Below are 72,089 nucleotides of genomic sequence, written 5' to 3' on the forward strand. Positions count from 1 at the left end.
GTAATATTAACTCAAAATTGGGTAAAAATAATTTGTAACAGTAAACATTTGGCGACATAATAAACGTATGACATTGCAAAATGGTTTTGACAACGAAAATAGCAAAAAGCAATCAAAATCTACTAATTGTGTCAATTGAAGCTCACTACAAAACATAAAATCGTCTCCCAGACATTGGAATCTATTCATCTTCCTGGCTGCGCAGTCTGGCAGTTTTGTTTGTCACAACTACATCAAGCTGAGCAGCTCTCTCAACAATGTCCTTCCTCTTCCTTGTGGACACATTGTGAGCAATCTCAGCACAGTACGTCCTGAATTGATGTTAACATAAGAAACAGAAAACTCAGCAAACGTGTACGTTGTGCACCTTAAAAAAAACATGCATGCAATGAAATTAGTAAAATTAAATTACTCACCTATTATGCATCATGAGAAGTTCAAGGTCCTTCACATTGTGCACAACAAATTTCTTAAAACCATTTGGAAGATAATGGCGAGTTCTCTTGTCTGAAGCATAACCAATGTTGGGCATCAAAGTGCATCCTTTGAACTTTCTCCTGACACGAGAGTCAATACCCTTGGGTCTGCGCCAGCTTGGCTGTCAAAACACAAATTGTAAAACATGACTACTCGCATTAGAACATAACCAACTAGTTTCAAACCTTTTTGACATCTTTATTTTAAAAATTTACCTAAACCGACATTTCCACAAAAAATGCTAGCACCAAAAAGATTAAAAAAAAGGAAAAGTATAATCCTACATTAACATGTCAGGAAATTTTCACTCAGTCCTAGCTAGCATGATTTAAAAAATTACAAGAAAATAAAAGTGAAGTATCATGTTAAGTAACGGCTAGCCATGCCCATGAATGAAATTTATACAAATTCATGCAGTAGAATACCATTCTGCAATCTCAGCCGAAAGATGGTGATTTGGTAAAATAATCACTGATTAATCAGAGTACTTCTAAAAATCATCACAGATTGCAGAGCAATATTAGACTCTAGCTTAAAACGACAACAGTATTTAGGGAAAACAAGTTATCAGGATTAGGCCACCGTGGCCTGAAAATACATAAAAGCATCCTTAATGAATAATGTGAAAAATAATATTAGCTATAAAGTAAAAAAAAAAACTGCAGAGAGATCAGATGCCAGTGCATGATTAAGAATCATCATTCATGTTGCAGAATTGATGTATAAATAACATCATATATCACTGCATTTAAAAATAAACTTATTAAACTTAAATAATAAACAATGGCATAGAGAAAGTGCTTCAGAAAAAACAAAAACATATCACTTTATCAACATGCACAAAGTAAGGCCAGTCTGCAAAACACACTCAAATCCCCATCAGATGTAAACGAAGAGATTCGCAAACATGGAAGAAAGGAAGAATCTAAACCTAAAACTAATATACTAAAATTGAAAAACAGGGATCAGATAATAATGTCATTCACCATCTTACACCGTCTGGTGCAAATTAAGACTGGGGCGACAATAACCATCATCATTTCAACCTAAACAAAGCTAAAAAAATCACAACCGTAATGAACTTCACTCACACAGTTGACTGACCTTGACGGAGATCTTGCGATCGCTTTGGGGGCGCTTGAACTTCTTCACTCGCTTCTTCACGATCTTCTTCGAGATCAAGGGTACCGCCATTTTTACTAACTTAGGGTTTCCTTTGCTTCTCAACATTTATAAAACATGAAAATTAATATGGGCTAGGTTTTTGAAGAACCGAGTCCAAACCCGACCCGCTTCTTTGCTTTTTGTTTAGTGCCATGAACTTTGAAAGTTTATCTCCGCACCGTCCCAATTTCTTTCTGCACCTCCCCATTTTATTTTCTTACAAAAATACCCTTTGTTAAATTTTACCTTTAACTTTTAACTTTCTTTTAAAATCCTAAACCCTTTCTTTCTCCTTTAATTTCAGTCGCCTAGCACCCCACCCTCACCCCCACATCCACACATCTTTCTCTTTTTTTTCTTTTTTTTTCTCTCTTTCTTTAGAGAGACGTTGCTCCCTTCACCATCACCTCTTGCTCCCTCTACCTTTTCATTCTTGTTTTACATCTCCCTCCACCTTCTTATTCTTGTTTTACTCTTCAGTATAATTTTATTTTTAGGATTAATATTTTTTAACTTCTATCCACTCTAATTTCATGAATGCAACGGTCTCGTTTATGCTTAATTAACAAGCATTTGTTATTGACAATTATGTTGTTTCTTTCTCTCTTCGATCTCATCACCCAAACAACATAACCATTTTAATGGTGGACTCATGCTTCTATGTTTCATTTTCTTGTAACTCTCTCTCTGTTTTTTTATGCTTCTTAATATTGTGGAGATAGTTAATTTTATAAAAAGGTTGAAACATTTCATATAATCATTTAAATAAAAAAATTAAAATATTGAAATTTTAAAACTTTGAGGAATTTGATCATTTAAATTTAGAAAATTTTAAATTATAATTAAATAGTAAGAATTTTGAACTTTTGAAATTTTTTAATTAATTCATGTATACATTTTTCACTTTTTTTATTCCGTTATCGTTTTAAAATTGAGATACGGATATTTTAACACATTTTACTAACAATAATGAATATTTCTCTCATGTTAACAATGGATTGTGGTTAATTTCTAGATTTATTTTGCAATCATTTTTTTTCCAACATTAATGATATATGTTTCCATTGATGTCATTTAGAATTTTTTATCAATGTCAATAAAATTATTTTTTTATGATGTTAGTCATAAAATATTCATTTTTTATGATGTTAGTTATAAAATATTCATTTTTTTATGATGTTAGTCATAAAATATTCATTATTGTTAGTCATAAAATATTCATTATTGTTTGGAACCGTTGTACCGCCGAATGACCACCGCAAACACTCTGCATCGTCGCGCCACGAAAAGTCATACCACCGCACCACGAAACCAAACGGATATGGAGATAGGGACATGGAGAAGAACCAAACGAATATGGAGAAGAGAAGTAGGAGTTGGGAGATGAGAAGAAACGGATCTTGTGAGAGTTGGAGAGAGTGGGAATCTGGAAAGAAAGAAAGAAAGTGAGACTTGGGAGAGTGGGGGTGGGGCTAAGCTAGTGAAAATGGGTGAGTAAAAATGGGGGAGTAAAAATGGGTAGAAATTTAGGGTTTCAGCATAAAATAAATAAATAGAGTTAAAAGTAAAAAAAATTACTTTTGTAATTAAAAAAATTTGTAGAGGGTTGGGGAGGTGGAGGGAGAAGGGGTGGTGGTGGAGGGAGCAACATCTTCTTTAGAGTTATCAAAATGAGTTAGAACACACGGACTAATTCAGCCTACCACAGGTTCTAGTTGAATTAGATTTAAAAGAATGTATTTTTTTTATACGAATCAATTTTCAATTCAGCTGATTTAAATCCGGCTCATTCAAATTAAATCTGTTATGAGCCGGATTAACTAATCAACTCATTTCTTTTTATTTTATTAATCTATTATCTTATAAAACCCTAAAAAGTATTCTCTTCAATGACTCTATACCAAAAAAAGAAACATCTTGTGGATTATTTGCTCACACAGGTTTATTATTTCTTTTGATTGCTACACTGCATGATTTGTGATAAAAAAAAAATGTGCATAGTTGCACTAAGTAATTGTGGTAGCAGTTTTATAATTTAAAAAGGAGAGTAAATGTGAGTACATCTTCCAGTAATATATATTGGTAGATAATTTATTTTTTTTAAGTTTTGTCTCAATTTGATTTCTCCAACTTTCCTTGGGTACAAGCTTTTTCACTTTCTTTTGTCAGACGCGCCTCTATTTTACTGACATAAGTAACAGCGAGACAATGTTGTACAATGTTCTTTTGAAAGAACTTTTGAATGTGTTTTTTATACCACCTTTTGCACATACTAAAGCTACATGGTCACGTGAAAATATCTTGATCTGTTATTTATATATTTGTATGCTAATTACTAAAACAATTAGGTATAGATCAGTTGATAGATGATATTGAACTTTATATCATAGTGGTGTTTATTATCTTGATGATTCACTTTTGCAACTGAAAGTAAGAATGGCAATACAATTTCTTATTATTATTTATTTAAATTTAAATTATAAAAAGTTTATAATTTTTTTATTTAAAAAAATTATAATTAAGTGAGCTAGTGAATCAATCCGATTAACCCACTAACTCGTGATGGATCGGATCGGGTTCGGATTTTTTTGGTTCGCTAATAAATGAGAAGGGTTGGGTTGGCTCACTAAGTGACCAACCTGTGGTGGGTCGGGTCGAGTCGAGCCAGACGATCTGTTTTGACAACACTACTTTCATTTTTCCTTTATTCCTCTTTGTTTCGAGTCTTCTTGTGTTCTTTCTGTTTTACTCTTTTTGTTGCTTCCATTCACTAGTTTACATGTTTGGTTCATCATCTCTGCTTAGTTTGTTTGCTCTTCAAATCCAAGTTGGTTAATCTTTACATTTGATGTTTTTAATGTTTATTTGATGTTTGTTTGCATGTGATGCTCGTTTGCATCTATATTTAGTTGTTGTGTGAACCTTTGAACATGATATATCGTTATTGTATTCTAAGTTACAGTGATAAATTTGTAAAACAAAACGTTGAAGGCCTTCAACGAAAATAGAAAATTTGTCATAGTCTTCTACGGATTTTGAAATCAGTCAACAAATTTCGACATTCGTGGAAGGTCGCGATGGATTTCTCATTTATGTTGAAGACCTTCAATTTTTTTTAGTTAATTAATTACTTGTTTACTTTTTTAATTTATTTATAGTTAATTAATTAATATTAATTTATTTATACTTAATTAAAATTATTTTTAATTTATTTATTGTTAATTAACTGCTCTGATATGATAAAAGATAAAAAAGAATATGTTGAAGACCTTCGATAGAAATAAGGAATTCGTCATAGTCCTCAACGGATATCGAAATCTGAAGGCCTTCAACATTTTCTTAATATTTCTTTTGTAATTTTTAGTCAATTAATTAATTGTTTTGTAAATTAATGTATTTATAGTTTTTAAATCATAAAATTGTTTTATTTATAGTTAATTAATAGTTTAATTTTTTTAATTTAGTTATAGTTAATAATTGTTTAATTTTTTTAATTTATTTATAGTTAATTAATTAATTGTTTTATTTTTTTAATTTTTAGTTAATTAATTTATCTTTTTATATCTTTTTAAATGATGGTATTAAATTATTTGAAATTAATTTTTTATAGTTCTTAGAGATAGGTTAATTATTTATGGAATTAGAGAGATACAACACCTCGTTTTTTCTGACCTTGTACAGTCTACCCCCAACTTCTACTACTCCTTAGGACTCTATAAACACTAAGAAACCCCTAGAAACACCACTACAACTCCAATTTAGCATTACATACCCAAGTTCATCTATCAAGGTATGCAAAACTAATTATACTACTTCTGCATCAATTCTTTAGAGTTCAGGGGTCCAAACCAATTTGAATACACATAACAATTTACTCCAAACCCTCTAATTTCTCCTAGTTATACTCCCTTAGAAGGTCATTACCAAAAACCCCTTATTTGGACCAAAACTCATGCAATTACACCCTCATAATCCCTCTACTGCATAATATGTAAGACTCGAGAAAATATAAGGCTTATGAATAATAGTGTAATAAGACTTGAGTAACTTTTAATGAAAGTTGCAAGTTATCATAAAGTGTTGTGTAGTTTAGTTGATGAGAGTTCTTTGATGTGTTAAGTAGTTATGTGTTTTAACACTAGTACAAGAAAGGGAAATGATATCGGTTAATTTTGCTTATAGGCATCGGTTTTGAAACCGAGGCATATACGAACGAGGTAAAAAGAGGTAGGCTTTATGCCTCGGTTCTGAACCGGGTTAAAACGAGATAGGATTATGTCTCGGTTCTTGGATAACCGAGGCAATAGCGTTTTTTTTTTTCAATATGCATTTGGATGGTCCAGCGTGATTCAATCTCTTTCATAGTCCAGCCTTGTCATCCATCAACAACATCAGCACTAATCAAAATCAGACTTTTACTGTTGCGGACATGGGGATGCACAACATGAATGTTCCATGTCTTGCAGGCCAAAACCAGCATTTGCAAATTGTTCAGACTCAGGTGTACAATGATAGTTTCTTTGATGGAAGGATTTGTTTGGACAAGGATGTCTTTGGCAACAACATGTATGTGTTCTCTAGAAAGCAAAAACCAGCAGCAAGTGCAAAATGTTGGTGGTACCAATGGCCACAGTTTGAATGCTGAAGTGTCCAATGTTGTCCATGGCAATTTGTCAACATCGATAACAGTGGATTCCCCCTTTGCATGGGATTCAAACAATTCCCAAGCTGAATTTTTGGACTCTCCTCTGTTGACAACAGCAGACCAGGATCTCCTTTGGCCATAGAGTTAAGGAAAAAAAAGTTAAAAAATAGTAAATTACTTGTCTTAACTTTCACGGTAAATATCCATTTGTGGAGTTAAATAACAGAGCTTTTGTAAGAATCGCTCCCAAAATAACACAGAAAAAAATAACAGAGCTTTTGTAAGAATCACCATGCGCCTCTGCCAATCCAGGATCTTCTTCTTCAACGCTTCACAACCACCATGCGCCTCAGCCAATCCAGCCCACACAGCCTACTCCACTGGCGCAACCATCAACAACCCTCACCGGATCCCCAAAAAGAAATTCCCCACACTAAAAACCCTAACTTTCTCAATCGCCGTGTCCCGCCGCTCCTCCGGCACACTTTCGCTATGCTCTCGTCGCCTCCGCCACTGAGACGCCTACTCCGTCGATTTCGCATCCTCTTCCCTGCAACCAGAATAGAACCAGAAAGAGAAGAGGGAAGGAGAAGAATGACCAATCGCACCGCCACGAGCCACCACGAGCGCCGCTGTGAGCCACCACGAACGCCGCCTGTCGCGCCATCTCCACACCGTCGCTGCAGATCATCCTTGCTCCAACGTGGTCGTCTGCGGTGAAGAGAAATGGAAGAAGGAGAGGAATTCTCCCTGGCTTGTGCGGGATGAGGATAAAGAGAGAAAAGTATTTTTAGGGTTGGATGTGCGAGAAGGAGAGAAATTATCCCTGGTGGACGCGACCCATGGGCTGGTCCGTGAAGAAATGAGAAGTCCAGTGTTATGGAATCCAAAACGCTTTTTTAGGGTGTTAGGCCTCGGTTAGAATATTAACCGAAGTCATATGATGTGTATATGTCTCGGGTCCCAATAAACCGAGGCAGTAGATCAAAATTAAAAAAGTTGTCAGAGCAAAAGTTAAATCAGCAGGAATTTTGCAGGATATTATGCATCGATTGAATATTTAACCGAGATCATATGATGTATATGCCTCGGTTCTCCTTGAACCGAAACAGAAAAGTTCGACTAAATTACAAAATTATCACCGCGTTCTGATAAACTTCGGTTACTCCTAAACTGAAACATATTGTGCGATTTTAAATCTTCTTTTTTTTACTAGTGTAATCTTGATTAGAATATAATGTTAATGTTATTTAATAGTTTTGTTAATATAAATGTAACATATGTTATATTTGTTTCTGACATTTGTGATCTCTGATATTCTCAATGTTATTGAATGAATTTGAGTTAAAATATTAAGGAAAGAGGTTTATTATAAACCGTAGGTTGAAATACTTTTAAGAAATAATATGTTAAATAAATATCAAAATATTTTTTTTTATTATATAAAAAGAACTTACTTTCCACGTAAGTTTATCCAACATCTTACCTTTTCTTATATCATAACTTTAATACCAATAATAATAGTACCATTCTTTCTAAAGTATATTTCTAAAGTATATAATTATAATATAAAAGAAATAAAATCCCTTAATAAAAAAGTAATATGTACAACAAACTAGTATTTGTACGGGTTAATTAAATTTTAGTTTTAAGTAACATGTACAACAAATTTATCTTACCAACGTTTCATTCTAAGAATCTTAATAACATTTTAATATAATAAATTTTGAAACTCATCTTTATTTTGAAAAAGATTTAATTACTTGGATATATGTCTACTTTATTTCCGTTTTAATAAAGAAATATCAATTTCGTATTTATTAGGGATTTTTAATGTAGAAATTTATAAAATCATCATCTAATTTATGGAAATTTATATTTAATTTAAATTACTGTATTAAAAATATTATCGTATAATAATTTTAATTTTGTTTCTTATCATTATTTTTATAATTTTTATTATTTGTTACTTTAATTAATAAAATTGTTATTCTAATTTTAAATAAAATATATAAAATTAATCAATTCTATAAAAATTATTTTTATTATTAAATATTAAATACTAGTATCATTTACCTTTTTATAAGATTACCTTTTTAACTGTTTTATAATTGAAGTAAAAGATATAGATATTCATATATTTCTCGTAAAACTACTTTTGGTTTTTGTATTTTAAAATTAATGAATTTAGTTTTTAAATTTTGAAAATATTAAGTCATTTATCTTTATTTATTATTATAGAGTATCTTTTACTAAATAACATAAATATATATTATTTTATTTTATTATCTTATCATATTAATTTATTCTATCCCAAAAAGCTTTAAAGATATAGGTAAACGTATATATATATAGAAGACGTTCAGCCTCAGAAAACACAGTGGAGAGATTTTGTTGCACTGGTGTCATCCCAGAGAGAAGATAAAAGTTCATCAAAAACTTCATCAGATTGCAGGATTCAAAAGCTTTCTGAATCACGTTTTGGAAGAAGAAAAAGAAGGTTTTGAGAATGAAGAGAAAGAGAACGACTGAAAGCGGTGAAAGAAGGGAAAAAGATAGACTCAGTGATTTACCAGACGAAGTTCTTCAACATATAATGGAGTTTTTGCCCACAAGACAAGCTATTCAGACTTGCGTGTTATCAAAAAGATGGAAGAATGTATGGAAAGGCATGACCACTTTGCATTTCAGATGGTCGAATGGAATTCGAAAATACAACAAACATGTGATTCATGTTCTCTCTAATCGAGATGATTCTATTTCCATTCGCAAGATGAATTTGACAGTGTTTAATTCCACTGCACCAAAAGTGATGAACAAAGCCATTGAATACGCTTCATTGCACCATCTCCAGGAGTTGACACTCATCATGGATATCAAGTCCAAACAAATACCCACTTCTTTCCTTCCCCTTGTTTTCAATTGCAAATCTTTAACCTTTCTTAACCTTTACGCCAATTTCTCTTCCTCACCCTTGATACTTCCACCATCTCTTCCGCTACCATCTTTGAAAATCTTGCATCTCTCCAATGTCACATTCACACCGAAAGATGACAATAACGTCGAACCCTTCTCAGGATGTACTTCGTTGACCACTTTGGTCCTTCAACATTCCATGCGTAGCCCTTCATCACAGACTCTTTGCATATCAAACCCTACTGTTTCCATTTTGAGAATGGAAAACATAGTCTATTGGCATACTTTTCAACCCAAAATTGTTCTTTCTCTTCCTAAACTCACTTCGATCACACTCGAGAATATTCACTTTTCCATCTGTTATAAACTCACATGCACTTGTGATTTTCCTCTCCTTAAAGAAGTCAAAATCGATAATCGTATTCATGTACATTCTTCCATCGTTGTGCATTGGTTGCAAATGTTCTCTAACGTAAGAACGTTGATAATTGCATCTCGTACCTTAATGGTAACATACTTTTCTTCCTTTCATGGTTATCTTTCTCAATGTTAATCTTACATTTTAAAGATTTCGACTAAAAAAATTCTAATTTTCTGTGTAATCATGCAGGATTTATATGTTGATCTACTGGAATTTCAACCTCCCTACTTTTCCAGATTGGAATTATTCAAAATCGAAATGGATTCTAGAACTGTGATATTTAAAGATGAAGTAAACAAAGTAGTGGATTACATCCTACGAAATTGTCAAAGAAGAAATGTTAATGTGATAGAGTGCTCACAGATATGGCCATGTTTGTAGTTTTGTGTTGTAATTGTCTTGTCTATGTGGTGTTTTGTTGCTTGCCTTCTTTGACAGATGATAGATTTGAACAAATCATTAGTGCGAAGAATGTATTTGAAACTGATTCATTTTTAAATTTTTGGTGCAATTTTTTTATCATTTAATCAAGTTTCATCTTCTTCCTAAATTTAGGTATGTTAGGTCTTTCTTAAATTATTTTTTTATATTAGTATATAATTTTTTTCTAATTTCTTAATTAAATCATGACCTTGACACAATGAAAATAATAACATTCATTCATTAAATACATTATTATTTTTATATTAATTACAAGATAATATTATATCTCTTAAATATATATATATATATATAAACAAATAAATAATGGAAAATATAAACAAGAAATATTTAATTGAAAATTTTAAAAATTGACAACTGTACCAAAAAAGTTTAGTAAAAAACTCAATTACAACTATTCAAGTTAAACCTGTTGTCAGTTATCTGTTTCTTGGAGCCTTTATTGTATAGCGGTGTGAAAATTTTAAATACATGAAATATGTTATATTCTTGAAAGATGCAGAAACAGAAAGTGAATCTAATATTTCTAACAACTAAAAAATATAGAAACAGATTTATAGGTAACTTAGGAAATAATATAATTAGAGATACGACTGTGTATTTGAAATCTGAATTTCTGAAATAAATCCGTTTTCTAGTGGTAATTTTTTAATCATTTGTCAATTAACCAACTATATAATATTCGGAATCTAAATTTCTAAAATTAATTAAAAATTATTGTACGGTCCATTTTCAATTAAGGCAGTTGCTACATTGTATATTTCATAATTTTCCATATTTCTAAGTAGAGTTTGATTTTTGGTTACTATATGAAATTTAATTAATTTGAATATAGTATTTTTTAATAATGACATTACATTTTGTGGTCCTTCTAATTTCGGATAATTCTGATTTTTGTTTTTCAAAATTTAGAATATTTTTACTCTTATTATTACTCTATGAAATTTAATATTTTTACTCTTATTTTACTCTATGAAATTTAATATTTTTAACATTACATATAATTTAGAATATTTTTAAATTTTTAATATATATATTATCTCCAAAATATTTATACATTTATACATAAAATTTGACAGGTTATATATATATATATATATATATATATATTGTGTTTTTTAAACATAAAAGCAAACTGCAATAACTATAAAAAATAATATTATACCTGCTCCTTATGCTAAGATTCATAAACCTAAGCCACGACAAAATATGAAAATTTCGAGAACAAACAATTTAAAACTTATTATCTATTATAATATAAATAATATTAAGAATTTTTTTTAATTACTCATATTTATTTTCTTAGCAAATATTTTAAAAATTAATTTTTTATTATTTTATATTAATAATTTATTTTTATTTTATTATCATATAATATAAAAAAATATCAGAACTTTTACTTTATTATTTATATTTATTTTGTTGAGAAATATAAAAAAAAAAAATTTCTAAACATTTTCTTTATTTATATTTATTTTGATGTCGTAGGCATAGAAATTATGTTTTTCTTTTACTTATCTTTTAAACTGATTTGACCTTTTATTTTCAAAATAAAGTATATTTCTATATTATAATTTCATTCTTAATTTTATCTTTTTATAGTTTTTAATTGATTAAAATATAAAAAAAATACTAAAAATTTGTTTTATTATTTATATTTATTTCATTTACAAATGTTTCAAAAATTACTTATTAAAATATTTATTTTATAGAAGTCCTTTCGTCAAGGCTTTTGAGCTTTCAACACTATGTTCTTTTCTTATTTTTGGTTTCATCTTGTTGAAGTTTTTGCTTATGAACTTTCAAGATTCCAACAAGCACCTTTAAGCTCATCCCATCAAGATTCTTTGAGGTTCTTAGAACGGTGACTTGTGATCTTCATTTTCTGAGAAGACTGCAAAGAATTTTTCAATATTAACAAAATTGTCATAGGTTTCACCTGGCGATCTTAACTCGTTTAAGATCGTTTAAAACTAGTTGAACATGTTGAATGTTCTCGTTGTCTAGCATGGTGAATAACTCATACTCTCGAGTTAATAAGCTCAACTTTTTTCTTTTGACTTCATTTGAGCCTTCATATGTGACAACTAAGGTATTCTACATTTCCTTTGCTCCCCTGAATGCATGTACTTTCCTACATTCTTCCTTAGACAAAGCACACATTAGCGAATTTTGAGCCTTAAAGTTAAGAAGGTACCTATAATTTTGCTCATCGGACCACGAGGTTTTCTGTAAGGGCTCTCCCTTATTATCAAGGTATACCGTTACCATTCTTAACCACATCTCACATATCGATGTGACAGGATTCAAAGAATGTAATCATTCTTTGTTTCCAATAGTCAAACTTTTCCCCCTTAAACAGATGAGGCATGTTGACAACATATCCTTCGTGTTCCATTGTTCGCTAGGATCTTTTCCTCAAGTTTTGTTAGGAACTCACCCTTGAGGTAAGCTTTGATGCCAACTGAAAACACTAAAAGGATGAATAATGTTTCCGAAATCTTTTCGCAAAGCAATATTTAATAAGTTGTTAAAGAGATGTATGATTTGTAAAATGTTTTTATAAGATGAGTAAATGGAAAATGTTTTAGGTAGCAAAACAATAAACCATAGATTTTGTACTGGTTCACTCAACCTGAATTACGTCAAGTTCTCCCTTAAGCACTCTTAAAAGGTTTCACTAATCTTTTACAAAGATTACAACGAGTTTAACCTTTTCAAATTTACAATAAGTGTTCTTACCACTTCTGGTTCACCTAGTCAACATAACTAGTTTAAGTTTAACCACTCCTGGTTTACAAGTATTTTAACCACTTCCAGTCTTAAGTATTTTAACCAATTCTAATCTCAAATCTAGACAACATGTCTAGACAAGTGTTTTAATTCTCTTCAGAATTTACAAGACAAACAATGTTTAAGAGCAAAGGTATAGATGATAACTCTCAAAGAGATTATATAAACAATACAAAGAGTTATGTGATTTGCTATGGTTTTTCTCTCAAAAGAAATATATCTTTACATGATATATGAGAGCAATAAGCTTGAGTTCACTATTTTATTCTTCTTTTCTCATCCTTCTTGTGTTATCATTATTATCTTCTCTTTAAACTTTTGTCTATATACTTTTTCTTGAAAGATGACCGTCAAACAAGGAAGTTTACTTCAGGAGAACAGGTAGCCTTTAAGTAGAAAGTCAGACTTTAGTCTTTTTTGTAAGGGTCAGAGCTTTATCATAGCCTTAAGCAAACTGAGCTTATACGATGTGAGAGAACAAAAGGCTTCATGGGAAACATTTCTAGAATGTTCTTCTTCTCACATTACGTCTTTTTCTTAGGTGTAATTATTTTGATCATATCTTTCTACTTTAGTAATTTACACAAATATGAAGAACAAAGTATACAAGCATCGAAACACTTTATCATACATGCATTACATGTTTTGAACGTTGATAATCGTTAGACCCTATTACGTGTTCAAGACATCTTATCATTTGTTATTTCATTCATAAATGCATTATTTGATAAAACATACAATATGCATAATCATCATATAATATAAAAATTAGATATTTCTTTAAAGGATATAGCATTTAAGGATCATTCATTAGACTACGTTTTCTTTAAAACACTTTGTTTGATATAACACTTATATTAAATAAAAATTTCATTTTAGTCATAATATTAGATAAACTTTCTTTATCATAAGACATTTTGCTATTCATATAGTTTATTAGATTATTTCAAAAGAAATACATTTTCTTTTCTTAGACGGGTTTTATGATTTTTAATTCATTAAACAATTTAGAAAACATTATTCATAAGTTTAATTCTATCTAAAACAAACATTATAAAATATTTTTTCTATAAACGCTATTTTTTTTAAACATCATTTCATACACAACAATATTTTATTTACTATTTACTATTAAAACCTGAGTTGTTTAATATAGAAAAATGATTGGAGAATAAGATGAGAATGGGTGCAAGTGTGACTGGTGCAGCAGTAAAATGGGGAATAAAGATTTTTGTCAGGGTGGAGGAAGAAAATATTTCTTGTGGAATTTTCTCTTGTTGAGAGACTTAAAGATTATTTTTCTTAGAGTTGGTAATATTGTTTTACATTTATTTGCTTTTCTCTTCTAAAATACTCAGTTTCATCCTACACCTCTAACATCTCATCTGCACCTCCAAAAATTTCATTTTTAACTTTTCGACATCTGCACCTCCAACTTTTCTAAAAATTTTATTTTTTAATAAATATATTTTTATTTTCTTCTCTCTCTTATTAAAAGCACTTTTAATAAATATATTTTTATTTTTTTCTTTTTCTTATTAAAGTCTCTCTGCACCATCTTAATAATAATATAATTTAATTTAAAATTTAAATATTATTTAATATAATTTTATATTTTAATAATTATTAAAATATGATTTATATCAAAATAATAGTTATATTAAATATATAAAAATCAAATAACTAAAATAAAAATAATAATGATAAAAATAAAAAAAAAATAATAATGACAATAATATAAAATTTGCTTTAATATATTCAAATATATTAAATTATATTAAAATATTACAAAAATTAAATAGTTATTAAATTTTAAATAAAAACAAAATTTTTAAAAACTTATTTATTGGATACCGTAAAATATATTAATAGTTTTTTATTTAAAATTTAATAAATATTTAATTTAATTGAAAATTATAATATATTTATTATATTTATTATATTTTAATAATTATTAAAATATAATATATATTTTTATAATAGTTTTATTAAAATTACTAAAAATAATAATAATAAAAATAATAATAATAATAAAAATAAAAATAATATTTAAAATCACATTTAATATATTTAAATATGTTAAATTTTATTAAATTATTAAATTAAATTAAATAATTATTAAAATTAAAAAAAAAAACAAAATTTTAAAAAATTCTTAATCGGATATCGGATTTCTATATCCGATTAGCAAATTTTAAATTTATTTTTATTTAAACTTTAATAATTATTTAATTAAATTAATATTTTAATATAATATAATTTATTTAAATATCTTTTATGTGATTTTCAATACTATTTTTATTTTCATTATTATTTTATTTTATTTTAATTTTTTAATAAAATTATTATAAAATATAAATAATATTTGAATAATTATTAAATTAGAAAAATATAATAAATAATAATATTATTTTTAATTAAATTAAATATTTATTAAATTTTAAATAAAAAACTATTAACATATTTTACAGTATCCAATAAAAAAGTTTTTAAAATTTTGTTTTTATTTAAAATTTAATAACTGTTTAATTTATTGTAATATTTTAATATAATTTAATATATTTGAATATATTAAATCAAATTTTATATTATTGTTATTATTATTAAGATAGTGCAGAGGGATTTTAATAAGAAAGAGAAAAAAATAAAAATGTATTTATTAGAGTGCCTTTAATAAGAGAGAAGAAAATAAAAATATATTTATTAAAAAATAAAATTTTTGGAGATACATGTTGGAGGTGTAGGATGAAACACTCAAATACTGATTGTTCTGACTTCTACTATTCTCCTTTTCAGCCCATATTTTTCCACAACATGAAAGGCCTTAAGCAAATTATTTTCTGCACCTCAACTTTTCATCCTAAAACACAATTTTTGAAAATATTTCCCTTTATAGATTATCCTGCCCAAGGAACATTTCCTCATTACTCTAACTTATATCATCCAACAGAAACAACAAAGCCGTAATTGGAAATCTTCTTTTATGGGTTCCATGCTATAAAGGAAGAGTAAATCATAAATTTGAATTTCATAATGATTTTGTTTTATAGAGAAACCAGATCAAAATTTGTTAACAAAGAAGCCGAACTAAATAAAAATTATATAATCTCACATCTGAGGAGACAATTTTATCCACCAAAGAGTAAAACATGGCAGCTAGGCCAACCTTGGTAACAAAATATGGCAGATAAGTAATAACTACAGCAAAAATGTGGTAAAAGGAGCTAGCCAACCTGTAAACCTTTTTTTCCACTTTCATAATCCAATTAATGAGAAGCAATTCAATGATGCCTGTCTGTGTCCTCGTGGAAAACTGAAAACCATGCTCCCTTGCAGCTATGACAAAAGCTGTTTCATGTAGTGACTCAGATGCATATGATGGCAGATGAACCTCAGTACCCATTTCAGGCAAACATATCTCAATCATAGATCTAAAACATAACCCATCATCTTAGATATAATGTATGAAGAGATTATGAATTTGAACAAAAGAACAAGCTTATATGGAATCACAAAAATCTGTGGAAGTTACAGGACACCACATCAGAAACAAATACCAATAAACTATTAACTAATTATGAAAATCAATAAAATAGGGATTAGACCTAGTTACTCAAGGCTTGTCCTTCTAACAAACCAAACTTCATGAAGAACTTCTTCTTGTTGCAATCCAACATTTCACTCAAGCTACAATTTAAATTCTTCTCCTTTAGAAGTTTGTACCGCGGCTCTATTCTTCTCTTGAGGCCATGGTGAAAGAAACAAGGATAATCAACAACTTCATCAACTTGTCTTCCCATCACATCCACTAAAAATTTGAACCTTGGTTCTAATGAATTCTGAATGCTCTTGATCAATATAGGAGGAAAACCAACCACCAAAGCAACTACCTGTCTTTCTTGAAATCCTCGTCTATTTAGATACGCATAATTGGGTACCAAAAGCTTGTTCACATCTCTACTCAAGATTGCTGGGAACTTCACAGCCACTGCTTGAAGATCCTGCTCACTCAGACCTATTGATTTGAGGAACTGTGAAGTAGGGCGGAGTCTTTTCTCAACACTATAACCCATAATATAGGGGTCCTTGACTATAACTTTTCCAATCATTCCATCTTTATTGAGACCAAGGCTAGCAAGAAAGTTCACAATTTCAGTCAATTTTGTTTCAATGCTGTAACTTATAAGCCTAGGATTGAGCAGTATCATTTTGCCAATATGCTTTTCAGGAATACCCAAAGCCTGAAAGAAGGCCAAAAGGGGACAAAGCTTCTCTTCCACACTGTTTGAGAGTATGTGAGGGAACTTGGCTATGGCAGTAGCAACCTCACGTGGTTTTGTTCCCAGGGTCCTGAGACATTCAACCGTGGGCATAATCTTGTCATAAAGATCCAGCGCAAGAATTTTGGGGCATTTTGAAACAATTGAGGGCAACTTTCTTTCTTCAATGCCAATGCTTCTCAAATACTCCCAATTCTCACTGGCTCTTTCCTGATGCACATCCTCAAGGCGCCTACACCGTCGGAAAATTCCTTGCACACTGTTGTCATCAAACCCTTTATCTTTGAAAAACCACATCATACTGCTCGTGATCTCCATTTTACTCTAAAAAAAATTTATTTTGAGAATGAAGAAATAAATATTAGCTTACATACGCAAACACCAATAGAACTAGAAGAGTAACTGAAGCTCAAAACTTAGCACAATTCAAATTCAAAGGTTACATAACACTTTGTTCAGCACAAACAGGCATGTAAACCCGATTATTCGCACTCACAATTTTGCAAGGGAAACAACAAAGGGTTTGGAAATTTTCTTCATTGAAAGATTAAAAATTGTTTGGAAAACGAAAAAGAGAATTGAAATGTTATAACTGAGAAATGGATATGGTGTTAGGAAGAGTGAGTTACCGAAGGGTTCTGCCGAATGCATGCGTGGGAGGAGAGGAGGGTTCAACACTGACAGTGAGGACGAGCTTCGCAGAAAAATTAAAATGGCCGATTGAAAGATAAGGTGTGTAGTGTTCCCCCATTTGATTTTTTTTTTTTTTTACTTTATTATCATATAATATAAATAAATATTAGAACATTTACTTTATTATTTATATTTATTTTGTTTTTGTTGACAAATATAAAAGAAAATTGTTTTTCTAAACATTTTCTTTATTTATATATATTTTTGTGTCGTAGGAATAGAAATTATGTTTTCCTTTTACTTATTTTTTATTTTTAAACTGATTTTCCCTTTTATTTTAAAAATAAAAATATATTTCTATATTGTAATTTCATTCTTAATTTTATCTTTTTATAATTTTTAGTTGATTATAATATAAGAAAAAAATACTAAAATTTTTATTTTATTATTTATATTTATTTCGTTCACAAGTGTTTCAAAAATTATTTTTTAAAATATTTATTTTGTTTTATTATATTTATTATGTTGAAAATTATTTCAAAAGTTACTATTTTAGTAATTTTTTATTTATATTTATTTTGTTATTACGTATCGGAATTATTTTCATTATTTTATACTCTTCTTAAAAAAAATTATCTTCATCTCCACACTAACGTAACGATATGAAATTTTTGTCTCAAGTATACGTGAAAAAAATTCTTATAAAAGAAAACATATTTTATATTTTGAAAGACTTAAATTTTGTAATAGGACTATAATATACTTATTATATGATTGTATATATTTCTTTTGTCCACACGTTTGCTTAATACCTAACATGTAGGAAAAACTATTTTATTTTTTTGGTTGTTACAACTTTGTTATTTATTAAATAAAAATAAAAAAATATAATTTTTTTTCCTTAAATTAATTAGATAAGCATTTCATATATTGATTAAATAAACTTAATAATATATATTGGATAAGTTTGTTCATATACATGAATGTATTAATATACATTAAATAACTCAATTCATTATCTAGTTAAACAGGTCTTGTAATATTCATTAGACAAGTTTGTTCATATAATAATTAGACGAGTCTATCAATACATATTATACATTAGACTAATATATTCATATACTGATTAAACAAGTTTAACAAATATTAGACGAGTTTAGTTTGCCAATACATTGATTAAACGAGTCTAGCAATAGAAATTAGACTCGTTTATTCATGTATATTTTTAGCGAATCTACTTTACACATTTATATGTATTATTTATATTTTTAGAGAACCTATTAGAATTTTTTCTCATGTTTTATCCGTTATATTTTTGCAAAATCTATTATATTTTTAAATTTTATTTCTATATTTTTTCTAAATAAAACTTTTTTCTAAACAAAATTTTTATATTTCTATAATTTTAAATATTGTTTATATATTTTTTCCAAATAGAAATTTATATTTTTTTCAGAAAAATAGTATTTAAACTGCATCTACAGTCAAATTGTTTAGTTGAGAAAATAAAATACATGTAAATATAGTGGTGGTAATAAAAATGTGAAAGGATGTATTACAGGAAAATATATATTCAATTTTAAGAGAATAATTCATTTATATGAAAATTTTGAAATGCTTTATAAGAAAATATGATGTTCAATTTCAAAAGAAATTAAAATTTTAGAATTTTATTAGAATAATTTAATTACTTAAAATAAAGAATTTTAAATTTCACTTAAAAACTTGAAATTATTCATATTTTTAAACTCGTATTTTTTTCTTTATATTCTCTACTGAGTTGGGAGTTGTCGACATGTTTAATACTAAAATATTGTTATTGATGTGGATTAAGGATTTTTTTTTTATTGATATTGATAGCAATTAAATTGTTAAGATTAATTTTTTTATTTTTATTTTGTAAATCACTATTATTTCTTGTTTAATAATGTCAAGATATTATCTTTCTGATAAATGTAAATTAGATTTCTTCAGTTAATATTTGTCATGATTTGTTTTTGTCAATATTTATAGTGATTATCTCTTAAATATCTCTCGGTAGTGTGTTTAGATTTTCTTTAACATATTTACAGAGAAAATTTTCAGTCAAATCATTTTCTCCATTTAGTTATATTTGAAAGGAAGGCCTCACACCAGAATATCTATTCCGATTTCTTACAATATTAGAAATATCAGTACAAAAAACAAAGTATAGATTTTGTTTCTTAAATTATTAGATTTGATGCATCATATTTGTGCTATAATTTGAAATTGTATATTTATAAGATAAGATAATTGCTAATATATAATCATATTTATGTCATAATTATACGTGATTAGAATCATACAACACATATAATTATGTCTATAATAATTATTTGAGATTTAATGATGATTTAACACTGCTTTATAAGATGAATAAAAGTTTCCTACATATTGAATCCTTACCTTTGCTCTCTTTTTTTCATTCGTGAATTCTCATAGTTGGAAGTTTCCAAAAGGAACTTTTTTCTCTTTTTATCATCGAAAGCAGTTTGCTTTTTCTTCAAGAAAATTCTTGGTGAGATTTTCTATACTGTCCATCATGATTTTCTTTATCATTTATAATAATAATTTTCACTAACTTTTCTTTATAATTTGTGGTAAAATCCAATTCATGAATTAGTTGTTGTTTGATCTCTGTTCTTTGATCTTAACCTTTGTTGATGAATTTGTATATGTGCGTGTTTCAGAATATGGGTCGTCCAAAATTGATTTTGAAACCCATCACAAATGGGAGAGATCGTGATTTGGCTTTGATGAAGAGAAAGAAGGCATTATTGAAGACAATATCTGAATTTTGTAGTGTGTGTGGAGTGAAAGCTTGTTTGATTATGTATGATGGCAAAGGTGATTCTCCACCATTGACTTGGCCCCAAGACCCCATTGAGATGCACTCCATCATTCAAAGGTATGAGCGTATGGTGTATGAGAAAATTCCTAAGAACTTTGATCTCAATAACTTTTTTGAGACGAGGAAGAACATGGTTGACAGTGAGATTGCCAAAGTTCAGAAAGAGATCCTTGAGACCAAATATCCCACTTGGCATCCATGCTTCAACAACCTTGGTGCTGAAGAATTGAAGAATTTCATAGCTAGATTGGACAGTAAGCTTGAAGCATGTAATAAACGAACAGTAACGGTCAAATGCAAGAAACAAGATGAAGCCCAATTCAATTTCAAGCAATGCCTGATTCAACCAGAATGTGTTGCTCCAAATCCAACCCAACTGGTTTTCATGAAGGATATTCTCCAAAACCAACTTCCTTTTGCTCCAATGAACCCACTTAATGGTAACCTTGCACCACCTTTCCAACACAATTCTGAAAAAGGCTCTAGTTCTCAATCCCCAAAGCTTAACTTTGATCCAAATCTCATGCAATTGAAGGAAGAGAACAAAGGAGTGGTGGATACATCCAATGCATGCCAAACTGATGTGCTTAAAAATCCTTCAAATAAATTTGATGTGCCTTATGATTTTCTTGATGAGTCCCTTAATCTTTTTGACCAACTTGGTGAAATACAAAGCTTGAATCAACATTGGGGGAATAATCAACAGGATGCACTTGCGGTTGGAGGAAGTATCACAACAATGAATGGTGGTGTTACTGATGATACAAATTTTCATGGAAATCAATACAATACAGAGACCTCTCTTTGCAATTACAATGGAGTTATGCAATCCTATAACTATGACGCATCATGGCAGGATATTGGTTTTCAGCAACAGAATCTGCAGCAAATGGTAACTTTACCTTCATTTCAACCATCAGTAGATAAATTCAAGCACATCACCACAACAGAGAGCTTAAAATTCTGTTATCCTAACATATGACTTAAATAATATTTGTGGTTCTTTTTTACTCTATCTTTATATTATGTTAAATAGTCATGGTTGGTAACTTGTGTAATTCATACTTATTTTATAGAGTTTAGTTGTATAAAATAGTACTTGTTCAATATCCATTATTTTTTGTTGAATAATAGTATGTTATTCATTTGACATATATTGAAAAGTTATAATAATTACTAAAAAATAAATTTTTATATTTATAAAAGAAAAGAAAAAAATAATAAAGAATAATGTTAAATAAATATAAAAATTTTGTATGTGTCAAAATATTATTGTTATTTTTGTTTACTGATATTTTTTAAAAAAATTATTTATATTAAAATTATAATAAGTGATTACTAAAAAAATCTGAAAATAATTTAAATAAGCATATCCAAGATAGGTGATCAAATTGTATGATATAAAGTCAATGATGCAATCCTTTTTTTTGCTTGACAAATTAATGTAAGATATTTTGGTAATCATGAATTAATGTAAGATATTTTGGTAATCATGAATTAATATAAGATTTTTGACAAATTCAACTTAAGAGTTTTATTCGGATGAGGAGAATAAATTATTTGCAAGTTGATATGCAAATATTTTAGGACGTATTTGTTTCTGCAAATGGAAACTCACCAAGAGAAAAGCGATGATTGTGCAAATATCAATGCATAAAAACACAGATAACGATAAAAAATTATGCTTCAGATTTTCTTCGCTCGAATGCAAAGAAAGTAGATGGAAGTATATTTTTATAAATTTTACATTAACTTTTTCTTATAAATTAAACTAAGAATCTATTAAAAAATTAATTGAAAAGAAATAAAAATAATATTTAATTTCACTAATTTAAATTATAATATTTTATTGTTTTGATATATTTTTATTTTGAAATATAATTTCCATTTTTTAATTTAAAATTTTTATTTTAACTTTAGTTTATATTTTTTATTTTATAATTTCATATATTAAAACATTTTTTAATCTATCAAATTCATTAACATTATTTATAAATTTTTCATAAACTTTCATCTGAAGCCCTTTCATTTTCAAATCACACAAAATTCTATAACATAAAAAATTGAAATGTAAATGATTACATGATGAAATAGTTTCACTTAAAAAGATTTAAGAATTTGTCCTCACCACAATACCTATTCCCACTTCTTACAATAGAAATATCGGTGAAAATTAACTATTGATTTTGTTTCTTAAAGTATGTATTTATGTTATAATAGTTAATATATAACTATATTTGTGTTATAATAACCTGATTAGAATTACATATGTAATCATTAACTCTAAAAGATTGTTTGAGATTTAATGATGATTTAATTGAAGAACACTAAAATATATTCAACCTTTACTTTATATGATTTAGTGATTTATTATTTTTTTTGTTATTTTTATTGTAAAATCAAGGATAACGATTTGAATAGTTTTGTTATTCATGAAGAATATTCTGGAGAGTCCTAAGCATTGGATTATCAGTGTTACTTTTACTATGAATTACTACTATAAATAGGTAGTTGAAATAAATTTATTATTGAAAGATTTTGTTTGGACAAATTAATGTAAGATCTCATGGTAATAATGAATAATATGGATCTTTTATTTTGGCCAAAATCACGGAAATACATTTTCTGCAATGACTTATATAGATATTCAAGATAGTATATCTTTATTTTAAAATTGAGTAATAATTTAATTTAGTCTTAATTATGTTTTAAATTTGGTTATTAAATTTTAATTACTTTTTTTCTGATCGGTTAAATATTTAAAAGTTTTTCATTTTCTAATTTAACTTTTAGAACTTCATTTTTCTGTTTTGAATAACATGACTATTATCTTGTTTCCTTACCATCATATTTAATTATCTTTACATATTATTTTATTAAAAAAAACTACTGATTAATATTTTTTTCTAACATTTAATGTATTAAGAGTTATTTAGAATTATAAAAATATAACATTACAAATTAAAACATTATAATTTAATAAAAACTGATACAAAAACAATGACTGAAATGAATGAGTACTTACTCATTTCCTCTCCATACTAAACCTAAACCTTTAAATTATATCCAAACATATCCATGCAAAATCAATCCAATACTCTCAAAAATAAAATAATGCTACAACACAAAAACCAAACCAATCATAACAATAAAATTCAAAAAATTCTTACCACCTCATATGTAAATGCAACATTGATACCTTTCACCTATGATATTTAGTACTTCAAATACCAATCTTTTGAACCATTTTTCAGTGGAATTCAATGTTTGGTCTAAGACTTATTTTGTGTTATAGCTACACCCTATATCCTGAGTACTTTATTTAATTTTTTTATCTCTTGTGATTGCTACATCATCCAAATTTGATATATAAAAAAAGTGTTGATAATTCTTGAATAACATAATCATCATATAGTTTTTCTAAGATGATAATTAAATGACTAAAAAATTGACTGAAACCTTTTCTCATTGAAAAGTAATTTTATATAAACACGCACTGTCAGAAATATGACAAACTGCAGTTTGGTAAAAGTAACCTCACAACACAATTACATGGCATGAGCTTAAATACCTGATTTCAATGTATTTTGTTTAAATTGTTAGGATGTTCCTTTATAGAGTTCAAAAATTTCAACAAAGGCCCAAATATGTTTTACTAAATAAAAAGGAAGTTGTGGCTGAATTTTTTGGAATAGAGAAAGTTGGTCCCAAAGTTCGAATTCTGTAAATGTTTAAAACATAATAAACCATATCAGGTACCCATGAAATAAATAAACCAAACATTTTAACTTAGTATGCTAAATATCACATTAAATGACCATATTCTAAGTCAACTAAAGATCAAAAGAGCTACAACAAAACTTTAACAACCTTCTTCCTAGTATTTACATAGGTTTACAGCCAATTGTAAAGACAAGAATGAAAAATGGCCAGGGAAAGAAAAAGAAAATAACAATGTCTTAAAATTTCCCAGTTAGATTTTACAACTTTACACAGCGCCTTGCTTCAGGTAAGGAAGGTGAAACATGGTTAAAATATTATGGCAATATAATTAACATATCTTCTGGATTCCTGTGTAATCAAAATTTACATACCTATCAAACAGCCATTAGAGGGATAATCTAATAAAATTTTCTTCACAGACCTGCAGGCAATGGATGCAAAATCATGAAAGCATATGAAGATAGGAAGGAATAGCAGACAATCATTAAAGCAGTGATAGTCAGCTATTTAATACAGGCCAAGTCTATGAACTTATAATCCAAACCTAAAGGACTGTCGGGCAGATTAAAAAAGGTCCAAAAACCACCTCTCTTCTAGAATAAACCACATAAACATACATATCATATCATATGCACAAACACAGATACTTAACTTCCAATATTTCCATTCGATCACATATAGTTAAATTGTTCACTGTAGCATACTGATGATATAACGACAATAATATATTAGTCCTTTTAAAATATATCACCTCCTGTTGTAGTTGTTATATTAGATTACCTCAAACAAGTCCACTGCACTAAGGTTGACTTATAAGTCGATACTCTGGAGAGGGTTACACTGATACGGCTGCGTAAAACATTTAAGTTTAATAAACTATATCGGAAGATACAACACTGCAGGCAACACTCAACATCCTCCGGCTGTCAGCCATAGCATTAGGGATATCCTATCCATTTGTAAACCATTGAAGTAAAATCATTGTCACACAGGTAATTCAATCTTAACTTATGTTTTCTAATATACACCAATGGCAATCCTAATAAATGACACTTCTTATATCACCCGCGTACCATTATAGAGGATGATAATAGTAAATTTATTTCTAGTAAAGTATATAGCAGTACAGCCAAGTATGTGATACTCAAGAATATTTACAAAATTATATTATTCTCCTTCCACCTGTGCCAACTGTTTTCCACAATGACAATAAAAGTCTAGATACATATGAAGGAAATGGTCAAGTTATCAAGATAAGCATTACAACTGATCACTTGGAAGCTTAGAAAACAATTTAGTTGATATATAAAATGATTGCTTGAACCAGAACTCAGTACAGGATAATCTTGAATGGAAATTTATATCAAGTTAGTTTGAAGTTTAAAGAAATAATGGAAAACGCGGGAAAGCTAGTTTGTTACCTCTCAAATCTTGACAACTCAATTGAAATTATCAAGGATGATGGCTTCCAATTCAGACCTGATAGTGGCCAAAATACTTTATGTTTACAATGATGATGCACATTTAAAATTAAAGACAGTATAAGCATCCCTCATTCACAATTTTGATATACCATTCTTGACAATTAATCTTTCAATAAGTTTCAGAAACCAAAGGAATAATTTTTATTAACCACTTAATAGTTTATTGCAAGTGTGTTAAGATTATCAGGTTAAGAGCAATTCTCTATCTTTCTTCCATCTGATTACCAAAATATTTCAAGCATTGAACTCCAAAAAAGTATATTCAGCCATTTCTTGCACAGTCAACCTTTTTATTTAGTGAATGATCTTGGTCTTGAGTCCTGGTATCTTTTATGGAAAGAGTAAGGAAGAACTCCCCACTCCCCAATTAATAGAATAAAAGACAAACTATTGAACTTGCGTCAGCACCTCCCAGTGACAAAGGCCCTAATTTCCTCTCATATATGACAAACGCCTTATTCAGACCATTTAACTAACTCAATCTTAAAATTAACGAATGGGTAACTAACCTATTGTAACTAACTGCAAATTGGGGTCACCTAACAATACTCCCGTCCAAAAATAAAAAGCATTCACATTGTCTTCAAGATGAAATCGCTTACAGCTGCAAGTTCAACCAGAGTTCCAATTATTTGAAGTATGACAACCAAGCCAAATCCCACCCCTACAGCAGCTCCAAAGATATGATCAAGCCATTCTTGGTCAAATGCAACTAGTTGAATACCTCTATTCTTTTCCAATGACATATTTTTGTAATATTATTGGCTGTGAAACTAAGTATCAATGGCCCAGCACAGGACTGAGATTCTGACTCCCTTCCGAATTGCACCAAGGTAAGTGGCACAAGATGATAACTATAGCAACGCTTCATTTTCTTTTGTTGGATCTGACCCAATAAATTAGAAAAGAAGCTCAGCCTACAAGCTCCATTTGCACACAACAAAAAAGAAACTAATGCCACTGTACTGGGCTTAGAACAACAGAACAAATATATCATATATGGGCTTGACTAATTAGGTTAATGAATTGGGGTTGGCTCCTTCTCCCTTCCTGTCTGTTCTACTGGTATGAGGTGGGACAGCAACCACCCCACCTTTTGACACCACTATTATCATTGCATCGGTACCACACACATATCTTGATCTGTTAGTTATGGTAGTACAACTTGGTCAATGAGCTAGACATTGCCTAAGACTTTAACTCTTGTTAGCTCGTGAATGGAATTAATGTTTGGGCCAGCAGAACCACTTCCTTCTCGACCCTCTTCATTTTCAAGGTAACATAGACCATATCCCCACATATCAATGCTTTGGATAAGTAAGACAAATCCAATCTTTCTGTCTCTGTTTCAGTCGCCATACGTGTCCTTTACTATCTCTCACATCTTCGTCCATGCACATACTAAGGTTTCTCTTATTCTCAATCAACTGATTTGCTAAATGATCACTCTTGTTCTTTGTTTCTTTTGCTTCCTCCCCATTGATGTTCTATCCACAACCTTGATTACGGTTTTGGAACTCTAATTTTGCTGCTGGTTCCAATTAACAACAGTTTGTTTTATCTCGAATGTGAAGGTTCTTGCTTTTCACCCTTGTATCTACATTCTTGAGTCTGTTTCTCGGCTCCCATGGGTTCTCCTCATCCCAAACTCAATCCTCTTAATCAAAAGTACTCTCTGGATGAAGTCTTTTGACTGCTTCCTTCACATAGGTAAACCAAATTTCCCTTTTAATTACTCTGTTTCTACTGATTGAGAACAACAATGCCATTACAGCCTAAGATAACTCCTTTTCTAACACCATGGCCTCAAAATATTCTCTACACGTTTATTGGCCACCAATAGGCCTCTTTTCCATCAAAAGTTCGAATTATTTTCAAAATCTTCATCATACCCACAGCTACAATACAATATTCTGATACCAGTCAATAGAAATCAGATATCTTTACTGGAAAGAACAGGAAAGAACTACATCAAATTTCCCAACGCCAATAGGCCCCCAATTTCCTCCCCCATACAGCAAGATGATCTATTTCTCTCCCTCCCTTCTTATTTATGGGCAACATGACTTATTCAAACTATTGAACCTAACTAACAAATTAGTAGCTAACCTATCATACTGCTAATGTGGTAACCTAACAAAGAACCATTTGATAAAAAGTTTTAGAGAATATACTTAATAGTCCCAACTTGTATCCTTAAGTGAAAGCCCAGACACAGGATTTTCTCTTTCCTCATCCTTATCTATTTTATTATTATTTTCACAACCCAGCCAGATGGCATTATGAAATTGAACAGAAACAATAAAGGGATGGGCCTGACACATTTAACAAATACATATCTATGCATAACATAATACGGATATTTAACCCAGGACATAACTGAAAAATCCAGAAACATGAGCCATCACTTGATTTTGAATATATTCAGCACAGTAACTCAGGTCATATGAATATCTAGATGACATAAATAGACCAGAGGAAAGGACTAAAGAATATGTAGATTTCTGATTTATTAAACAGCACAAGATACATGATATATATAGATACAAGGAGAATTCAAAATAAGAAAAAATTGAAGCTGGATCTACAGAAATGGTCCGGATTACATTATGTACAGGAAATCTCTTAAAAGAAAGCTATTTATTTACATAAAATCAAATTAAATATGTTATAAATTGAAACAAAGTCAACTAAGACTATGTTTGGACCAACATTCTTCTTTATATTATATCTTAAGAACTACTTTAAAGTTAAAGCTCAAAATAAGAGCTCTAAAAATAAATTAGTTGTTTGGTAATTTTCAATTTTTTTAAAGTTTAAAAGAGGACTCGAGAGTGATGGCAGAAGAGCAGAGGAAGAGAGAGAGAGAAAGAGGGGAGTACAAAAGACAGAAAGTGGGTACAGAGAAATTGAGAGGACAGGGAGAGAGATAGAGAAAGAGAGTAAATGACAACTTGTTTTGAAAACACCACCTAGCATTTTAAAAATAAAATAACTATTGAGAGCTCTTTAAAGAAAATGTTCCAAACTTATTTTAAGGAGAAGAGAAAATAAAAGAGTTGGCTAAATACTACCTCAATCAAATATGTATATATCATCCTGGGCTGGCATTGCAATCTACTTAATATTTCAACAGCGAGGAAAAGCGGAAGCAGGAACAATTTTTCATTGAATCATAAACAGCAGGATGATGAACTAAACACTTATTTATCTGGATGTTTAGATAATGAAAGGGATTAATTTGGCATCCGTATGCTGCAATTAGTTTCAAAATGCAACCGAAACCTTCAATGAAACAAGGTTATCATCATACATAGCTATCCTCAAAACTAAAGTATCCAAGTAACTGGAACCTTAAATGAAACAAGATTATCATCATACATAATTATCCTCAAAACTATACTATTCAATTATTTTCACGAACTTGATGTTTCATGTCTATGATCATATATTTGTATGTTTCAAATTTGAAAGATTAATAAATAAATAGTATTCAATCTCATCCATAGACCTGTTAACTTGATTGTCACAAATTCAGCTCTAAAAAATTTACCCCTTTTCAATTTGTACTTTCTCAGTTTTTCCTACTATTTTTTACTGTTCCTGGACAAATAGTTCAGTATTTCTTAATATATCAAACTAAAATTGCCTCTTTAGACGACAAATTACACACTTCATCAATCAATGTCCATAAGAAAATACTTGAATCATAACATTTAAGGAGTATATGTCAATAAAAAGATTAATAAAAGGTTCCATTTCTATCAGCACGCATGAAAATTGATTGGCCTTTAATACGAAACACAAATGAAATATGTAACTTTCAGAACTATATTCCTTAATATGATAAATTTCATGTACACCCCCACGGAATATTCAAACTTTTACTGTACAAGGACTAACACGAGGAAGTGAAGACAAAGAGATGGTGGCTACAACTACCTTTTGAGAGAAACACAGAACTCCACATTTGTCAACTGAGAAGAAAGGGGAACCAATTCTGGACTCAACAATAAGATAACCAATAGTTTATTTTATAGGTTAATTCATCTCAAACTCAAATAGAAAGGAGGCTTTAGCATCTAATTAGAGGCCAATTTTTTTCTTAATCCTAGAAGAGAGAAGATCAGCTAAATTTGGTCTAATGAGAAACCTTATTCTTTGTTACCATATCTCTTTGCTATGATAGGGCGGACATCATCAGCATCAGCCAAGGTCTCAAGAAAAGGAAGTAGTGACATCAGTGCGCAATCTAATGGATCATCAAACCAACTCTTTATAGGAATACCATTATTCACTTGCAACCGGAAAACCTGAAATGCATTATATAAGAATAGAAGGATTAAATACCCAAGAATATTCATTAAAGAAAATAATATCTCCCCACCCCTATCCAGGGTGATGGGAGCCTCTATGTGTTTATAAGTAGGGAAAGGGATGAAGAGTTGAGAGAAGGGGATGGAAGAGAGTTATCTCCTCTTGTATGGATGTTTAAGGATGTGAAGGAGAGAATGAGGACTATTTTCCTCTTTAAAATAAAGCCTTCAACCCCAGCCCAATTTTGCGGGGAAAAGAAGAAAACTTCCTCCACCCTTCCCTTATTTAAAAACTTTCAGACAAGGTCCGACTAAATTTCCCTTCCTTTACCTTACATCCAAACACCAAAGACAAGCTTATTAAGTTATTATTAACTCATTGTAAGCAATCTCAAATTTCTTCTATTGTATTATTGTCTTGGCAAATGTTAAAGCCCAATGCTCATCTAATGCTTGCTGAAGGAGTCCAATTGATAACTTGCGAAGCTTTTAACATAATAAGTTTATATGTGCCTTAAACCTTCTAATATTTACAACAATTAGAAAAGCGAAATATTTTTAATTACCCTCAGACACAAAATAGCACTATGGTCAGAGTAGAATACTAAACAGATATTATAAACTACTTAAAACTTGGGAACTGAAGACAATAGTTGAACCAACAAAAGTGAGCAACGGGTTACATACCTGAGGTGAATTATCAATTATAGCAACTTTTGCAAGATCAACACCTAATATAGTAAGATCTTTTGTGTAATTTCCATCTGAGAAAAGGCATGATTCTCTATACATGCGACGAGAGATAAATCTTCCATCAGGATCCAATATATCAAGTAGTTGCTTCGCATATATGCTCTGGCTGGCAGTAAAAATAACTACTTCAAACATCTCTGATACTCTCTCCAAGAATGCATGGAGATAAGGCCTTTGTTTCACATATACCGTGTATTCTTTCATATTGAAGAAAACACTAAAAGTGAAATCCGCATCATCACAGTGTTCCAGTGTAGAATGAACAAGCGTTTCTGGATACAAGAAAACATGACAGGTGGCTAGGTAAAAAGTCTTTTCAAACAGTAAATATTTCAAGAAATTCAGAAAAATGATAAATCTGCTTTGTATGAATGAAATAGAGAAATATCATCCAGTAGAGATGCGTAAACAAATCAGTCAAACTATGCCCCTGTTTGGTAGAGAGGAAAGGGAAGGACATGGGAGGGTAAAAATGATATGGTGTGTTTGGTGGAAGAGAAGAGAAGAAATACTTGAAGAGACATTATACTATTTGCCACCTAATTTTATTCATCTCGCTATCTCTCTCCTCAGCTCATCTCTATTCTTCTTTAATCAAACACCTTTTAATTTCTACATTATTTCTACTCTACCACCTTATTTCTACTCTACAGTTTCAAAAAGTATGTTTAATAGTCAGTTAATTGAGAAATTAAAGAAAAAAATTCCAACTTATTCCTAATTCTTATTCAATTAGAATTAAACGTATTATTATATAATTGTATTAGAGTAGGCTTGGGCTATAGTACTTATCCTAAATATGTTTTGAGCTGCTAGTATTTTGTATTTTACAACAAACCATAGCACACAATATCAATTTGAGATTATATTTTTCTATTTTTTTATTCTCTTTTACTTATTACCTATATCCTGTGACTGTGATTTCAACAATACGAATGTTTGTTCCTTGCCAATAAATGTATAGCATATATCCATGTTTAAATATGCATCTGATATTTACAAATTGTTTCTCTGGGCAAAATTAATATTATTTTTGACAATTTAGGTGAAAATAATAAGCTTTGCCATATCATGGACAAAAAATATATTCACATGGATACCTTTTTTGAGCTAAAGCATTAAAAAGTCCGAAGATAAATAATCCAAATTTTATTCTTAAGCAAAAGTAAAGTCACATATTTTCATGGTAGATACCAATCTGTATAAATAACAATTATAAAGTGAAAAAAGGGTGTCATGCATCAAAAGCAACTTATAATCATAATAAATAAGGAATGGTGAATTGATATTATAAAGATAATTTAAGTTAATGGTGTCAATTTATCTCAATGCTATATTAATAACTATTGATTATTAATATTCTGTGGGAGAAATGCTAAATTATTTTCTTACCATCTAAATCAAGCACTAGAGTTATTGATTTTCTTCTTGGAGATTGCTTAGGAATTAGGGTTGGCTGCCCATTCCCTTCTATTTCTGATAGATCTGGTAGATTCTTGATAAATGATTGTGGATCAAAGCACTCTGATTTATCCAAGTCACTTTTAACATCTAACTCCTGGTTGCAGGATCTTATCTGACACATTGCCGAATACAAACTGGCACTTTCTCGAACCATCACAGTTTCTTCAAATGATATGAGATCAGAAGTACAGCCAACTTTAATATCATCTTCGAGAGCAGGCAGGATCATGTACTGTTCAGATGCAGTAAACATGGAAGGCTCAGCAGATGCATAATCAGATAGACAGTTGGTTTCACTGATATCATCATCAAAGGAATTTCCACCAAAGGGTAAGCTTGTAATGATCATGTCAGAAATGTAAAAGTCAGACACATCACATGTCTCATAACCACATATGGTTCTTCCCTCATCAGCTCCCAGTCCTTCCAAGTTTGCATCACCAATGCTCCCTAAAATAGAATCCAAGTATAAATGATGACAATCAAATAATCAGGAGGTAAGAGGCATACATTGTGATGCAGGCAGTTCAATATAAAAAAGAAACTTAAGAATCAAACACCTCTAACTAATCTGGTCCACTGGGAAATAGTGTTCGACTGTAAATCTCACAAATTTACAGTGTAGAAATTTTAAGCCAAAATATTACATGTTCAATCATAGGGGTATTTCACCACTTTCTTTTTAGGGCCTTAAATTCTTGTTTTAGTCAGGTGCACAGACTTTGGTTTTGTGGGCATTCTTTAACGGGTACCAGTCATGTCTTTGCAAGACCTTCTGTTTGTTTTCTGATGTATCTTATTTTAAGTTTTGTAACTGGCGTACAGGTCCCTAACCAGTACGCTATGACTATCATGCATGTCTTCTTTTGATACTTGACTACTTCAAGATTTAAAACTATGTCCAACAAACACCGGTAATTCCTATATTCAATAATCCCGATCTTGAAATGTTGAATTCAAAACCTTCCAACGTCCTGTCATAGTTGCATGGTATGTAAGCAAATTATAGGGTTAGTATATGGATGCAACAGAAATTGTTGGCATAGCAGAGGGAAAATTTCATATGGAATGATTTAATAATTTCAATTAAATGGTATTTTGTGAATGGAGTCCCAGGTAACAGACTTTTGAATTATGGCAAACTGTTTGTTGATTTTGTCTGAAATTTTAAAACGTCATTCCTATTTATTATTGTCTATACATGTCCCTGAAACTAAATAACAAAATGACTGGTAGACAGTAAATAAATAAGATTTCATAGAGCCAATAAGATAGATAATGGTATGTTATTCAATGCAGAAAATAGCTACAGATTTGGTGGCCAAATGAAAAAATGATAATTTAATAGTAATCAATCCTAACTATTTATGAGTTTACTGGACCAAAGAGAAATTGTAAAAACTGGATTTTGTATAACCAGTCAATCTTAAATAATAAAACCTGTAAGAATATGAAGGCCTTCTCTCACAGTTACATATATTCTTAAGCAGCATCAAATACAGAATTGGATCATATATAGGATATTAACTCAACAAAACGCAAGAGTAAGATCATATGAAAAGCAACAGGAAACAAAAAACCAAGGAGTAATATAAGAAGGGTTAGTCAGGAAACAGTACACATATATATATATAAACACGGTAGAACAATATTACTAAAATTTTCAAGGTAGAATTGGTACTTACGAAAAAATATACACAATTTCCATAATATAATGGAGTTTAGATTCAATGATACCATTTCTTTGGGGGGTATGAAGGCAAGAAGACAGATGTATCACTTCATTATTAAACATAAAAGAATTAAAAGGAGTGCTTTTTACCATTATCACTTTATGCACACAAACAGAACCACCAAACTTTGAAGTTTCCTTAATAAAAATAATCAACCCAAATAATCTTGATAATTCTATATTTAAACATGCGTTTAGAAAATTCATCAATGAAGGTAACAAAATACTTATGCCCTAAAACAAAAGTGACATGACTTGGAACCCATATATTAGGAAGAAAAACATCCAAAGGAGTATGAGCTTGTGACTTTGACACCGTAACAAAGCATACATGTTTCGAAGCTAACAAGCTCAACACTCCAAGTACTATACTATACATGAGGACCGATAAGGAACCATTTTCTTTGACTTCTTTTATACCCAAATGACCCAGCTAATAGTGAGGAAGGTGGCAGATTCTATAATGGTAAAATCAATTGAGGATGAAGATTAAGGGTTCCTACCCCATAAACATATATATAAATAAACACTCCGAGATAAAACAAAAGCAGTTCTTATTACAAGAATGTAAAAACCATAAAATATGGGCAAATGAAGTGTACAACATGCAAGGTTGGTCGAGACTAAAAATTCATTAGTGGTCACATGACCACTTAAAGTATTGTGGATTTATTTTGAATCTTGAGTATTTAATATGAGCCAATGATCTTTATTTAATTTATCAATGTTTTTTTAAGAAAAAAAACAGTGGAAATTGTTCCAATTGAAACAGCCTAGAATGGGCTGAAAAAAAAAATTGAAGCATCCCAAAACCAGAAAATAACCGGTCAAACTGGTCCAAAAACAGCTTAAACCAGTTTTTAATTTTTTTTTTCAATTTTTTAAATTTTAATCTGTAACATTTTTAAGATAAATAAAAAGATATATTTTAAGATTTCACATGAGTATAAATTATTTTCAATTATTTTAAAATGTAACGTAGTCATTCATATAAAGATCCTGATTTCTTATAACTTTTATGTTATTTTATTACACAAAATATCACAGATAAAAATTTTATTATTACCAGTTCAAACATTGAATCTTGAATCAATGTTTTAACCGGGTCAATAACCAGTCCACTTTAAGAACACTGATATATATTTTTCTGGTTTATCATTCTTGAGTAACTCGCATTCATATATAAATATGTGTGTATACTGAAGATTGTTTCAAGGTTTAAATATGTTTTTATTCTCTTAAAATAATGCAATGGTTTCTTTAGTCCCTACAAAAGTTTCATTCATTTTGAACAACTGTATTTACCAAAAATATGGGATTTTCATGTTATTACTATCCTGTGAGGGACTAAGACTAAATATGTCAAGTGTAGGAACTAAAAATTAATTTAAAATGGACTAAAAGTATGTGATATTTTCAAGAATAAAAAAAAACATTGAACACATCTTTGTTTTATTTTTAACCATTTCTTTTACATATATAGTTGAGATTCACTCCCTCTACGCTTTCATCCCTTTTCTCCTATTAAAATATGTATAAGAGCATAAACAACAAGTACATTTGTCATTTTGAAAATGTGAGAACTATAAATTTAGATCATATAATGATACACGGATGGTCAAGATCAAAAATTAGTCAGCGACCACATAAGAAAGTCATATATATGATAAAGGATATTTCATTATTCTCATGTCTCATACCTGCATCTTTTTCAGTATAATGTTGTGAATGATCTTCAATGGGCTCAAAAGCAGGAGAAAATATTGTTTCTAAGCTTGCTGTACAGGGGTTGGTTAGTTCCTAGAAAAAAGAGAACGAATTGTCAGTTGTGCATGATAAAAAAGTTCAAATCTCACGGATACAGGTATAGAGTAATGATTGACAAGATATGAACATTAGCATAAAAATCTACTATTATTTTTAAAATGCCAAGGAAAAAATATTTAGCTTCCATATTGAATTGAAGCATCACATCCCGGACCAATCATCCTTTATTCTTCTCTCAATGTGTTCAGATATCATATGGCATAACATAACTTTTAAACAGGGAAGCTATGTTACGCTCAAAACTTCTATAAGTAGTTCCTCAATGCTCTCACTATAACCAAAACTAAAGCTTCTAGAAATATGCTTTAATTAGGAAAAGGCATAATTTATTTATCTGGGAGAGAATGATATATATAATATAGCACGGATATATCAGTATAGTTACAGTACATACCCAAATTAAGTTGACTACGGGGTGCTTGCCAACCATCAAAAGTCAGATAACATTTCTCAAATCCTAGACGTGTTTGGTATTCCACAATAATTCAATAAACTTATTCTTGTTTAACTAATTTTTTTAAGTCTAAACTAGTTCGAACAAATCCAGGATGTGGTTATTTTATTTGTAAAAAATTATCTATAAATACTTTTAGGAGAGTAAAATAATAATAAAATATTAATGAAACAAGGTTTACCACAAGTAAAAATTACTTTACACACAAATTAAAAATATGAATTTATAGAAGCTATATGAGAGAGTTTCTACAAATTACTTATGCATATGCTAATTTTAGCTTATAGAAAAACACATTTCATTTTTCCTTCTTATTTTTTTCCTAAAAGTGTTTATGGAGAAGTTTGTCTAAATAGATCAAAAAGTAAGTTGTTTTTAAAATAACCAGTGTATGGTTTTAATTTATTCCTCTCCCTGTTTCTCATTTGTCTACTAAACTAGTATATAAAAGAAAGATACACAAAGCATTGACAAAAAAGAAAGTATTAAACAAGAAGTGAACTTCCAAAAAACAATTGTCTAAAGCCAATAAATCAAACTCTACCATTTTTCCCAGGACAGAAGAACAAACAGAAAATTGGTGCTCTGATTCAGACTTCTCTTTATCCAGAAATTCTTTGCTGTCAACAGATTGATCGCATGCTATGTCTTTCGGCTGTGTCCTTGAGGAAACTACAGAGAAAAGAGCAAGAACTATCAAATGTGACGAATTGAAATGAAATAATTTAAGCACAATCCCATGAATCAGGAGATTGTTAGTCAGAGAGTAAAATGCCCATTATTTGAGCAGAGTAACAGATTGTGTAGAAAACATCAGCAAGAAATGAATACAAAGTTCTATAGTTGGCCCACTCTACTCAGTCAAAAGATCAAGAACTAGTTCTGTTATACCAAATGAATCTTACCATAACAATTTTATCTGTTCCATAATCTAACACTAAAACTTTTAGAAAACCCCAAATAATGGTTTAATAGCTGTACATTAATGATGCAGTACAGCTGCACTTTGGAAAACTATGATCAAAGATTCCAACACATTACAAATAGAACAAATTTATGACAATGAAGAGTCCTGAAGATTACACTTCAGAAATTCATAAAGGGCTTACCAGAAACGAAAATTTTAAGATTAATCTCAGATTAAAAATCTAGATTGGTATCACAGACAACAATCTTTCGTACATCCTCATTTGTGTGGTTCAGAAGCATCAACTTAGATGACCATGGAAAAGACTAGTAATCCACATTATCTAGGTAAAGACTACCCTTACGGAAGTAAAGTAGCTTCATTTTTGGATCTCTTTGCTTTTGTCATGTCTTTCTTTTTCTCATTTTTTATTTATAGCAAGGATTTAGATCTTCTCACCTGAATTTTCCACATGACTATGCCATGTGATGGTTAACATTACATAGGACAATTTATTAGTCCCTATGTAGGGGTGTAGCTTCCATTGCAGGAGTTCCTTAATTTCTTCACTTTCTCACATGACATGGTCAATTGAAAAACTAACATGAGAGAATCTACATCCCAAGGAAATTTTGAGATGTTCTTAAATTTGTCTTTCCTAGTATAATGCCAAAAGTAATGTATTTCACACATCACTTGTTTTCTTAATTAACAAACAAGTGAAGATAATAATTGATCAGGTGGATCAGCATGAATTGTTTTGTAACTTGCAAATTTTCATAAATTATGAACAATGAAAAGTCACTACTTATTCATAATAAAGAAAATCTCAATATCATGAATTAATGTGATCTCTAATTTGTCCACACATGAAAGATTAAATCAGTAGCATATTATATAATATATGTTAAAAATAGCAAAAAGGTAAGATGAAGAAGAACAACAAAGTTAAATGCAAAAATCATTGATAAAGACACTGATTAGCAAAATAAAAAGGAAATCAAATAGATACTAAGAAAAAAGTCTCAAACAGATTGGAAACTGGCTCCTACCATCTAGGTAAGTAGTGTCTATTTCAGCCTTCTGTGTAGAGATCATGATTTTAGAACATGGGCTTTTGGCGATAACTTTTGATTTCGAACACACATGAAGGTCCTTTGTTTCTGTTAAACAGCTCACGCTTACTTTGCTCTTCATTTTTAGGGATGGCATTTGATTTGTGCTTACAGTAGGTGCAACAATCTTGCACTGGGCACATCTGTTGGGAACCAAAGTCCCTCTAGACAGTCAAAGCAGCAGAGGCTGTTGCATAAAAAGAGAATAAAAATCTAAATTTCCAATTATATAATAGACAGTAGGAAAAATACATAAAGAATTTTTAATAAAAAGAAGTCACACAAAAAGCAAGCAGCTTTTTATATCAGAATTTAGAAGCATGCATTTGCCAATCAGAAACTAAAAGCCCAAGTATATAAGACTTTCAAAATAGAGTCCACAAAAAATAAAATACCTCACTAAACAATTATTCCCCAAAATACAAGCAAGCCTAAAGGAGATCACAGTAGTGGTTTACAATTGCATACACAATGTGAAAATCAACTTACAAAATATTAGATTCAAGTTTGAATTAATTAATCTAACCTATATTCAAAATTTTCCAGGCTCCACCCTTGAGGCGATCATATTAAGGAAGTTCAAATTTAAGTTCAAATTTCTTCCATATCCACCTTTTCGTTCTTAGGATAATAATTACTCACCACAATAGTCTAATTTATAAGAACTAAAATTACTTAAATCAAAAAAATCAAAAACATAATCTCTTCTTGAGTTCTAAAACCTGACTAGTAAATCCCTATTTTACATTTTAAAGAAAAATCTCTATGACCATTTTCTATGGTTGCATGTTTCCAGTTATAGTTATTTTCTAATCGCCAAAAGAATTTAACCTGAACTCCATGACCTCCAAAACCAAAAGCCTTTAAAAAGTCAAAACCCAAAACCCCAAGTCTCAAAATACACACGAAACTCATGAATTGACGCCTCAAATCGGAAGTCAACCCGAAAATATTCCCAGCAAAAACCAAGCAAATCACAATTGCCACACACGCAGACCCAAAAACCGAACCACAGAAAGATTCTCACCACAAATTGAAAACATAACAACCAAGTCTCAGCTTCCACTTACACACCAGCATAACTAACAAACAACTGCATGACCAAGAAACAGTTTCTGAAAAAAAAAATTATGAACAGAAAAGGACAAAAATAATTTACCTGAAAAAAAAAATGTGAAAGGGTGATTGAGAGTGAAATTGGAAAGGCGATTATTACCTGTGTGGTGGTGGCAACCGAACCAACCCTTAGTTTCTCTCTCTAAAATTCCATTTGGGTTAGGGTGAGAAAAGAGAGAGAAAGAGAATGGACAGTGTGAACCTTCAAGTAGTATATGTGTTGTTGGATGATGGTTCTGACGGCTGGGATGGGATCTGTGCATTCAACCGCTAGGAGAATGACGCGTGGCATAGTGGAACCAGCTCAAATTGACGCGTTGACACGTGCTATTTCGCGGAAAGAGAGGACCTTCATGGCGGGAGGGTAAAAAATTCCCCACTCACTCTATAAAAAGTGTCATCCACGCGCCTCCTATTTGTTTGGTCCTTTTTCGTCACTTGTGCATAGTTGTTCAAGTTTGAAGTCAACTTTATCAATTACAAATGAGTTATATATATAGATTGAAAGTATGTATATAAACTTGTAGGTGAAAATTGGTCGTGGATATCAATTATTTGAATTTGAATAGTATTGCACTTTTTGTTATAATTAATAATATTTGTTTATTACACTTTAAGAAAATATGATATAAACTTTAATTATATAACCTTACAAAAGTGCTATTTAAAAGAAAACATTATTGGAAACAACTCTTATAATATGACTCTTCATATCATTTTGAAGTGTTGGTGATTGACTCATAAGAACTGTTTTAGATGAAGGAATAACATTTGGTATACAATGATTTGATTATGAGTTCTATTGTATTAAATTAAAGAAGGGTGAAATTCAATAACATATTAAGGCACACTTCTGGAGTAGGTTAGTCAAACAGCACTTTTGAAGTAGGTTTAGTCAAACAAAATCTATATTTTCTTTCTTGAATAATATAGTTTTAACTAAATATATAAATGTGTATTTTCATTTAAGGGGTTATTTTCTTAAATTTATGGAAAAAATAAGATGTTTAAAATTATAATTAGTATCCAAATGTGTATTTTTAAAGAATTTGAATAATAATTTTTTTTAATTTGATATTTTAATTAATGGACTATGTTATATAAATTAATATATTACTTTATATCATACTTATCATATATACAATTGTATAAAATAAAATATTGAAGTTATTTTATCACACACATGTGGTAATTATGGTTTTGTAATATTCTCATATAATATTAAATAAATAAAATTTATATTTGATTGCGTACAACTTTCAATGAAATAGGAGATGAAATAGGAGAATAGTTCCACTTAACTAGAATTATCCATTTTATTTATAATCTGTCTATTGTGTAGCAATGACACAAATAGAGTTACAGTTCTGAATTATTTTATGGAAGCATACATAAATGAATATTCAAAAAGTTCCTTGTCATTTTAGAATATGTATTAGTCAGAAGAAGATTCTTTTTCTCTTTTTTTTCTAACAATTTTTATAAATTACAATCTAAATCTTTATAAAAAGACGAAAATTTATGTCTCTTTTCAACCCTTCAAAGAGACAAGGTTTGTTTAACCCTTTTTCCTACAACAGATATATATGTTTTATTCTCTTGAGTTCCACAACCCAAAGAAGGATAAGTTAATATTTACTTAATAGAAGATGTTGAATAAAAAAAATAAGTAGGTTTGAAATTTAAATTAAGAAAAACTATAATCAATTGTTTTATGCATTTCATGAATTACATAAAGAAGAAAAAGTATTTCTTATTCAGACAATAGACTTAAAAGAGAGAATATATTAACTCAATTACAAGAGGAAAATGACAATTTGAAAATTGATATTGATGTTTTATAAATGATTTATGAAAATTTATTAGGCAACAATAAATCAAAGTCTCAATAAAAAACTTATAATGGTGAGGATTATAAAAAACATGTAGCAAATGTATCCTATAGACTGAAAAGCTAAAATTCACATTAGGGAGATCAAATTATATGTACTCCTAACTTTACAAAAGTATGTTATGGACAATGCTAGAATTGGTTTTTCATTTCAAAAGAAAAAAAATAGATTTTTTTTAACTTCGTAAAATCATTTATACCACTACCAGTGACTTGTTTTTATTATTAGAAAAAAGGATAATCCATAATTTTTTTTATAATAACTTTTTTTATATTAGAAATTATTGTATATTTAATGAGAAGTATGTTTTGATCCCCAAAGAAAATATCAAGAACCCGATATAATTTGGGTAACTAAAAATTTTGTTCAATTTGTTTTGTAAACATGTCTTGTAACCAACAAGTTAATGTTGTATCTTAATAGTGATTACTCAATAAGTATAACACACATGACTTACTTGATAGTGATTACTTTAACAAATTCAATAAAATTTTCCTAGAGAGAAATGGTTATGTTGACAATAATAAAGGAAAAATACTCAGTGTTGAATATGTTGGAAATTTCTCATTTATTATCACTGAAAATGCATTATTAGTAAAAGGCTTCATACAATTTACTTAGTATTAGTCAACTCTATGATAAAGTTCTAGAGATACATTAGACTCTAAACATAAAGATTAAATATTCAAATCTTATAGATCAACTCTTAATATTGTTTTTAAATTTTAGGATACAAAGGCACAAAACAAAAGACCTTTGTCGAATGTTATGTGAATAAAAAGTGCCAAGAATCATGAATCTTTGCCAACATATAATATTGATTGTTTTCCTCTTTAGTTTGGAAAAATATTTCCAACATTGTAACTTGTCTTGATATTGTTTTTCTTCATTGAATTTGACAAGAAACTTTACTATTTCCTTGTTCAGTAGTCTTTTTAATTTCTTTGGTGTTTTTCCTTTTGTCTTACTTATTTATTTTGTTACATTGTGTTACTCTTTTACTATATTTATTCCTATTTTAGTCTTTTTAGTTTATGTTCCTTAAACCATAATTGTTTTGTTTGAAGTTGTCATAATATTCTTGAACTTCAATTTAGATTTGGAAAATCATTTCATCTTTCACTTAAATTTTGGTTACAAAGATTGATAATTCTTTAAAATGCTAACAAAATTTAAGAATTTGAGTGAAAATTTAATTGACCTTTTATTTCTTTTGCATTGTTGAGTAGTTGAAAGAATTCTTTTTGACATTTTTGAGATCTTAAACACCATTGTCAAGAATTATAAGAATTGTTTAATTGAAGTTTTGCTTTGATCTAACCATTCTTTTTGTTTAGTTGTTGTTTCTGTTAACCTTTTTGTGAAGAAAAAAGGTTTAGCCAAGATAATTATCTTGGTTTGTATCTAACATACGTTCAAATTTTCAAAGGCTTAATATAATAGTTTATTTTGTCTCCAGTTTTGCTGAATTTTGTCAATTAAGTCCCTCATTTTAAAAGTGTGTCAAATTGATCATCACGATATCTTTCTCTTTCTTTTGTTAGTGTTATCCTTTCATACTTTTGCAATACCAAAAAAAGTTGCAGAAACATTCCTTCACATTTTTATCACTTTTCAACCTACCTTCGTACCAGAAGAACGTGTAGTGTAGTATCAACAACAAACAATAATAACTAACAACAAACAAGTTCAATCAAACAACAACAAACAAGTTCAACCAAACAACAACAAACAAGTTCAACACATAAGTTCTTCAAAACGAAAACGAAAACTAACCTTCAAAAGGTGGGTTCATCAGAATAGAGTTTTGTCACCAACGACAAAAGGTGGGTTCATCAGAATAAAGTTTTGTCACCAGTGAGAGATAAAGCAAAATGCGCATATGAAGGACAAGAGCACGAAACTAACCGGTTAAAACAAACAAAAATCACACATAAAGTAGTTAATTAACATGCATTTGTATCAAATGAAAGAAATATTACATAAGATGTTTGTCAAACTTCGTTCGAGAAAAGTTTGAGAAGAGAATAGGGTATAGCACACGCTAATATAAAATGAATGAATGAATTTCGAATCTCCTAACCTTTTATATTGAATTTAAAGGGCATTGGACGTTTTATATCCTTTTACGTCTTATTACAATTCTAAACGACTTTTAAAAACGTTAGTTATTTAGTGGTGACGTTGAACATGTGATGTTATACACTATTTTTGTACTAAATTAAATGCAATATTAAAATTGTTCAACTAAAATTAAAAACTTTTAAATATTATACCTGAGTTTGCTATTTCATTATTCCACTTAGTTATTAAATAACAATATTTATTATTATTATAAATTTTAAAAAATATGAAAAAGTATAGCTAAAAATAACATGATTTATCTTAACGAAATAATACTATACTGGTTGTAAGACCCTCGAAAATAACGTACGTTGGAGCACACGTGGCAGCTGGAGAACAAGGCACCTCAACAGCGTACGTGGCAGCAGCAGGAAGGAGCATTCCAACAACGGACGCCAGGTGTCACGCTGCATGGAGTCTGGAGTGGGGAAACGCAGTGCAGTTTGCGTGTCACACGGAGAGCGCGACAGTTCACTAGCGAACGCCAGGTGTCACGGCGAGAGGAGTCTGGAAAGCGTTAGTGGAATGCACGTGGCTGACGAGGAGCGGACGTTCGTTCGGCACTGGAAACAAGGCATGCATTCTCAGAAAAACTCATCTCTCGCTCTACACGCACACTCCTTTCATAATTCTGGAAAATTCTTTCTCTCCTCTTTTTCTCTACGACTTCCCCACATTCTCTCTAAGATCACCACCGTCTCATCTCCTCCGATCACGATTCCGACACCATAGAAGGACTCCTGGTGACAAGGGCTTCAAGAAGAACCGTTCGGTTTCAGAAGCTGAAGCTGATTTGATTTGGAAGAGATAAGGAACCATTGAGGGTAGAAAAACGTTAGTTGGACGAAGCCACAAATCTTAAGATTAGGAGAAGTTGCAGTACGGATCCGGGTAAGGGAAGCTTATATGTTTAATTTATAGTGGCATGTGTGTGATCTGATTTTCATGTATGATCAGTATGCTGTTTGAGCTGTTATGAATGATCTCTGATATTGTGTATGATTTCTGATTTGGTTGAACTGCATGCTGGTTTGATACGTATGAAAAATGGGTGATTTCTTGTACTGTATGAGTTGTTAATGTGATGAATTTTATAAAGTCTGTAAAGGTATATTGGTTATGAAGTTATGAAGTTTATAAATTTAAAATCATATGAATCATAAAGTATAAATTGAGATGTTGAAATCTGGAAATCTGTATGGTTGGAAAATCTGAAACGTAAATCATCCCCTGTGATAAATTACGCTCGTCACCGTACGGTCTTATACCGTTCGGTTTCCCTGGAAATAACTTAGAATGAAATTCTTTCATTTGGAAAGAATTCTGTTCGAGAACGAGCGTCCCCATTCTAAATGTCTGAGCGTTCGGTTCAGCTCAGCTGTATATAAATAACTTAACTTTAAAATACGTAACGTTCGGTCTTATACCAAACGTTCGTCCTAAATAGCGTTCGGTCTTATACCAAACGTTCGTCCTAAATAGTGTTCGGTTTTATACCAAGCGTTCGTCCTAAATAGCGTTCGGTCTTATACCAAACGTTCGTCCTAAATAGCGTTCGGTCTTATACCAAGCGTTCGTCCTAAATAGCGTTCGGTCTTATACCAAACGTTCGTCCTAAATAGCGTTCGGTCTTATACCAAGCGTTAGTCCTAAATAGCGTCCGGTCTTATACCAAGCGTTCGTCCTAAATAGCGTTCGGTCTTATACCAAGCGTTCGTCCTAAATAGCGTTCGGTTTTATACCAAGCGTTTGTCCTAAATAGCGTTCGGTTTTTACACCAAGCGTTCGTCCTAAATAGCGTTCGGTTTTTACATCAAGCGTTCGTCCTAAATAGCGTTCGATTTTAGGACTATAATATTCATTTTCTCTCACGTTCGTTCAATTATTGGCATCGGTCTTCTGTATACGAATTACTACAAAGATAATTCTAAATATTCTTGACTTTTCTTTTTACATTGGATCTGGTCTAAGGTCTTCATAACGAAATTTTCTTCAAGTACCACGGTACGTCCAAACGAGTCAGTTCAATTAACTGGTCGAATTCGATAGTAACGTTCGTTGTATACTTCCCTGATTATTCCGTACCTTCATCTAGACGTTCGTCCTAATTCTTCCAGAGGACTAAATGTTCGTCATTTTATGCTCTTAAATCTAAAGATGTAAATGATTATGAATTATGGTAACTTAAGGTGTGAACACTATATGGAGTGATACTATGATATTGGATTTTGGACGAGCGTTCCAGGGAGGAACGTCTCATATATGTTGAATATTGAATTGGTAAAGTATGACTGTGGGCATGCTAATGCTGGCTTGGTCCATCCTGATATTCCGTGATACTCATCTTCATGTAGAGGAGAGTAATTCATGTGTGGGAATGGCAGGAGGTCCTTAGTCCATAAGTTAACATGGGCGACGTAAGAACGGACTAACCTCGAGTGGCAGCTGATTAGGTATATCCCGGCTACTACACCACTCGGGTGCAAGGACGCCTGTAGCTACACGGTTCATACAGTCCGGACGGTCGGTCTTATATATATATATATATTCCTATGTTACATTGTGTTAACTTGTATGTTGTATGTGTAAGTTGGAACGTTGAACGTATATGTTGAATGTATGAATTAAATATTATAAGCTTACCCTTTTCGTTTTTCCTTGTGTTGTCCATTGTATCTGTACGTTCATCCTGTCTTGCAATGATCATCCGTGTGGATGTGAGCAGAAGGAGAAGCCACTCCAGAGGACGTGATCGAGGGAGAAGAAACTTAGTTGAAGTGGAAGTGAGAGCGGAGCAGTAGGACGTTCGTCTTTCATTTTTGTTTAGAGCGCTCGTAGACGTTTAGTTTGTAAATAGTAACTTATGAGGACGTTCGGTTTTCTTTTCTTTTGTAAAAACCGTTCGTCTGATTTAATTCCTGTAACTATGATGCGCTCGTTATTTTTGTACTGGAGCCGTTCGGCTCTTAAATTTCTTTTAGGAATATAAAGACTGTTCAATTCACTGTTAATTGTAATTAATTCTGATTAATAGTAATTACTATATTTTGGGATGTTACATTAGTGGTATCAGAGCAGTTTTGTTCCTTAAAGGAACACTGTAGGTTATGAGCATACTATGTTTTTGCTGTGTGCTCAACGTCCGTTTGATGAATGATTCAAACTCCTTAAAAATCTACTAATCCTTGTTTTCTCTGCTTCTCAGAGAACTAATGGCACCAACACCTCCTTCTCAACCAACCGAACGTGATGCATCTGATCACAATAGGCTATTGAAATCAGTAATAGGAGTACTTCAACAACAGAACGCTGCATTAGAGCAGCAGATTACGATCGTTTTACAAAGTTTGGAAGCCGCACGTGCCAATTCTGAAGCGACCCAAAGACAGCTGGTGGAGATCTTAGAAATCACTGAGAATATTTCAGGAACATCCACTTCCTCTGGGAATAAAAGGACCGAGTGGAGTTTGGAGAGTTTCCTTCGACATCATCCATCTAAGTTCAATGAGAAGTGTCTTCCTGGTGAACTAGAGAAAGTCAATGCATTAGAGAAGAACGTGACAGTAGTGGAGCAACACATGAAGCAGCAGCAACAGCAGGTAGTAAGAGAAACCACATCTTCAAGGAATAATACTAATTCAAGAAGGACAAGGAGGACGCCCTACGCTCGTACTGAATTACCATCTATTTCTAGTGGTTCTCAAGCACAACCTTGGGTTGCTGCCAATCGGTCCGAACAGAAAAAGACCATAAAATGTTTTAAGTGTGGAGGACCACATTTCCGATCATCGTGTCCTCAACTAGTGGAAGCAAAATATTGCCTTCAATGTGGGGGAAGCGGACATGTCAAGAACGAGTGCAACATGGGAGAACGAGCAGGGTTGGGGCCACCAAATGCTGGAAGAGGTCAACCAGGAAGAGGTGGCCTAGCACAAGTGGGATGAGTCTATGTCTTAACGAACGCTGAAGCAACGAGCTCAGGTACTCTCATCACCTGCACTTTCTGGCGGTATGAACTACCCTACTGTGCACTGTGTAATTATTTTGATAAGTAGGCTATTCGATCTGATAATGTATACACCAACAATTGGATTAGTTTTAATATCCGACAGTGAGATAGATGCTTATTATTATATTAGTGAGAGAGTAATTTTCTAGGATTGACTAACTTAGGAGAATACTTCACGAGAGCGGTGTGTCGACGTTCGGTTTCTTTTAAATTAGACAGTTCGGTAGCAAGAAGGAAACCGAACAGTAATAGTAGATGCTTGGACTGATGAGTCTTCCTAAAGCGGCACCACAGCTATCTACTCAGAATAAGAATTCAATCTCTTTCACACTTATGCTAGGTGTTAGATTAACATCAGTAACTTTTTACAAAATAGCCTTTACATAGTGGATGGAACCCAAGAACCAGTTGAATGAGTTGAACGTTTCATTATGTAGTACGCACGTTTTACTAGCGTACAAGAATGATAAATCAGAATGAAACAATTGAGAGCACTGCTAGGAATGTTAAGGATAAGAAGAATTGTGTGTGGAATTGTTCAAAGCATGAATTACTGGATGAGCAAAGTATAAATACTAGGGCGTGTGTAAACAGTGATAAACCGAGAGTTGGGTTGATTGAGAAGTTTTAGGCACTTAACATTATAAGTGATGATACGAACGTTATTAGGGGCTTAGGTTGGAAGTAGGAAGTGAAGCGATCGGTAGAACAGATCGAAAGTGAGTAATGAGCAGATTTTGAGTTACGAATGGACGGTGTGTTGAAAGTTCAACTAAAAGATTTTTGTCCTTTATAGTGATTTGGGAGATGGATTTTTGTAAGGTCATCGCGATCAATTTAGTAGCTGGGTTTATAAGCAGAAGTAACTAGGTTTATGTGTTATAGTGTAACACGTTAAAATGTAAAGGTAGAACTTTCGAGATCGCACAACAACAGGATAGGGTTACCTAGAACTTAAGCCAATTACCTTTGTCGATCGGTCATAAGGTCGAGGTACTATTAGAGTTACTGAGGGTATACTGACCAAGAATTTTTGCTTTATGAGCGTCGGTTTGAGGACTTAACGATAATGATGGTTTAACTCCACAGTAGGTAAGCAGATTGATTTCTTAGAATACAAACTGGTAGAAATTCTGGTAGAATTTTTTTAATTCATCTCTAGGTTCCGTGCAACCATTGAAGAGTAAGTTGGGTATCCGGTTGAAGAATTATCCAGTTATCATTCAGAAGGAATGGCTCGACGAGTAGATCGATTCTGACGTTCGCATATTTGTACGAACGTCTCCTTTGAATCAATTAGGGGTCAGATGAAGTCTCGCTTTTCCAATGATCAAGAAAATCAGTTCTCTACCTAAACCTAATACATTTGATACTCTCTTTCAATCACTCGGAAATTTACCTATACTCACTTCTTCAAACAGTAACTATCAGTTAGAATAAACTTTTAGTTTTACTCATTTTGTTTCTTGTGATTAATCGTTCGGTTATCGTTTGATCATTGTGGCAAAACATTTCAGCGTTCGGCTACGAACGAACGTTCGAGTACTTTGACTGCTCGGCTTCGCTCGTTCTTTAACGTTCGCCATTTATGCCCTTTACTTGGAATTGCTATATATCTATAAATATACTTGTCTTGGTTTTCGATAATCAATTTATTCCGGAATATTCAGATTAATCTTTTATGTTTTTATCTCATCTGTTGTTTTTGTTTATCTGTTTCACACTCTAATCCAATGGTAAAATACTCCTATATTAGTTCTGTTCATCTTGGGAAATTTGTGACTCTTCCTAATAATAAATAGCGTTCGGTATTATGTTACCGATCGGTTAACCTTTCAAAACCAATGTCTTTTTAGTTAAAAGTCATCTGCTGGTTCCTTACTTCAGGGTTCTCCTGTAAATTACTATCTTCCCATAACCTTTTAATCCTTACCTAAAAATATCAGTTCGTTATAGTTGAAACCAGTCAACGTTGAACAATTGCTAAAGACGTGTGTGTGGGACGAAGTCACTTGTCCTAGGAAGCTGCTACCGAATGTTCTTGGATTGTAGACGCTTTGGGACGGTAGCGTATGAAGATATCATTGTCTTCTCAATTGGCTAATCATCATTTAGTTTTCACGCATCGCCACTCTGGAAGTATATTGGAGACTCGTCTGATGTGCTAGGACTAGAACACGTTCGTATTTAAGGATAACGATTGTATAGATCCAACCAGTAGGTATTGGAGATACCCCATCTAGTGTTCAAGTGAAAATCCATCAGATGGGTGAAAGTGGTCTGGAACGAGAAGAATGACGACATTACAAGAGAAGTTGAAGATTTGCTAGCAGGGACAAAGTACTTCGTCTACCCTTTAGTATACCTGGATTTTCGAGGACGAAAATTTTTGTAGTTGGAGGGAATGTAAGACCCTGGAAAATAACGTACGTTGGAGTACACGTGGCAGCTGGAGAACGAGGCACCTCAACAGCGTACGTGGCAGCAGCAGGAAGGAGCATTCCAACAGCGGACGCCAGGTGTCACGCTGCATGGAGTCTGGAGTGGGGAAACGCAGTGCAGTTTGCGTGTCACACGGAGAGCGCGGCAGTTCACTAGCGAACGCCAGGTGTCACGGCGAGAGGAGTCTGGAAAGCGTTAGTGGAATGCACGTGGCTGACGAGGAGCGGACGTTCGTTCGGCACTGGAAACAAGGCATGCATTCTCAGAAAAACTCATCTCTCGCTCTACACGCACACTCCTTTCATAATTCTGGAAAATTCTTTCTCTCCTCTTTTTCTCTACGACTTCCCCACATTCTCTCTAAGATCACCACCGTCTCATCTCCTCCGATCACGATTCCGACACCATAGAAGGACTCCTGGTGACAAGGGCTTCAAGAAGAACCGTTCGGTTTCAGAAGCTGAAGCTGATTTGATTTGGAAGAGATAAGGAACCATTGAGGGTAGAAAAACGTTAGTTGGACGAAGCCACAAATCTTAAGATTAGGAGAAGTTGCAGTACGGATCCGGGTAAGGGAAGCTTATATGTTTAATTTATAGTGGCATGTGTGTGATCTGATTTTCATGTATGATCAGTATGCTGTTTGAGCTGTTATGAATGATCTCTGATATTGTGTATGATTTCTGATTTGGTTGAACTGCATGCTGGTTTGATACGTATGAAAAATGGGTGATTTCTTGTACTGTATGAGTTGTTAATGTGATGAATTTTATAAAGTCTGTAAAGGTATATTGGTTATGAAGTTATGAAGTTTATAAATTTAAAATCATATGAATCATAAAGTATAAATTGAGATGTTGAAATCTGGAAATCTGTATGGTTGGAAAATCTGAAACGTAAATCATCCCCTGTGATAAATTACGCTCGTCACCGTACGGTCTTATACCGTTCGGTTTCCCTGGAAATAACTTAGAATGAAATTCTTTCATTTGGAAAGAATTCTGTTCGAGAACGAGCGTCCCCATTCTAAATGTCTGAGCGTTCGGTTCAGCTCAGCTGTATATAAATAACTTAACTTTAAAATACGTAACGTTCGGTCTTATACCAAACGTTCGTCCTAAATAGCGTTCGGTCTTATACCAAACGTTCGTCCTAAATAGTGTTCGGTTTTATACCAAGCGTTCGTCCTAAATAGCGTTCGGTCTTATACCAAACGTTCGTCCTAAATAGCGTTCGGTCTTATACCAAGCGTTCGTCCTAAATAGCGTTCGGTCTTATACCAAACGTTCGTCCTAAATAGCGTTCGGTCTTATACCAAGCGTTAGTCCTAAATAGCGTCCGGTCTTATACCAAGCGTTCGTCCTAAATAGCGTTCGGTCTTATACCAAGCGTTCGTCCTAAATAGCGTTCGGTTTTATACCAAGCGTTTGTCCTAAATAGCGTTCGGTTTTTACACCAAGCGTTCGTCCTAAATAGCGTTCGGTTTTTACATCAAGCGTTCGTCCTAAATAGCGTTCGATTTTAGGACTATAATATTCATTTTCTCTCACGTTCGTTCAATTATTGGCATCGGTCTTCTGTATACGAATTACTACAAAGATAATTCTAAATATTCTTGACTTTTCTTTTTACATTGGATCTGGTCTAAGGTCTTCATAACGAAATTTTCTTCAAGTACCACGGTACGTCCAAACGAGTCAGTTCAATTAACTGGTCGAATTCGATAGTAACGTTCGTTGTATACTTCCCTGATTATTCCGTACCTTCATCTAGACGTTCGTCCTAATTCTTCCAGAGGACTAAATGTTCGTCATTTTATGCTCTTAAATCTAAAGATGTAAATGATTATGAATTATGGTAACTTAAGGTGTGAACACTATATGGAGTGATACTATGATATTGGATTTTGGACGAGCGTTCCAGGGAGGAACGTCTCATATATGTTGAATATTGAATTGGTAAAGTATGACTGTGGGCATGCTAATGCTGGCTTGGTCCATCCTGATATTCCGTGATACTCATCTTCATGTAGAGGAGAGTAATTCATGTGTGGGAATGGCAGGAGGTCCTTAGTCCATAAGTTAACATGGGCGACGTAAGAACGGACTAACCTCGAGTGGCAGCTGATTAGGTATATCCCGGCTACTACACCACTCGGGTGCAAGGACGCCTGTAGCTACACGGTTCATACAGTCCGGACGGTCAGTCTTATATATATATATATATTCCTATGTTACATTGTGTTAACTTGTATGTTGTATGTGTAAGTTGGAACGTTGAACGTATATGTTGAATGTATGAATTAAATATTATAAGCTTACCCTTTTCGTTTTTCCTTGTGTTGTCCATTGTATTTGTACGTTCATCCTGTCTTGCAATGATCATCCGTGTGGATGTGAGCAGAAGGAGAAGCCACTCCAGAGGACGTGATCGAGGGAGAAGAAACTTAGTTGAAGTGGAAGTGAGAGCGGAGCAGTAGGACGTTCGTCTTTCATTTTTGTTTAGAGCGCTCGTAGACGTTTAGTTTGTAAATAGTAACTTATGAGGACGTTCGGTTTTCTTTTCTTTTGTAAAAACCGTTCGTCTGATTTAATTCCTGTAACTATGATGCGCTCGTTATTTTTGTACTGGAGCCGTTCAGCTCTTAAATTTCTTTTAGGAATATAAAGACTGTTCAATTCACTGTTAATTGTAATTAATTCTGATTAATAGTAATTACTATATTTTAGGATGTTACACTGGTCAAATGTAGGTTTAATTTGAGATAATATAATTAAATAAAAAAAATGAATTTAGGATAATATAATTAAAAAAAAATCTTTTAGCTTTGATGAATTTGTTTTAGTATATAACAAAGGAACTAAAAGGTAGAAAAAGATAACAAATTATAATTATAATATTGATATATAGATTATGTAGTATGATTACATTTTTAGTTAAGAATATATTTTTCATATTTATATTATTTATGAAAACTATATTTCGTTTTTAATTAAATTAATTATACATTTCTTTGTTTCTATATGTAAATATTATTGTTGATATATGAAGAAGTTTTATATTATTTTATAAAATTAACTTTGTATTTGGATTATAGAGATGAATTTGGAAAGACTCAAGATGAGAGAAAAATTACAGAACAAAAAGTGAGAGTGAAGGTGTTTGACTAAAAAAATACAAGAATTATTGAGAAAAAAAATGTATAAAAATTTGTAAACAATTTGATAACATAAAAAAATTATAAAAATTTGTAAACAATTTTTATATAAAAAAATCCTACAAAATAAACCTAAAATTGTCAAATATTTAATACTGGGTGATCAAATAATAATATAATAACAAGTAAAAATAAACTTAGTTAATGACGAATTTCATTATAGTGAACTTTAATATCATTAATTTCATTATGATAAATATTCGTGTAATATTATGTTAAAAGATATTTAAATTTAACTCAATATTATATAAATAACTTATAAAATAAAATTTGCAATTATTTATATTATCAAATAATTTTATTCTTAATCGATATAAAATTTCCAACCATATTTACTATCTTTAATAGAAAAATTGTATTACAAGAATATTTATAAGGACTGATTAAAAAAAAATTGAGGGATAAGACATGAGAAGTTTTGAAAAGTGGAAAGAAAAAAAACTGGGAAATGCAGTGATAAGTAGTAGTGGTGCAATGAAAAGGTTTTGGAATTTGTAAAAGTATGAAAAGATAGCATTGACAAAATAAAGAAAAAAGCAAAAGAGAAAAAAAAAAGTTAACGCAGTTTGTTAGTATTTAATGCAAGGGACGACGTTGAGGCTTAAGTGATGATCAATTTGACATACTTTTAAAAGAAGAGACTTGATAACAAAATAAGCTATTAAGTCATCTTCAAATTTATCCAAAAGTGAAAGAATTTACATGGAAAATTTTCAATACACAAACTACTTTATAAATGTATGAAGGAAGACAACACAAAAAAAGAAGGTGACTATAAAAACATAGAAGAAAAAAGACCTTATATGAAGAAACTATAAATTTCAAAAGAGACATATTTATATGTACTAGAAGAAGAGAAAGAAATATGTAAAAAAAAAAGAGATATTACTCATGTAGAAAAAATCGATAAAAAAATAAAATCATAAAATCTTCAACTTCATTTACTATTTTCAAATTATTCTTTAAATATCTAAAATCATCTTATGCATTTGTATCAAATATTAAAGTTTTATATTTATAATTAAGAACAACATGGTTGGATATTAACCAATCCATTTTCAATAACACATTCAAATAAGATAATAGTAAACACAAAATGTTGTCATATAATAAACATGCATAAGAAATAACAATTGATTTTTAAATAAAGCATACACTATATTTTATGAAATATTGAATAGAAATGTCATTTGAACTTCTAGCCTATAGGTTTACCCTAACTCCCACTAAACTAAGTCTTGTTTTTTAGAACCACTTAATAGGAGATTTTTTAAAAGTCCAAACTCCAAAAGTCACATAAAGTGGATTGGGTAGGGTTGACCTCCAAAATTAAATTAGTTTATTTTTAATGTATTTTCAATTTTTCTTTCATATTTTTTTGCAATAGCTATTTAGTAGTTTCAAAGTTTCAAATGATATTTTATTAATATCTTTTTTTTCTTTATATATAAATATTGGTTTTATAAAAAAACTATTCAAAATAATTTTTTAATTGTAATCATATTTTAGATACATAATTCTATTATTTTGAAAAGTTGAAAATATAATACGTTGAATTTCTTTAAGCTTAAAAATAAGGTAATTTTGAAAGAAAAAAATATTCAAAATAAATCATTTTTATAAGTCCATAAATTAATTATATTTGGATACAATTATAAAAACACATTTTCTTTTAACTCTTTCATGTTTTGAAAGTTTTTATGAATTTATTTTGATAGACTATTTAAAAAATATTATATATAAATAAGCTTTTAAGTTATTTTTCACAGTGAATTTCAGTTTAAAAAAAATGGTTTTTTCTCAAAAGAATCTTCCATAAAAAATGTCAAATAAGTTATTGTTTTTATAAAACAGTGCTAATATAACTTAAACATTTTTATATAAAAAATAAATAAAATTACACACAATTTTATAGAATTTGAAACACAATAAAATATTAGAAATTGGAAGTTTGAATAATGATTTAAAAAAAATTATGCAAATAGTGTTTAATATTACTTGTAGGGGTTAACTTTTTTTAATGAAATGTTCGGTAAATTTTTTTAACACAATTCATATGAACTAAGACCATATCCTATGAAATGAAATAATTTGACATATCCTAGGAAATGAAACAATTTGACACGGGTAATATTGAGTCTACTAGTAAAACATTCTAGTATGAAGTGGCAGGAAAACAAAGTTCACATAAAAAATAAATAAAGAGAAGGGACACCGTTTACAATATATGGTGCAAGAAGATTAAGATCAGATTTTGTACAAGAAGAAAGAGGCATACTCGAATGAGAGATTGGAAAATAATACCATAGAACACTATGAAGCTTCTAGAATAATATTTTGTCAAATGAAAAGTCATAAACACATCTTTATGTTTTTTAAAAGAAAAGTCTTTCTCTTGTAGATGTGCATTTACAAGCAATAACTCGCAACTATTTTAAAAAAAAAATTGCTTTCTTATGTTTCTGCTTTTTAAAATAATAAGTCTACCCAAACATATTACAAATCATAATAAGTAATTATTTTATTAAAAACACTTTTTCTTTCTCATATTACAAATCATAATAAGTAATTATTACAAATCATAACAAATCAAAATTTAAATAAACATATCCAAGTTTCATCGTTTTCATTCTCATAACTTTTTGACGTCATAATTTTTATTTCTTTATTTTGGATCCATATTTTTTTTTTCTGTTAGATTTTAACATGAAAAAGAAAGAGTATATAATAGAAACAAAAATAAACCATGTATTTTTTTTCCACTTTCTTATTTTTGAAGTGAAAGCAACTAATTCAAGATCTAGACATCTAAAAGTTGAAAATCTAAGATATATATATATAGTCCAATGTCATCCTAGGACACCTAATATTCTTGATCCACGAGATCTTGTTCTAAAAAATAGGAAACAAAAACCTTAAACATGTAGAATGTATGAGATAACACTAAAGCATGGGACAAGGTAGCATAAGAATAACATATTCAATTGAAGTTCTTGTCAGAGAAGGTAGTAATCACCTAGTAGACAATTCAGAGAAAAGAAATCGTGATTTCAAAGTATTCATTCAAACAAAAAGCAGAATATAATGCAGACAACATTCTTCATTACTACCCTGAAAGGCACCAAGTGCAAAATTAGTGTATCAACTTTAGCTTTTGGTTCAGTCCCATAAACAGTGGCAGAAAAAGCATAAAAGAGCCATGATATTGTACCACACAATCACCATCCAATTAAATTATGCATATTTCAGTTACCAAGTGTCAGATTAATACTAGATCTCCCTTTTTCCTTTTACCATCATTCTCCTTTTTCTCCCTTTTGAACCTTCTCTTGCTTGCTAAATTCAAATATCCAATGCCTCATTTCCCAAGTTTTCTCATATTCTTCCTTCTCTCTTTGATCCAAGAAAGCAATGATTCTCAGGTTTCTATTTTACACATATATCTATATATATATAAATATGAAGATGGGGGCTAAAAGAAAAAAGTTCTACCTCACATAAATCTGCACCTCTTAAGCATTGCTCCTAACCCAGAAGGAAAAATCAGGATCAAGACAAATACAAGCCAACCTGCAGATATGGGAGTTGGAAGTTGCCGCCATGTGTTGTTCTCTTTGTGTCTTCTCTTCAGTTTAGGTAACTTAACCTTTTGTTGGAACTTCCATCCTTTTAACAAAAACACAGACAAGTGCATGTGTGTTGTATCATCCATCATGTATGATTTTGTTTTGCTTGGCATAACTACAAAGCCTAAGAAGCTGTATATAAAATAGAGTATTGGTGTTTAACTAGAAAAGTACAATATTGAAGGCATGAAAAGCTGTAGACAGAATTCATCAATAGCAAAAATCTGAACAAGAAGTTTAATGTATTTACATAAAGTCTCCAATTTAACCTTTTATGAACAGACAAAATAGCATTGAAGGTGTTTTTCTTGGTTCACTTGGCTCAAGTCTAGTAGTACTGGAATCTAAACAAACAAAAGTAATAAGGGTAGCTATAGAAAGGCATGTATAGGTACATAATTACTCAGTTCATAAAACATGTCTGCTACATTTGGAGCAATCATGGAAGCACTTTGGGCTAATTTATTCAAGTTTACTAGTTCAATTTCAGCTATTTCTTTTCATCTGTGCTGTTGAAAAGTTGAAAGATCCTTGGTTTCTTTTACAGGTCTTGGTAAAGCCATAAGATTAAGAGAGGAAGAAAACCAAGAAATCTCATATGAATTTGGCACCAAGTTGGATGCAGTTCCTGTAGTCAACCCTACAAATCCAGGCACAGCAAATCCATATCCTACACTAAACCCAACAACTCCTCAAGCACCTGGCACAATAGGACAAACCCCATTAACTCCTACAACCCCATACATGACTCCCATAAACCCATACACAAACCCAACAACCCCAAAAACAAGCCCTACAAATCCAACTATGGTCCCACCTAGCCCTACTACAACCACTACTCCCACAACCCCAACCACTCCTGCTACTGCATCAGCAGGTGGTCAGTGGTGTGTTGCCAGCCAATCAGCTGCAGAGAGCACTCTGAAGGTGGCTCTTGACTATGCTTGTGGCTATGGTGCAGACTGTTCAGCAATTCAACCTGGAGCAGGTTGCTACAATCCAAATACTCTGAAAGACCATGCTTCTTATGCATTTAATGACTACTACCAGAAGAATCCAGCTTCTACAAGCTGTGCATTCGGAGGAACTGCTGTACTTACAAACAAGGATCCCAGTAAGACTTTTCATCAAGCATTAAAGCTTCACTAGCTCAACATGATAAAAAAAAATAAGATTAGCATTTTGATGTCTTCAAAACAGACATGAGAAACTTTGCATTAAATGTTTTCAAAGCTACAGCCTATGAACAAACCAGAAGTTTTCATCCTCATGTTCCCATATCAAATATACCTTTTCATCCTAGCAGTCTCTCATACATGCCCTTTACAGTACAACTTGTATGATGCCTCTACTAATTCAAAACTTTTTGTTTATATTCATCAATATATATCCCTACATGCATACACACATATATAAATATAGAGAGAGCTATATGGTGACAGAAAACCAACAGACCAAAAAGGAAAAGTATGGATAGATTCAGAGAAACAAGATTGCTAAGCATAGATCTTTCCCTGAATCCCTCTGTCAGTATAACTAATGAATATTCTGAAATCTCAGCTCTATAATTCACATACTGAATTTCTCACCAAAATTACTTATGTCATAATTCATGAATCCGTAGATCATGAACTACACTCACTTATCTAAGTTTTTTTTATTGGAATTGTAGTGTTAGAAAATCCCACCATGCCATATCTGTTAACAATAACATGCTCTTCTCCACATCATTTCAGGTAATGGGAACTGCCGCTATACATCATCCAAAACACCAATGTGAGAGAATTTCTTAAACTTTATATTACTCACCCTACTATGAATAAAAACATCATATGTAACTATATCTCTGAATTCCTAATATATGTATTGTTCATGCAGCATGAGTCCACCAACACCAACTTATGTAAGCCCCCCAACTCCACCAAGCACTATGACTCCAACTACCCCAAGTACCATGACTCCAACTACCCCAAGTACCATGACCCCAACTACACCAGGTATTATGACACCAACTGCACCAGGTATGACAACAATTCCTGGTGGAGCATCAGTGTATGGTTCGGGACCAACAGGAAGCCCTAATATAGCCACATCTGTTTCACACTCTGAATTGCTGTTATTTACCTTATTTGGCTTGTGGGCTTCACTTCATGTACAAAACTACACCTAGATGATGAACAAAGGGCATTCATTCTTCCTCTAAAACACCAGAAATTACTCGGTCTTCAGCAGTTTTGCAAGACTTCAAGGTGGCAGAGTCAACATGGCCTATTTGTCATATGAATTCTCCATTAAAACTAGTACTACATCACATAAATGTATCTCTGATAGATCATAAAGCATGAGAAACTGATAGGCTTGTAGACAGATATTTTACAATATTAGCAGAGAAGAATAAATTATTAGATTATCTACTTCCATTCAGAACTTCTGCTTAAACTGATATCAGCTATACTCACAACACTAATTCAGATGAATGTATCTTCACCTAATATGGCCATGCATTAAGTAACATTGCTATATCAGTAAATAGTTGCAACAATGTTGATGGAAAGATAAAATGTTTAAACTTAACTTTATTAATTAGGTGTTGTTCGTGCTTACACATCAGTGTGTCATTCAATCCTGATGCAGTATTGTTTTATTTTATCACAGTTCCAATAAAAAGTATTTTTACAGACACAAACAGATGTTAAAGACTTAAATATAAAGCATAAATTTAAATTAAAACGAATATAAAATAAAAATATTATATGCAGAAAAAAAAATCATCTATATAGTGTATTAGTTTACTAAAAATTTTGTTAACATAAATACCCTACAAATAATTTCATTAGTAATTAGTTCATCAATCAACAGTGCATGATAACGTGATTAAATACGTCTTTTCTGCAATTATTTCTTGCAGAACCTTTGAAAAAATGGAAACTCAAGATTCAGATGTCGAATCAAAATAAATATCTAACAAGATGATTATTTCAGTTGAATTTATTAATTTTTTAAAATAACGCTATCAGTGTATTAATACTATAATACATGTCCATTATGTACAAGTATCTATCAACAAGAGGATAATTATAATATTTATGTCTATTATGTACAAGTATCCATTAAAAATATTTAATATTTGTTACAAATTTTATTTACAGATATTCATAAATACGGATTTGTTTCTTATTATCCCTGAGTATCAAAATGAATTACGAAGATAGTCCACAAAAATAAAGTCATCAGATTTCATAGAAGATCACGTTTAAAATTAAATTAAAATTTTCAAAATAGTTAATAAGTTAAGATTTCAATTATTGCACACAAGTGAGACAAATTATTGAAAATTAGAAGAAGCCCAATTGGCCCATGTGAGTCAGTGCAGTTTTCCTATTTGATAACTGTGTATGAATAAAAGCACTCAAAACCAAACAATACCTTGAAATCAAATCACACAGCAAATGAAAAAGGAAATGCTACAATATATATATATATATATATATATATATATATATATATATATATATATATATATATATATATATCAACTATACTATCAATTTTGTGTACAAATATTCACAAACATATAAGTATTTTTATCATTTTGAAGAGTGCATACACACTCAAAGTTTGAAGAGTAAATCAATAACTTCTTCTCCTATAGTTGAAACCATGAATAATAAATAACCAATTGCATTGGAAAGAGTTTACTGAAAATTTGGTCTCTACTATCAAGACAAAAGTTGACTAAAAGTAGCTGAAATCGATGATCAAATTCAATTAACTGATTTCGTAATTTCATGGAAGAAATTGGCCAACAATATCGTCAATTTCAGTAACCACATTTATTGAGAGGGTTCATAGGGAAGTAGCTAGTTTAGATAATTTTTTTATTTAAAGAAAAAGTAATCGGAATTAAAATTACTTAAAACAATTATTTAAGAACATCATAGTTCTGTAATTTATTGTCTTTAAAAAAAAAAATTTATAGGTTTAATACCTCTTTTGGTCTCTCAAAAGATGAAAAATGTTCAAATTGGTCCTAATTTTTTTAAAAAGTAAAAAACAATCACAACTTGTGAAAAAACGGGTTAAGTTAATCTTTTTTTTCTTATGGCGTCAAAATTTTAACGGTGTAGTTGCCACTTGAACAAAACATAATGAGGTGTCCAATTTTAGTGATTTCGTAGTGTGTAAGGGTGAATGAGGTGTAAAATCAAAAATTGGACAAAAAATTTAAAATACATGACAATGTACTATGAGAGGTTAAAAGAAGAGGGATTAGGATTAGAATGAAATCGATTTGGGATTAAACATTAGGGTGAAAATAGTGTTCAAATTGGGATCAGTATTTGTCTAGTTGAAGTTGAAATTTGAAGAGCGGATTGAAAGCGTAAGTCATGTTATATATATATATATATGCTTGAAGAACTATGGAAAACGCATCTTAGTGGTGGTCATAATCATGATAGCGGAAGTTTTTGTATATGAAGTGAGCCAACCACCGAGACAATACACCTTGCTTCATGGTTGCCACACCGTACTTCTATCACATTCAGGCTTTTGTATGCAGAATTGCAGCTCTTGCAGTTCACATGGGACCAGTACCTGTTCAAATTAAATTGTAACCAACAATCTCAGGAAGCGGCAGGCTAAGAAGGGCAAAGGAAGCACCTCCCGCACCCAAAAACAAGCATTCCAAAAGTTGTTATGAAAAATGCACAAGAGAAAGAAGGGAATCAACTATTTGTTGCAATTTATTTTTCCATCAACTGTTTATGTGAATCTTGGCTAATTGATGGAGATCACTAACCACATGACCTGAGACAAAGAACTGCTCAAGCAATTGGAGAGCACCAAAGTCAAATGGGTACCCATTTGAAACTGTTAACATGTACAAAAATTGGACGAACGCAAATCCTAACCCCTCTTTTTTTAATCTTTGTCAAAAAATTCCCACGTAATCTATATTTTTTCACAATTTTAATCTCATACAACCACACAATCACATGAACTGGACACGTCATTATGTTTTATCCAAGTGGTAGTTCCACCGTTAAAATTTTGACGCTATAACCAAAAGGAATTAACTTGACCCGTTTTTTTACAAATTGGGATCGTTTTTAACTTTTTAAAAAATGTGGGACCAGTTTGAACATTTCCCTTTTTGCGGGACCAAAAGAGGTATTAAGTTTTTTTATAAGTATATTTAAGATAAAATAGAGCTGTCAAAACGGGTAACCCGACCCGACCCGACCCGACCCATCACGGGTTGGTCACTCAGTGAGCCAACCCAACCCGGCTCATTTATTAGCTAGCCAAAAAAATTAAAACCCAACCCGATCCACCATGGGTTGGTGGGTTAAACGGGTTGGCTCATTGACTCACTTAATTAACTTTTTTTTCACCCTCTTCTTCTCAGATTTTTATAACATGTTACTTTGATCGATCAAATTGAAACAATAATAATTGGACCAATTGATATAAAAGAAAATGAAACAAAAAGAAATATATTATTGTATATATTCTAAGCTATCAAACATAAAATTTTGCCAATTTAATTTAATGAGACATACACAACCGTTTGACCAAAAAATTACATATAGTCATTAACAAAAATATATAGCACAAGATAAAACTGTCATGCTTGTAGATAGGTCTAAAAACAAGATAAAACAAATAATATATTCCTGAATTATCCAATCTATAATATTATTCATCTATTAAATTGGAGTTCTGAATGGATAAATCCACAGTATTATGCTCTCTTGAAACATCTCTTGAAACATCTCCTTCTTTATCAGGTTGACTCACGGGTTTCAACCCATTTTGACGGCACTAAGATAAAATATGAAGAAAGTAAACTTATGTATTTCATAGAACATTTTCAATTTTTTATTTATTTGTAAATTAATGCTAACTTAAAAGAAGTTCGTTTTATATATTTTTTTCATTTTAAAAAATCTTGTGAGAACGTTGATGCAATCATATTCTATTCCATTAACTACTAAAAAATTGTATAATTCTAAAAGAGGTTGGGATGATAATCATGAAGTGGAAATTGGAAGCTTTCGACGTCAACACAAAGAGGATGATGTTATCTTGCGTAATTGTTGTTTTCTATTTTTAAATTTAAAATTTCATCATCCATCTTAAGGATCTTATTTTATGAGTGGGTCATCTTATTACTTTATTCATGATATCACCAAAATATTACATCACACATAAAAGTTAATTTATATTTTGTTTATATTATTTATTAAAAAATAATTTTAATATATCTAGTTTCATGTTATTTATTAATTAAGGTCAAAAGTAATTAAATAAATATTTTATTTATAACACTTTGAGATTATGTCTTTTATTAATAAAATTGTAAAAAAGTTTTAAATTTTGTACAGAATATACTTTAAAAGTGACAATTAATTCTAAATATGCACATTAACATATTTGATATCAAAAATAGATTTTAAAAGCAATCCTTCATTCAATGCGTATAATTGACCGGTCAATTAAAAAAAGAAACTAATTAAAAATAGAAAACTAAAAATAACAATGTCTTCTTCTTTAAAGACAAAATTAAATGATAAAACATTTAAACAAAAACAAAAATTATTTTTTTACTTCTAATAAAATAAATGTGTTTATGAAAAACTCAATTAAAAACAATTGAAATTATAAAATAATTAAACGTCAAATTTATTAAACTATAAACCTCACCTACCTTGTATAGAATTGGTTCATGCAAATTCAATCATTTGGATTGAATTTACACGTAAGCAAAGAATACCGAGTTGAAACGTAACTTATTAACATAAGGTCAAACTGCATGTTCATGTGTACCATATGCGTTCTTCCATTTAATTTTTACCTAATTTTATATTATTTATGGACATTAATATTATACATTATCCATTTTATATAGATGTATATGTGTAGTTATCAGGATACTGTAACGTTTGAATGAACTTTGAGAATTTCACGTAATCGTGTGGTGGTGGATGCTTGGAATATTCCTTCTTATAACTCTTGTTTTAAAATTTTTGAGACCCACCCCATCTACTTTTTTCTTATAATAATATAATATACAAAACTTGTAATGTAATGTGCATAATTAATAATTTATGAATATAAGGAGGACACTATAGTTAAATTGGATTCTTTTATTAAATATGTATAGGTTATAATTCATGTACATTGGTGAACCACTTAAAATCAATATGATTGTCAAACTTAAATGACATATGATTGGTATCTAAGAAGGATTAAGAATACTAATTGATGCTTGAGTTACAATTGAATTAATCAATTATACTAAAACAATTGATAATAAGAAAATATTATTTAAAATCAAATTCTAAATCTCGATTTTAGGATAAAAATATTAGTTTCACATTTTAGAACATTTAAATCATTACATAAAATAATTAATTCAAAATTTATAGAAAAGTTGTTTAATTTTGTACTGGTAAACAATTTGATTAAATTTACACTCATAAATCATTTACCTTGCAAGCCTAGTATTTATAATTAAATAAATAATTTACCTAGAAAAATGTAAAACGTTACATATAGTTTTTCTGTTTTTTTATTTCCAATTTGTGTATAAACTAACTCTTAAATCTTGAAAAGTTAATTTCATTCTTTATACTTTTTTTCCTAATTTTTATTTGGAAAAACTTGTCCAAGCATACCTTTTACCTTTTACGAATTTAATCAATTTTTAATAATAAGTTTTTATTTATAAACCTTGATAACTTAAATTATAATTCACTTTTCTTTTATTTTAACGTATGTTCTCTTGGATTTTTGACGTTTAATCTTGTCATGTCATATTGATAATGTTAGTTAGACGTCAATAGACATTGGCTGCACCAATAGGAACATAGAAATTGACATCGATCCTCTATGTCTGACATCTCTCACTCCTGACCGTCCACTGTCTCACGCTGAGTGCGAAAATCCTTAGATTGTCACTGGAAAGAAGATGACGTCGGATGTGCACTAACTTGACTTTCAAATTGTTTTTTTTAAATAAATTCATTTTTACAATAAAACCATAACTGAAAAACAGAAAATGATTTCAGCACATAAAAATATAATATATTTTATGTGTTTCAAGTTAACAGGATACTAAAGAATCTAAAAAACAATTCAAAACTTAAACTATCAAAACTCAAACTTAAACTAAAGCAAATTAATGTTCAACAATAATAAAAGTCTAGGCATGGGCATGTCCTAAGTCCATCATTTTATAGTTATAATATATTCAAAATTAAATCAACAATATATTGCGAAAATTCAATCTAAAAAGTTTACCATATCAATCTTAATAACACAAGAAACTTAATCAAATAATGCAAAATCACATATGAAATAATCATATCTCTAAATAACCAATAATATTTCAAAACTAAAATTCATATATGTTATAACTAACAACCCAATCACAAGCATACCCAATACTCAATCACATGCATACACAAAAAGTAACAACCAAAAAACATATGAAAATCTAGTGGAGGGAAATGGAGAAGTGGGAAAGCGTTTTGCAAGCTGCACCACCGTTCAAAAATGCGCACAATATCGTCCTAAAATCGCCGCCCAAGAACGCGCCAAGAACTTCACTAAAAGCCAACGAAAATGTATTTTAATCGGTTCAAATAGAAGATAATTCATCAAAGCGTAATGTAATCGGAGTAAAAATGATTTTAAAAAGGGCAAATGGGAGAAAATTGTACCTCAATAGCAATGGCAAAGGAGAAATCGCGAAGAAGAAGATGAACAGTGAATTCGTGTAACTGTTGCTCGTGCTTGCGGGTTGGTAAATATCAGGAATTTAGATGTTGGCTCCCTCCCAGACGACATCTAAATCAATTTACATGTCGGCCCCCTTCCTCAACCGTCGTCTAAGGCCTTTAAAAATTAATTTTGACGCTGGAAATGAGGCATTTACGGAGTGATTTGACGTTCAAGGGTGAGGGCCGACGTCTAAGGGTAATGTAACATGCCTTTTAGGTTACTTTCTGCAGACGATTTTGTGTTCGAGGGTTTGGGGACTGACGTCTAAAGACAATTTAGATGTCGAAGTGTGAGGTCAGACATCTAAATCTATGCAGAAAATCACTTTTGGGTTATTTTTACATACCATTTGGCGTCCAACGTGGCCAATCGACGTGTAAATGAGCTATAGACGTCGCGGGATAGAGGGGCGGACGTCTAAATGTAATAGAATTTTTTTTTCTACTTTCTCACACATTTTTGGCGTCTAGTGAGGGGGGCTCACGTGTATAGTAAAATTAAACAGCAGGACCCTCATAACCGACATTTGAAGTGAAATTTTATTTATAAAACTGTCACCGATCATTTTTAACGTTAGATTTTTTGTTGTCAAACTTTATACGCGTGATGTTATACACAATTTCTACATTAGTAATTAACACCTTTACATTTATTCTGTCATTGAATTAATTTATTTTATATCTATACTCTAAAGAAGTTTTATCTCTACACATTTTTTTTCTTTCAATTTTATGTTTTAATATTATTCTTTTCAATTTAAATAAAAATGTTTTCTGATTTTATTTTTTTGACTATTTTTTAAAATTTAAATAATTATTCATAATTCAAAAATAATTCATATAACAAAAAAATTATAAAAATTATTTATAACCCATAATTTTTATAGATTAAAAGCTATTCAATTTTTTATTTTAATAATTAAAAATCATTTTATACTTCAGTATTTTTTTTCTTTAATAGAAAAGTGAACGGCGCCCCTTTTCACAAGAAATACACAAATTTCACTGTGCCCTAAATTATTTCTTTAGATTGGAATGGATAAGGGCTTTAATTCAATCTATACTCACCCTAATAATTCAAACATACAGCCTCATTTAAAGAATTAATTGATTTTTAAAAATATCTCAGCCTGTGTATTACTTTAATGTCTTTCCAGATATTTTTATTTATTTTTAATTAACTGAATGCTTAATACTATAAAATCCTATTTGTATGACAATCACTCTATATCATAAGTTGAAATTCTGAATCATATTCAATCCAATCATTTTCAAAGTTGTTAGAAACACAATTTCTTTTATATCATATCTCCAATTATCAATTTCATTAAATAACGATAAATTTAAATTTATTAACTTTATAATGTCAACAATTATCCAACCTAATTTATTTTCATGTGTACTTTTTAATGTGAAAAATTAGGTTAAATAGCTCATTGTAAATATGCGTTCAAAATATTATATAAATAAATATAAATATCATTATTTTAATTTTAAATTCGTTCATATAATATTGTTAAATCAATCACTACATTAAAATATTATTCCTTTTGAAATTTAAAACTTTATCATGATTTTTTTTAAGTTTTGTTTTCACCTAAAACATGATTAGAAAGTATTGTAGAAGGATTTCTAAAATGAATTCCTAATGACACCCTTATTTGTGAAAAGTTAACCCACTTGCAATATTTTATGGAATGATGTGAATCCACATTTGGATGTCTCGTCCTCTTTGTCTCCAGCCGTAAACCATTTCAAACTACTTATGATGTCTCAAAACACAAATTTCTGTCCTTTCTGGTTTGTCTTTATACTATGAACTTGAAATACTTAAAATTGTATAAAATATAAAAAAAAAACATAAAGTTAATATATCTTCCACTAATATTGATTTCCTTTTACTTCATAATTCCTCCTTTTGAAAGACATTTCCTTGAAGAAATAACGGCTCAATTTAAGGCATTAAACTAAAATTATACTGAAGTCAAAATTGTAGAAAAAGTAGGTTTACACTAGCTGAGATAAGACACCAAAAACAAGGTTTTATTTAAAGTGATTAAATCCAAATTGTACATATTTAAAGAGATTAGAAAGATTTTATCATATTAATATACATTAATGCTTTTGGTCGAACAAGAAAAAAATTAGTCATGTATAGTTATAGTCATGAATAATTAGGTTCAACATGGTCAGTTATGTTCTACCTATTCAATGTACTTTATTTTTGTTCAACTGAAAAAGTATATATGAGATTTATCTCCCTTTGTGTTGAATATGAGCTAAACTCAAAATGCAAATAAGAAATAATAACAAACTAATTAAAGATAAAAATTATTGTGCATACAAATTGTATGTACCAAGTTTGTTACTAATACAATTTATAAAGACTTAATTTATAGAAAATGAAATATCAACCCAAAAGACTCCCTAAGCAACAAAATTTGGAAGGTTTCTCCATGTAAATCTTTTCTTGCAAATCGTCTTTGAGGAATGTGACCAATGGATAAAGAGGTAATTGTTGGAGAGTCACCATGACTATAAATAAACTAACAAAAAACCATCTTTTCCATGGAAAAAAAGCATATATGGACAAGTTAAACGCAATGGTGACAAAAGAGAGGTCAGAAGAGACAACAACGAAAGAAGTCATGGATGAATAGGAGAGAAAAATCTTAAAAAAATTCAAGATTCTCCAATCAAGGCACTTGAAAAAGGAAAAAGAGCAACATCAATGCTTTGAATAGTTGCCTGAGAGGAGAGGAGATGTGCATTGCACACGATGAACGCGACCTCGACGCTCTGAATTACTACTAGACATGTCACCATGCACGACGAAAAAGGAGCAAATTCATAACTTCAAAAGGCGCTAAGAGCGCGTAGGAGCTCCGATGAAGGCGTCGTTAATGACATGGTGGTTGCCTGACTGAGACGATCAAAACCATGTGATCATCAATCGAAACTTGAACTCCGATAGTGGTAGCGGGAGACAATAGCGGTAGACAACGGTGCCGCCAGTGACAATAGCGTCGGCGAATGTAGTGGCAAAATCACCAAAAACTTTTTTTTCAAAAGAACCTTAAGCTATAGATACCATGTTGAATATAGTGAAAAACTATATATAGGATTAATCTTCTTGTGTTAAATATATATATAGGGTCCTCTATTTAAAATAGAAGAAATATGGACTAAGTCCAAAATACAAATAAAAAATAAAAACAAATTAACTAAAGATAAAAGATAAATATAAAATAAAAATAATATATCTAACAATTTTTAACGTGATTAAAGAATCATGAACTGCAATAAGAGAAGTAAAACACAGGAAATAACTAAAATAATAAAAAAAAATATAAATATATATTGATGAGTAAACAAAGAATAAATTATTTTAATTATTATTAAAATAGAGTTTTTATCAAATTTTAAAAAATACATATTATTAAGACTACTAAAAAATATAAAAAATGAAAATTATATAGACTAAAATAATCTATAATGAAATTTCTTGTCTTTATAATGATATCATAAAATTAAAATTTTAAAACAAATGAAATAAGAAAAAATTAATACTCAAATAAAGTTGGTTGTAATTTATTTATGTAATATAGTTTAGAATATATTTATTTTATAATAATTTAATTTTATATTATGTTCTTTATTAAATATTAAATATTATATTATACTTTTAATTTTCATTTCTTACCTTGTATATATATTCCTTATTTTTTTTCTTCCGTTGCATAATTCTTTTCCCTATCATCTTTTGGAATGATTTTTCATCCTTTATTCTTGTATTAAAAGGTAAGACAAGCATTTGATTTTTTATAAATTAATTATGTTTTTGAGAGAAATGAAAGTATACTTCTAGTTAACTATTTATAACTCATTCTTAGTATTGTGAAGCTTAATTTAGTTCTATATAGTTTAGTGTGAGATATTTTTCTCTATTTGGCTATATAATAACAATTTTATGTAAAGTTTGAAAAACACAAAAAAGAAATCCTTCCTAGTGTAGTATGAATGTAAATGTACAATATTCAGATATTTGAAAGTTGAACCATGTTCAATTCTTGTAAAAGATTCAAACGATAATTTGTTTTTTTCAAACTCTTGAGGGTTGATTATGTTCTCTTTTTTTCTTCTAACTTTCTTTATGTTTGTTAAAATTAAGTTAGCCCTTAATGATATCTTGACATTTATTTAATATAAGCTTTTGTATGTTGAACCCGTTAGAGTTTTAAAGTTTTATACATTTTAAACTTCCAACACAGAAATGTTGAGCATATAACACTAAGCGAAACATATAAATCCTAGTGCAGTGTGAATGTAGGTGTACAATACTAAGACATTTGTATGCTGAACCACATTAGAGTTTTATACATTTTACCAACACACCAATGTTGAGCATATAATACCGAGAGAATAACTTCATTGGTTTAAAGTTTCGCAGGAAGGGATCCTTTGGTCCAAATTTTTGAACAAATCCTTGTTGATAAATAAATTTAAACAACACCATAGATTGACCATAGGATAGAACAAAACAATCAAAATTGCAGACAATAGTGTTGTCAAATCTATAGCCAATTCAAAAGGAAAAAAAATTGTTTAATATAGAAGTTGAACGAAATAAAACTATATAATATGTAAAACATAGAAGACAATATATATATATATGAGTTTTAACTTACTTCGTGAAGGTTGAGTTGTTTACAAAATTTAATATAAGGTATTATTGCTATTGCTCCATGAACTTTTTACTTCATCATAAAAGCGATTTAGGAACTTTTCATAAAAGGGGTTTCTTTGAAACTTCTTTTTCATTTCTTTAGGCCATCTTTCTCGTCTACAGAGTCCCCTCCTCATCGTCACGCCAATCTACCTCGTTATTGACTTGGAACAACTCATTATCGAAATGCCACCCTCCCATTGGTCACCAAACATGTCATGTTCTTCAACGAAAAGGGTCTTGAGAGTCATTATTGGTATTGTCATTGACTACCTAACTGGTAATGTTATTGTCGTCAACTTCCCCTATCTTAGTAGCAACGGCCTCAACCGTCATCATTACAACATTTTTCACAACCTTCACGTCTACATAAAATTCGTCAACAGTCGCACCAACGTCGCCTACCTACGCAATGGTCTTCGACCTATTGATTTTTTTTTATCAAACTTCGTGTGTAGTCGTGAATGTAGGTATACAATACTCACACATTTGTACGTTGAACCACATTAGAGTTTTAGATGTTTTTAACTTCCAACACATCAATGTTGAGCATGTAATACTGAGCATAAAATATACTTCCTAGTGCAGTGTGAAAGACGAGATAAAGTCTCTTCATAAGAATAAAACATGGTCTTTAACCAAGATACCATAAGGAAAGAAGGTTTTGCAAAACAGATGAGTCTATAAGTTAAATGAAGAACCAGACGATAATAAAATATATAAGGTTAGGCTCGTAGTGAAAGGGTTCCAACAAAAACAAGAAAATTACTTTACAAAAAATTTCTCTCCTTTTGTCAAGATGACTACCATAAGAATCATCTTAAGTATAGTAGTGGTAGAAAATCTTTATCTAGAGCAGTTATATGTCAAAATTGCATTCCTATATAGGGATCTTGAAGAGGAAATCTTTATGGCACAATCACAAGGTTTTGAAGCACAAGGTAAGGATAATCTTGTATGCAAGCTTCATAAAATCTTGCATGGATGGAAACAAACACTAAGACAATGGTACAAGAAGTTTAATAAGTTTATGTGAAATTGAGTTTTTTTACCGATGTGAAGAAGATCATTATTGTTATGTGAAAAAACATATTGATAGTTATACGATCATTGCTTTATATGTTGATAACATGTTGATTGTAGGAGTAATATGGAAAAAATTAACAGGTTGAAAAAGCAATTGTCAGAAAACTTTGAAATTGAGGATCTTGGTCCAGCCAAACAAATTATTGGTATAAGAATCTCCAAGGATAGATATGAAATTATATTGAACTTATGTCAGGAGAAATATATAGAAAAATTGCTTAATAGACTCAACGTTGGAAATGCTAAAATCAGGAATACACATTTGGGAACTCACTTAAAGTTTTTAAAAGGGAAATCTTCTTAAACAAATGAAGAAGAAAGTTACATGTCTAAAGTTCCATATGCATCTGCAGTGGGGAGCTTGGTGTATGTTATGGTTTGCATTAGACCTGCATAGTACATGCAGTAGGAGTTGTGAGTAAGTTTCTATCAAATCCTAGAAAGAAGTATTGGGAAGGTATGAAGTGGATATTGAGATATTTGAGGGGCACTTCAAAGATGCATTTGTCTTTTAGAAGAAGTAATCTCACTTTACAAGAATTTTCTAATGTAGACTTGGAGAAGATCTAGATAGTAGAAAGAGCACATGTTACATTTTTACGTTGGGTGGTACAACTATCAGTTGGAAGTCTAAACTTCAAGGAA

The 72,089-nt window shown here is 30.6% G+C and overlaps 5 protein-coding genes, 1 long non-coding RNA gene and 2 other non-coding genes across 38 annotated transcripts in view; 2 read left to right on the plus strand and 6 right to left on the minus strand.

The window, feature by feature from the left end:
- LOC108323524 (60S ribosomal protein L32-1) overlaps positions 1-1,718 on the minus strand; it is a 1,735-nt gene extending 17 nt beyond the window's left edge. Inside the window, exons 1-3 of the mRNA XM_017556004.2 lie at positions 1,582-1,718; positions 417-598; positions 1-311 (exon numbers count right to left, since the gene is read on the minus strand). The exon at positions 1-311 is cut by the window's left edge and continues 17 nt beyond it. Coding sequence (XP_017411493.2) covers positions 182-311; positions 417-598; positions 1,582-1,707 — 438 coding nt within the window. The 5' untranslated portion in view covers positions 1,708-1,718 and the 3' untranslated portion in view covers positions 1-181. The remainder of the gene's footprint in view (positions 312-416; positions 599-1,581) is intronic.
- LOC128196417 (small nucleolar RNA Z196/R39/R59 family) lies at positions 908-989 on the minus strand. The gene has a single exon (XR_008248702.1). It is a non-coding gene; the product is annotated as a small nucleolar RNA Z196/R39/R59 family (small nucleolar RNA).
- On the minus strand, positions 1,440-1,521 carry LOC128196432 (small nucleolar RNA U31b). Its single transcript, XR_008248720.1, has one exon. It is a non-coding gene; the product is annotated as a small nucleolar RNA U31b (small nucleolar RNA).
- Positions 1,719-6,143: 4,425 nt separating the features above from the next.
- Positions 6,144-7,190, minus strand: LOC128196352 (uncharacterized). The gene is made up of 2 exons (XR_008248575.1): positions 6,578-7,190; positions 6,144-6,416 (listed from the first exon to the last, which is right to left on the minus strand). It is a non-coding gene; the product is annotated as an uncharacterized LOC128196352 (long non-coding RNA).
- An 8,755-nt stretch (positions 7,191-15,945) lies between these two features.
- LOC108330679 (transcription termination factor MTERF6, chloroplastic/mitochondrial) lies at positions 15,946-17,887 on the minus strand. The gene is made up of 2 exons (XM_017565189.2): positions 17,767-17,887; positions 15,946-17,461 (listed from the first exon to the last, which is right to left on the minus strand). The coding sequence occupies exon 2, from the start codon at positions 17,453-17,455 to the stop codon at positions 16,463-16,465; it is 993 nt and encodes a 330-aa protein (XP_017420678.1). The 5' UTR covers positions 17,456-17,461; positions 17,767-17,887; the 3' UTR covers positions 15,946-16,462.
- A 2,597-nt stretch (positions 17,888-20,484) lies between these two features.
- LOC108331247 (agamous-like MADS-box protein AGL82) lies at positions 20,485-21,401 on the plus strand. Its single transcript, XM_052876113.1, has 2 exons — positions 20,485-21,304; positions 21,349-21,401. The coding sequence occupies exons 1-2, from the start codon at positions 20,485-20,487 to the stop codon at positions 21,399-21,401; spliced, it is 873 nt and encodes a 290-aa protein (XP_052732073.1).
- A 41-nt stretch (positions 21,402-21,442) lies between these two features.
- Positions 21,443-39,723, minus strand: LOC108331540 (uncharacterized). 31 transcript variants are annotated; one of them, XM_052877219.1, is made up of 12 exons: positions 39,634-39,713; positions 39,445-39,510; positions 38,355-38,604; positions 36,940-37,067; positions 35,815-35,914; positions 32,311-32,832; positions 30,853-31,190; positions 30,018-30,162; positions 25,787-25,844; positions 25,146-25,214; positions 24,737-24,786; positions 21,449-21,522 (listed from the first exon to the last, which is right to left on the minus strand). In XM_052877219.1, the coding sequence occupies exons 3-12, from the start codon at positions 38,512-38,514 to the stop codon at positions 21,464-21,466; spliced, it is 1,629 nt and encodes a 542-aa protein (XP_052733179.1). In that variant the 5' UTR covers positions 38,515-38,604; positions 39,445-39,510; positions 39,634-39,713; the 3' UTR covers positions 21,449-21,463. The 31 variants fall into 31 exon arrangements, 25 of the variants coding, with proteins under 25 accessions (XP_052733182.1, XP_052733179.1, XP_052733175.1 ...); XM_052877215.1 differs by lacking the exon at positions 21,449-21,522 and adding an exon at positions 24,227-24,363; XM_052877218.1 differs by lacking the exons at positions 21,449-21,522; positions 25,787-25,844 and adding exons at positions 24,227-24,363; positions 29,792-29,849.
- A 16,969-nt stretch (positions 39,724-56,692) lies between these two features.
- Positions 56,693-59,355, plus strand: LOC108330971 (PLASMODESMATA CALLOSE-BINDING PROTEIN 3). The gene is made up of 4 exons (XM_017565572.2): positions 56,693-56,853; positions 57,391-57,957; positions 58,580-58,619; positions 58,722-59,355. The coding sequence occupies exons 1-4, from the start codon at positions 56,796-56,798 to the stop codon at positions 59,011-59,013; spliced, it is 957 nt and encodes a 318-aa protein (XP_017421061.1). The 5' UTR covers positions 56,693-56,795; the 3' UTR covers positions 59,014-59,355.
- The last annotated feature ends 12,734 nt before the right edge of the window (positions 59,356-72,089 follow it).

This window comes from Vigna angularis, chromosome 4, assembly GCF_016808095.1.
Source record: "Vigna angularis cultivar LongXiaoDou No.4 chromosome 4, ASM1680809v1, whole genome shotgun sequence".
Lineage (NCBI taxonomy): Eukaryota > Viridiplantae > Streptophyta > Magnoliopsida > Fabales > Fabaceae > Vigna > Vigna angularis.

Coding starts and splice junctions, on each gene's coding strand:
- LOC108330679 (XM_017565189.2), bottom strand. CDS start 17,455: ATGGAGATCACGAGCAGTATGATGTGGTTTTTCAAAGATAAAGGGTTT.
- LOC108331247 (XM_052876113.1), top strand. CDS start 20,485: ATGGGTCGTCCAAAATTGATTTTGAAACCCATCACAAATGGGAGAGAT. Junction 21,305..21,348: donor TAATCTTTTTGACCAACTTG/GTGAAATACAAA, acceptor AATAATCAACAG/GATGCACTTGCGGTTGGAGG.
- LOC108331540 (XM_052877216.1), bottom strand. CDS start 38,514: ATGCCATCCCTAAAAATGAAGAGCAAAGTAAGCGTGAGCTGTTTAACA. Junction 35,915..36,939: donor CTTCTGTCCTGGGAAAAATG/GTAGAGTTTGAT, acceptor TCTTTTTTCTAG/GAACTAACCAACCCCTGTAC. Junction 24,364..24,736: donor CTCTAATGGCTGTTTGATAG/GTATGTAAATTT, acceptor AAACATTTACAG/AATTCGAACTTTGGGACCAA.
- LOC108330971 (XM_017565572.2), top strand. CDS start 56,796: ATGGGAGTTGGAAGTTGCCGCCATGTGTTGTTCTCTTTGTGTCTTCTC. Junction 57,958..58,579: donor ACTTACAAACAAGGATCCCA/GTAAGACTTTTC, acceptor ACATCATTTCAG/GTAATGGGAACTGCCGCTAT. Junction 58,620..58,721: donor ACATCATCCAAAACACCAAT/GTGAGAGAATTT, acceptor TTGTTCATGCAG/CATGAGTCCACCAACACCAA.